General features: G+C 38.6%; 7 protein-coding genes and 1 long non-coding RNA gene across 10 annotated transcripts in view; 6 read left to right on the top strand and 2 right to left on the bottom strand.

Moving 5' to 3' along the window:
* The window catches only part of LOC125219644, a 1,672-nt gene extending 1,222 nt beyond the window's left edge, over positions 1–450 (top strand). The window contains exon 2 of the long non-coding RNA XR_007176174.1: positions 321–450. This is a non-coding gene — a long non-coding RNA (uncharacterized LOC125219644). The remainder of the gene's footprint in view (positions 1–320) is intronic.
* A 4,802-nt stretch (positions 451–5,252) lies between these two features.
* On the top strand, positions 5,253–7,501 carry LOC125222565. 2 transcript variants are annotated; one of them, XM_048125251.1, is made up of 3 exons: positions 5,253–5,493; positions 6,405–6,679; positions 7,190–7,501. In XM_048125251.1, the coding sequence occupies exons 1-3, from the start codon at positions 5,372–5,374 to the stop codon at positions 7,213–7,215; spliced, it is 423 nt and encodes a 140-aa protein (XP_047981208.1). In that variant the 5' UTR covers positions 5,253–5,371; the 3' UTR covers positions 7,216–7,501. The 2 variants fall into 2 exon arrangements, with proteins under 2 accessions (XP_047981208.1, XP_047981207.1); XM_048125250.1 differs by having other exon boundaries at positions 5,258–5,493; positions 6,405–6,713.
* Positions 7,502–7,691: 190 nt separating this feature from the next.
* Positions 7,692–10,411, bottom strand: LOC125222564 (pheophytinase, chloroplastic). The gene is made up of 6 exons (XM_048125249.1): positions 10,146–10,411; positions 9,086–9,775; positions 8,719–8,945; positions 8,413–8,604; positions 8,172–8,328; positions 7,692–8,068 (listed from the first exon to the last, which is right to left on the bottom strand). Exons 2-6 carry the CDS (start codon positions 9,758–9,760, stop codon positions 7,823–7,825), a joined length of 1,497 nt encoding a protein of 498 aa, XP_047981206.1. The 5' UTR covers positions 9,761–9,775; positions 10,146–10,411; the 3' UTR covers positions 7,692–7,822.
* A 3,402-nt stretch (positions 10,412–13,813) lies between these two features.
* LOC125220450 (protein transport protein SEC31 homolog B-like) lies at positions 13,814–22,859 on the top strand. Its single transcript, XM_048122618.1, has 19 exons — positions 13,814–14,376; positions 15,176–15,239; positions 15,341–15,463; positions 16,789–16,885; positions 16,969–17,005; positions 17,117–17,222; positions 17,326–17,398; positions 17,502–17,650; positions 17,720–17,847; positions 17,932–18,478; positions 18,549–18,641; positions 19,765–19,950; positions 20,036–20,249; positions 20,505–20,611; positions 20,681–20,866; positions 20,977–21,102; positions 21,184–21,466; positions 22,126–22,364; positions 22,464–22,859. The coding sequence occupies exons 1-19, from the start codon at positions 14,057–14,059 to the stop codon at positions 22,551–22,553; spliced, it is 3,168 nt and encodes a 1,055-aa protein (XP_047978575.1). The 5' UTR covers positions 13,814–14,056; the 3' UTR covers positions 22,554–22,859.
* An 8,434-nt stretch (positions 22,860–31,293) lies between these two features.
* LOC125220451 lies at positions 31,294–32,271 on the top strand. The gene has a single exon (XM_048122620.1). The coding sequence runs from the start codon at positions 31,294–31,296 to the stop codon at positions 32,269–32,271; it is 978 nt and encodes a 325-aa protein (XP_047978577.1).
* Positions 32,272–32,984: 713 nt separating this feature from the next.
* Positions 32,985–34,519, top strand: LOC125217747 (serine/threonine-protein kinase-like protein At3g51990). Its single transcript, XM_048119271.1, has one exon. It carries the CDS (start codon positions 33,360–33,362, stop codon positions 34,437–34,439), a length of 1,080 nt encoding a protein of 359 aa, XP_047975228.1. The 5' UTR covers positions 32,985–33,359; the 3' UTR covers positions 34,440–34,519.
* Positions 34,520–39,673: 5,154 nt separating this feature from the next.
* On the top strand, positions 39,674–41,511 carry LOC125220452 (MADS-box protein AGL42-like). The gene is made up of 6 exons (XM_048122621.1): positions 39,674–39,819; positions 40,264–40,324; positions 40,704–40,771; positions 40,862–40,961; positions 41,051–41,134; positions 41,236–41,511. Exons 1-6 carry the CDS (start codon positions 39,674–39,676, stop codon positions 41,509–41,511), a joined length of 735 nt encoding a protein of 244 aa, XP_047978578.1.
* A 9,404-nt stretch (positions 41,512–50,915) lies between these two features.
* On the bottom strand, positions 50,916–53,556 carry LOC125223162 (protein PNS1). Of its 2 annotated transcripts, none has more exons than XM_048126173.1 (4): positions 53,289–53,556; positions 52,904–53,218; positions 51,667–52,818; positions 50,916–51,566 (listed from the first exon to the last, which is right to left on the bottom strand). In XM_048126173.1, the coding sequence occupies exons 1-4, from the start codon at positions 53,304–53,306 to the stop codon at positions 51,387–51,389; spliced, it is 1,665 nt and encodes a 554-aa protein (XP_047982130.1). In that variant the 5' UTR covers positions 53,307–53,556; the 3' UTR covers positions 50,916–51,386. The 2 variants fall into 2 exon arrangements, with proteins under 2 accessions (XP_047982130.1, XP_047982129.1); XM_048126172.1 differs by having other exon boundaries at positions 51,667–52,821; positions 53,289–53,555.
* Between the last annotated feature and the right edge of the window lie 10,986 nt (positions 53,557–64,542).

The raw sequence follows: 64,542 nt of genomic DNA on the forward strand, positions 1-64,542 counted from the left end.
GGTGTTCCTCGTTGACTAGCACTCTAATGCTTATCGTACAAGTCACTAGCACGTAGTGCTTACCGTTTCCATTAGCACATTAGTGCTTACCGTTAGTAGCACATTAGTGCTTACCGTTTACCCAGCACGTTGGTGCTTACCATTCACCAGCACATTGGTGCTTACCGTTTATCAGCATATTAGTGCTACTGTATAGATCAGATATCCATGTTTTAATATCGAGCTTATAGTTGGGGCTTACATATATGTTATGTGCTAATTAAGTGAATTATATGAAAATTATGATGTTGAACTGATACATGATATTGTATGAAATGTAGGATGATATGTGAAATAACGGATATGCAACGGCGGATCTAGGTGGGGTGAAAGAGTTTTGCATAAGTTTTCTGTGAAATGGGCTCCTAAACTGTGCCTTCCTCCTTTTTTTTATTTATTTTTATTTTTTAATTGTTGATTAACTTAGAACCGGTCTCATTTTCGGCTTATATTCTATTAATACAAGTTCCAATGGTAATTTAAGTTTTCTTTTGAAATTTAGCGGTAGCTTTATTTTAAGTTTCAACATTAATATAAGTTCCAACATTAATTGAAGTTTTTTAAATTTCAATTCTAGCAGTTCAATTTGAAGCGTCCTTCGGGAACTCGGAGCAACACGAGGATAACTCCACGATGTGGGCGTCGCAGTAACATGGATTAGGAACATATGTGTACACATGATGCCACGATGTGTATTTTTGGATTGGCTGCATAACTACGACCAAACTTGTTATTTTGAAGGTTGTATATTTTGAGGTCTTGAACTGATGTGTCCTTAATTTAGTACTTATGTGTACATTTTGGGAACGGATGATTTTGTTGACTTGATAGCACCAATACAACACTTATGTGTATATTTTGGGAACAAATTATTTTGTATGACTTGACAGGAACTTAAATACCAAATTCAAATCCAAATCTACAAGAACAACATAAACATCCTATAGAAAAATAAAATTTACAACACAAACAACACTATGACAATCTTCATCTTTCGGAACATTTTGCCCATTTTATCCATTTTGAACTTAAGTTCTTCACATTTCTACTTTTCATGCGCAGTTTTCCTTCAAGCACACTTTCCAACATTCTTTTGCATCTCAATTCTTCTTCAAACTTGTCTCTTTCGAGTTTCACTCTTTTGAAGTACGTGTCTTGGTTTGGGAAAAGACCAGAATCAATCTAACGGAAAAATTATGTTTCAAGTGGTTTTCTTCCTGTACTTCTCAAAATCTCTTGTCTCTCTCTGCAGCAATTTGTTTTATTGCTTAATTCTTGATATTCTAACCCTCTTAGTCATATAGAATTCTCGTCTCACGGTGGCAACTTGCTTTGTCACTTAATTCTTATTATTCCAATCATCTTTAATGTACAGAATTGCGTATTGTTGTTTATCATTAAATGTACTTTGTATTTTAATTCATCTTGATGTTTACCGATAATTTTCATCATTTTATACAACTTGTATTTTAAATTATCAAATTATTTCATGTAAATTAAAATTACAGTTTTAGAATCTTAACATATATTCAAACACAGTAATTATATTCTCCATCAATTATATTTCTTGTAATCATTTTCTTAGGAAACATAAATCTTAAAAATCATAATTTTAGAAATCAAAATTCAAGAAATCATAATCCTAGAAATCATTTTCCTTAAATACTTTACTTTCTTGCCAAATAAACGAGGTCTTAAAGTCATGAAGGGCAATTTAGTCTATTACTCTTCTTCATTAAAATATTTAATTTCTCTCTGTCTCTCTCTTCTTCCCCTTCTTCCTTCTCTCTCTTCTTCCTCGTCTCAATCATCCATGTGAAAGTCTATTCACCAATTTGAAGAATTTAAAGCATCAAGCACAAGAACCCAAATTCACTTTTTCTCTCTAATTCCTCGTCACCCCCAATTCACTTTATCTCTCTCAATTCACTCTCCCTCGTAAATTCCTCATCACAAGATTAATGAAATTGTACAAATTATCAGTTAATTGCTTATAATCTTCGATGAGATCGTTGAAATCTTCGCTAGATTCTGAGACGGTTAAAGGAACAGAGTCGCCAGAGTAGTATCGAAAAAATGGCATCCCCTCTAGCGAGGAAGGGTAGACAACGAAAAAAACGAAATGTCCGCAATTCATTCATTGGCAACGCCATCCCCTTTTAGGCATGTCGGCCACTCACGACGACTCAGACTCTTCAAACAAAAAGGCCTTGATTTCTCCATTTTGAACGAGGTTTGGGACAGCATTGAGATGGACCATTTGCTCTACCTCTCTCATCTCCTCTTTCTGCATATGTACCAAGCCACTACGCCGCCGCCGATGATGGATGAAGCTAGTAGCGATGCCGCAAGAATGAATTTTTCCGAGTTTTTGATTTGGGTATCCGTTTCTTGATTGGCTCGAGCTTTATTTCTTGATTGTGCGGTGGCGGTTTGTGGCGAAGAGTGGATTTTATATGCAAGTCTGGGGCAGGGGCGGTTGGTGGGGAGATTGCTGGCATGGTTGAAAAGAAATTGTTGAAGCAGTGAACGGATATTGAGTTCAGAAAACCCGAGACTTTATTGAACGAGATGTTCAAGAATCTCAGATTAATTAACGACGAGATATCAACTGGGAAATTACAGGAAAATGATTGATCGAAATATCCAAGTGGTTCAAGGATTTAAGACCAAAAATCAACCTTAAACTCCCTCATATATTACAGTCGGATATGTAGAGATTTTGTAGATTAGTTAGGTTGGTGAAGAGGGAAGAAGAAAGAAAGAAAGAAAGAGAAATTAACTATATTTATGAAGAAGAGAGAGTAAAAAGACGAAATTGTTCATCAAGGTCTTGAGAGTATTTTCGCCCAAAATAAATTTAAGATAGTGAAAAAGTAGCTCAAATGATATTAAGTCAAAGTTGATGGACTTCAAAGATATTTTTAAATGTTACATACTAAATATAAAAATGATAGTTTGGCAAAGTTAGCGAACTAAAAAAAAATGTTCTCTCCAACTATAAAAAGATTGATTTAGTATTACTCTTATTGCAAAAAATAATTTTATGAATACATCACTAAAATTGAGTCAATTGATTACCGTAAACCAAACTCTAATTTAACATAGTTCTAGTATAAAAATGTATTTTGTTTTACTCCATATGCACGCAAGGTCCAGACTTCTAGCAACATGATTTACATCGACAATAAGAACATCCACAATGGTCGGCGAACGACCGGCTAGCTGATTTCCAGCGCTGGTCGGTCCACTTGCCGAACCATCGTAAGCGGCTAGCTTGGAATCGGCTAGAGAATCGGCTAGCGCTCGCCGAAGCGCTCACCGCCATTGTAGGCTGGCGATCGGCAAGTGATCGACCAGCGCAATTTTTTTTAATTTAATATCCGAAACACTATATATACGCGATTTGAACGTCATTTTCATTTGCACCGCTTGTTTTAACGAACTTTCTCTCTCTCTTAATTTCTGTACAAGAGCAATAACGTGAAATGAGTAACGCGGGTGGTAGTGGTGGTAGTGGTAGTAGTGGTAGGGACGCCGAGGAGGAGTTCGAACGGCAAGTATTGGAAGTGTTAGAGGCCTATACGACCCGCGAGGCAGAGCGGCTGTTACAAAGGGCCTTGTAGCCGCCGATACCTCGACCTCGACCCGTTGTCCACCGCCGAGTAGTGATTGATCGGGATCACCAAGCTGCACATCAGCGGCTATATGACGACTTCTTTGCTCCAGAGCCGCGGTTTGGGGCCAAGCTTTTCAGGCGGCATTTTAAGATGCGCACGGAGCTGTTTATGTGTATCGTTGACGCTTTAGAGCGTCGATACCTGTGTTTCCAGTTTAAGTACGACGTGGCGGGCAGACCCGGCCACACAGCTATACAAAAGTGCACTGCAGCTATCAGGCAGTTGGTCTACGGAGGCGCGACAAACATGTAGGACGAGTACCTCCACATCGGTGAGACGACCGCCCTGCGGTGTGCGAGAATATATCTGTGAGGGCGTCGTTGAAATATTCAAGGACCAGTATCTTCGAATCCCTACCCCGGTAGACTGTCGGGATCTGATGCAGATGCATGGGGAGAAGCATGGGTTCCGGGAGATGTTAGGCAGCATAGATTGTATGCATTGGGAGTGGAAGAACTGACCCGCTGCCTGGAAGGAGTTCTACACCACCGGCTACAAGGAAAGAATCCCACGATGATCCTCGAGGCCGTAGCTGAAAATCGGCTGTGGATTTGGCATGCGTATTTTGGGGTAGCCGGGTCGAACAACGCAGTTGGTGTGCTCCAGGGCGTCGGTCCAACCATCGGTTTTGTCGCCAACGGCAACCGACATGATATGGGCTACTACTTGGCGGATGGGATATACCCTAGGTGGCCTGTCTTTGTGAAGACGACCAGATGTGCAAATGAGGACAGGAAGACCTACTTTGCGTAACGGCAGGAGACGGCGCGCAAGGACGCGGAGCGCGCAATTGGTGTGCTCCAGGCTCGATGGGCAGGGTCCAACGCGTTTGTGGCATGTCGATAGCATTGCTTCTATAATGTACGTCTGTATTATCATGCACATCATGATAATCGAAGATGAAGATGTACAGTTGACTAGTTGGGCCAATGACGATGAAACCGGTCCAAGCCACGGCGTGACCACCCTCAACGTACGAAGGGGGTACCTCACGATGAAATCGGCCGCCTCTAGACACATGCCGACATGCACCAAGTGGATGCTCATATTCAACTCCAAAAGGGTTTAATTGAAGAGTTGTGGGCGTGGAGGACTGCACAGCGATAGTTTTTTTTGTTTTATGTATTTTTTTATTATGTAATTTGTTTTAATTAATGTACTTTTTTTATTTTAATGAAATTAATAAATTTTTCCGTATATGTGTCATAAATTTAATTCCGTATTTTGTGTTTAATTTCGTAAATTTAGTTGTTTTTAATTTTGATTGTTGTGGCTAGCCTATTGCTTGTCCAGTTGCTTATCCTGATGATGTAGCAGGAGGAATTTTAGTGTTAATGATGTGGCGGGAGGAGTTTGTGGCTAGCCTAATGCCATTGTGGATGCTCTAAATGACAAATTTAAATCCAAATGACTCTATGTGCACCCCTTCTTCTAATTTTTTTTAAACATAAAATGACGACAATTTCCAATTTAAATAATTTTAGGTAATTTAATTAACAGTACTGTTATTAGGGAAGTAGAAAAAGGTAGACAGAAAAAAAATATAAAATAAAATAAACGAGAGCATGTTGAAAAGGGGAGGAATTTCGTGCGAAGAAGAAAGAAACTGAGAATCAGAAGACAAAATCATAAACCGTAGAAATATTTAGGGTATGTCTCTGGTGGATTACGCAGATTCTTCCGACGAAGACGAACCTCAAAACCCCGATGCTGCCCAAGAAAAGATTGAACAAATTCAAGAAAAACCACCAGCCCCTGACCACCTCCAAAGCAGGTAATTGCCAAAGTACTTCATTTCGTTTTTTGCTCTTTTTGTGGTACTTTTAATTTTAAATTGAGTTTCCTGTCAATTTGTATTCGATGGGTCAAGGGTTTTGCTCTTAAGGAAAGTATTGTTGGGAACGGTTTTAGAGTCTAAAACTGCAATCTTGATGTTCTCTTTTTGTTTATTTCTGAAGCATAATGTTTTAACAATCATCTCTATTTATCTTCTTTTTTTGGGGATAGAAGGAATGCTTTGAAAGCTTAATCTATTTAGGCAATAGATATTCTTAATAGTGGATTGAGGCATTCATGATTGCAATTGTGACTCGTGGTTTGGCTGCATTGTGTTTCGGTTGGGTGAGTTCTTGTTATAAAGCATCCCAAGTGTAGTTCTGTCAAATTAACAACTTGTACTTGTTTCTTCAACTTCTTAATCAATCTAGGGCAGTCTCTTTCATTTGTGCCCAAATAAATCCATCGAAAAGAAATGAGCAAGGAGTGGTGTTTCTGTTTTATCCTACCTTTGGTTTAGATGTTTATCTGTTTCTTTGTGGCTGATATGGAACACTAGGGAGGTTGGGGTGATGGATGGTCCTTGATTGGATGCGAGAATTGCTCCTTGATGATTTAGTCTGATTGCAGGCTTGTTCATGGTCTATTGGTTTTGATACTGGTGTATCAGTTTGCTAATAACACAAGTGGTAGCCTTGGGGAACTCTGAAAGAACTAGATGATATTTTTGAGCTAACGTGCCATCATTTAGTTGTTCGTTCTTGGGCTCTTAGCTGGCCTTCCAGCTTCTTGTTCCCAATCCTATCATCTTGGCATGAAAATCATGGCAATAGATTCAACTTGCATCCAGATCTACTCATTTGTGGTTTCCTAATGAACTCCTCGTATTTGTTTTATTTGTCATGCCAGGGTCTCGACTACTTTGAGCCCGCCTCCAAGTAAACAATCAGGAAAGGTTCCTGATCAATCTCCGGTGCTTAAACTTCCTGATGTCGCATTCCTCTTGGATTCACCTGTGGTGCCATCTCAATTGAATGCACCGGACCACTCATCCCGAGTTGCAGCTGCTATGGCAGAAAGTGCTGCAAGAAAGAGAGACTTAAATGTATCAGCTGGAAGCTATCCTCGTAATAAAGTTCCAAAACGGATGCTGCCTAACACAAAGAGTGTTCCCGAAACTGTAGGTAGTCATTTGCTCCCGCCTCAGCTGTCTGGAAGGTGTGTTTTTCGCACTATTTTTACTGCCCAAGTCATAATGGCAGTTAATTATCTATTGAGAACACTGTCCTTTCATATGTTGAATTCAGCTAAAGTGTACTGCTCTGAACTACTAACTTGTAGTCCTAATTGCTACAGACATCAATCTAGTTAATCTAAATCTCTGTGTCACTATTTTTTCTGTATATGAGATAACTTGATTCTTGTTAGTACCAATTGCTTCCCTATGTCCCAGTTGATTTGGAGTGCTAATGGAAAACTGCAACTGTGAAAATAATTTCAGGCAGTCAATAGTTTGTATTACTTTGGCATTTTAGAAATAAATTTAGCTTACGTTATAGCTTTAATTATCAATAGTTTTCAGCCTTATCTAGTTGTTTTTCTTATTCATGAGTCATAACTTAGTTTATGTGGTCTTGGTAGTCTTGGTTCAAGATGTCCTTAAATTAAGGTATTGCTGGTGTACCATTTTGCAGGAGCAATGTCGTCACAGAAGACATAAGCAAGCTCTTCGTGAGAAAGCATGCTGATTCACCAACGGAGTAGACCAAAGAAGCTGCTGATGAATTTGCACGTAGAAGTTGGTTTGGCATATCTTTACATGTGTCTTGAGGTTCAGGTTGTAGTTTAAAATCTTCAGTTTTCGATTGTACGTGGGATGTTCGAAACTTGCAGCATCTGCTACCTTTTACTGTCCCTATCATAGGCAGAAATCAGTTGGGATTATCATCATGTTTATCCTACTGCTGAATTGAGAAATTTTTTATTTGTGTATAATTTAACATTAATTAGCTAGCCTGAACTAAAATCCAATCTGAATGGAGCTATTTGAAACCAAGAATATGTGAATCTAGAAAATTAGGGCTAACACTTTTTGTTGCGACAAAGAAAGTACATGGACATGCATGCCATGAGATTAGTTTGTATCAGACAATAATTGTGTCATCTTTGTGTTTGTTTTGCCTCTGTACAAATCAATTCGAATCTGCAAATTCTTTAACTATTAACACCATAATGTATGTGTAAACTTACATCTACGTGCATTTTCATCCAAGTTGGACTAAAGAAACAATTTTCTGTACACATAAATTGATGATTGAATGCAGACTTCACAACGAGGGCTGAGCAAGCAATCGTCGAAAAAGAGGTTTGAATTGAGAGTTTAGCCAACTCCACAAAGAGTAATTGGAGCCATGGAATTGCACCCTCACTAACTTGTTAGGCCCTCCCCTTGAAAACTCCAAATCCTTAGTGACTTCAAAACCGAGGCTTTGAGAGTCATCGAGCAGAGGCAGCACGACTGAGCCGCCTGACTCCAGGCTTCTAATCCACCCACGCAGAAGAAAGTTGACAACCTTGCAATATCAAACAACAAAATGATTTTAAAACATGAGCTAATCTTGTTGTATTTCTGACTTGAGATTCGGAAGACATTGTTATCGTTGTTGTTGTTAGTACCTCTGGAACTTCATCGTGAGGGCAGTGACCTGCCGGGCTTATCTCGTAGTAGGGAGCATCGGGAACTTGGTTTTTCACCTGCATACCGCAGATGGGCATCACCCAAGGATCATCCTTGCCATATGCAAGACAAATAGGTGTGTTGTTCATTTGGCACCTGCAATCAATCAAAATCTCCATTGATATGGCTGCACTATGTGAAAAAGACAGAAGCTGCCATGGGTTCTTCTTCGTTAGGTACCTAGATAAAGCTTCCTTGAAGGATAATTCAGCCTGAGGTGCAAACATGATGGAAGCAAAGGATGCAGCTGCTGCTGGATGTTGTGTTGTTTCAACAATGCGCGTGAACACATCATCCACGTCTGTTGAATGGTCTTTGTATACTTGCTCTAATATTTTCGCTATGCTTGTTGGATCGCTGATCTTCTGCCACCTACAACACCAAACAGGAATTGAGACTCAAGCAATTATCTCAGAAGCAAGCTTGTTCTTATTGGACAGTTTTCTTTAAAATATCAAGATAAGAAAGAATTCTGGTATAGCTTACAAAATTTGGACTAGCTTCCTGACACCGGAAGGGAGAGGAAACGTTCCAGCCCACGGGAAGAGTTTCGACAATCTTGGAGCTCTTAGAGGGTTAGGGAGAAATCCCCAGACGGGCGTTGCATTCAGCAAGGTCACGCCTTTCACTAGTTGTGGGTTGCACGCTGCAAAATAGAGTGCCATATATCCACCAAGCGAGTTTCCAACAAGATAAACGGGTTCTTTAATCACCTGCAATATCGTAACCAAGAAACACCTTTTCAGCAATAATACTTTAATCATCTATAACTTCAACTCAAGTCACAGTTCTTATCATATGATCTAAGAAAATAATAGTTGAAACAATACGTGAGTCATGTTACAGTGTGTACCTCTTCTACAAATTTGTGTACTTGGTCCCTCCACAGATCAGCTGAATAAACCAATTCGTCCGCCCACGTCTCACTCTCATCTCCAAAGCCCCAAACATCATTTTGGCCCGGTAACACATACTGGCTCCCATCTTTGGACTGCAAAGTTGGATCTTCATTTGGAAGTGACATCCCTTGACCCAAGAAATCCAGCGCCCACACCCTATAATCCCGACCAAGATCATTCAGCTGCTTCTTGTAATGAAATGAGCCTACACCAAATCCGGGCAGGAAAAGAACAGGTGGGGACTTGACATTCTCTGAACCTGATGTTTCATAATGTACATTGAAATTGGGCTTCCATTCCCAGAAACAGCTGTTTATGGTAGCAACATTGTCTCCATCCGGCAAACCAGGAATCGAGACTTTAGGTATAGCCTCACGAGTGCCACTTAAACCATTTAGGCCATCAAGCACAAAAGGATCATAGGTTTCACTCAAAACACCCGCGGTGACATCTTCGTATCTTTTAGCGGAGCAGACTGCTGCAGAAGCTCTTTGCTTCCTTAACCTTGAGGTGTGTAGGTGAGAATATCTTGAAGATGTAAAACCTGATCCAACTAAAACCGGAGGAAGACTCCCTTTTGAATCCACAACGCAACACGAAAGTGCAGTATGGCAGGATATGATTTCCATTCCAATGGTGTCGCACTGAATAAACGAAAAAGCAGCAAAATAAGGAAATATTCACATGAACATAGATGCAGAGACAAAGGCCCAAATTCTAGTGTTCAAAAGTTAAGTAATGCCAAATTGATTTTCAGTTTAGATGTAAAGAGATTGTAAATTACTCTATGCTGTAATGAATTCCTTGCTCCACACTAGTTTAAAAATCACACACATACAATATTGCAGGTGATTCTTGGTCACCTCTACAACACTTTGTGGCAGCCAATTTCATATGTATAATACCAAGATTCAATTGCATAGGATCAAAACATAAAAGAATTGATCGAGAAACAAAATAAGATTCCCAAAATTGGAACTTGAACAAACGGAATAAATCTTTATCAGTAAATACCTTTAAGGAGCTGGGACAGATCTTGCAGGAGAGAAATAACAGAAAATGGATCAGTTATAAATAACTGAGAAACTTGTCTGATCTTTATTCAGCTTTTTGAAACTGAAGAAAAGAGGAAATTATTGGAGTCTGGGGTTTCTGGCATTCTTTAAACACCAAGAAATAAATTTATTTTGGCAATTGGAGTCAACAGCGATGAATTTGTCGGTATGTTTGTGTTTTCTTAAATCATAGAGATTGAAGGAGGACGGTGGGGTAATTTGGCAAGAGACCAAGAGTGCACGTAATGAATCAAATATGTGAACATCATTAAGCCAAACAGCACTTTATTAACGAAGAAGAAACTCGAAGAATTTTAAGTAAAATTTATTCATTTTCTATATAACTTCAAAATAATTAATAAAATAGTAACTTTAATTTAATTTAATTTAATTTAGATATGCAAACTCAAATTATTTCATTGCTGGATATGTGAACCCTAGAAAACAATGATATTTTGACTGAACTTTATAAATACCAATTTTTATATATAATTTTTAAACCAAAGGTGAGAATGGAAAATAGAGACATATAGATACAAAATTGATTTAAAAAACGTGGAAGTAAAAGATGCAATGAAAATATCCATGTTTGCAATTTGTAAGAGAGATAATAGCAAAACACAGAAATTGGATGTATTGAGAACTATTGGAATTATTGGTTGTGTTTCCAATGTCAAACCAACTCACCTAAGATCAACTTTTAGCGAATCTTTTGAAAAATCGGACAATTAAGCGCTCTCCTAGTGCTAAACATTTTTTTAATAATTTGATTGAAATATTTAGTTCTTACTATCATCAAAGATCAATTATTGTAAACAGATTGATTTAGTGAATTACGTAATTATATATAATTAAATGTATATTATACAAAATAAGCTAGTATTGTTTTTATACAGTGAACTAGTCCTAAAAAACAAGGATTTGTACAATGCACTTCAAACTATAGTATGAGACGTTTTAATAATGTTTGAATACCTAAAATGAGGGATGTGATCAAAGAAGATTTTGTGGTTGATATAATGACAAATGTAATATATTTTAAATTTAAATAATTATTAATTAAATTAAAAAGGTATTAATCCCAAATCCTATATGTAGTAATTATAACTAACTACTTTCTCTCTCCTTAAAATCATCTCAAATTTTAAATTTACGTAATTCTCTCAATTTAAATTATTTTTTCGCAAAAAATATATCAAATTAAAGATAATTTAGTAAGGATTCCAACGAGATCTCAATTGCATATGTTCCGACGATGTTCGGGTGATGAAATTTGATAAATTATATTTCAATTTTCGTACATGTTGATAAGCAGCTTATATCAACAAACGCAACAAAAAATCTCAATATATTGTAGGCAAAATCTCAAGAGTATTATTAATTTTAAATGATATGTGAGTGAAGTAAGTTAGTGGAATGTGAGACTTCTTTACCATTTATAGTAATTATGAACCGGAGCTCTTATTCGCGGACGGACTAAAATAGAAAAACGGGACTTCTACTCGCGGACAGAGGGAGTACTTTATTAAACATTATACAAAAAAAAATTACTTTATTGAATGTAAAACTAGGAATGTCAATGAGACCAACTTGCTCGGATTATCGGACCATTTGGGTGCGAACTATTCTGGTTGTGAATTTTTTGGATTACTGATTTTCAACCCTAACCCTAATCCTTCGAGTTTTAGGCTAACTCATCAAGTTAATCCTCCGTCCCATAAAAGATGTTACACTTGTTGGATTGCACGAGAATTTTAAGAGGGTTTGTTTTGTGTGTTAAGTGGAAAGAGAATATATAATTTTTATATTAATGTGTGAGAAAAAAATTTATGAAAATAAAAATGTGACATCTTTTATGGGACGGATGAAGTATTATTATTTTTTTATAAATTAATAATTAATTTATTTTTTAAATATAACTTAAAAGTGCAAATCATTTTTAATTACAATTATAGTAATAGTCATATTTTATTATTATTATTATTATTATTATTATTATTATTATTATTATTATTATTATACCAATAACTGCTAATTTACTAACTTGTGTAATATAATTATCTAAAGCATGTAATAGAAAATAATACTAGTATTTATTATTATTGTTATTATTTTATTATATATTAATAATTAATTAAAATAATCTTAATGAAAATTTAAAATTATTATATTCAGTTATAAAATCAATAAATAACTATAATTGATAAATATGTTATTAAATCATTTATTGTTATGATAATATAATATTGGATTGTAATCAATTGCTAACTAATTAGCAATTTTAAATTAAGACCAATTTCTAATAATTAGATTAAGAGATTTAGTGGTTGAAATAATGTCAAGTGGATTATATTTTAAATTTAAATATAAACTATAATAATACCAGTTCATATATAATAGTTAAAACTAACATTTTTTTCTCTATTCAAAATCATCTCAAAACTTTAAATTTACTTAACTCTCTTGATTTAACTTATCTTTTCGCAAAACATATATCAAAATAAAGGTAATTTTATAAGAATTCTAACGAGGTCTTAATTGCATATGTTACGACAATGTTCGGATGATGAAATTTGATAATTTTTATTTCAGCTTTCATATATGTTGATTATCATATTTTATATCAACAAATGCATCAAAAAATTTCAACATAATGCATGTAAAATAGCAATAAAACTGTGTTGATATATTTGTGTACTTGTGTTGAAATACTTGTGTCATTGTGTTGATATTTGTAATACACTATGTTGATATAAAAAAACCACGAAAATTATGATATGATAACGGAATAACGATCTTACCCCTTTGTTGATATTTTATCTACTATCAATTGAAATTTGTGAGATTTAATCTCTTATCTCATTCACTATCTTAGAATCTAAGGGTGTAGATTCGGTCTTAGTTTTGAATTAAGATGCTATTAAACAATATAAGAGGACTCATAAATCATATTAATAACTTATTAAGCAGTAACTCTTAATCTAGTTCCAAAAAGAACAAAAAGAGTTCAAGTACTACTAGCATTTTTGGAACCAACCATATCTAACTATTTTTATAAAATGAATGGAATACAATAATACTATCAAGTAACCATTCACCATATTACAAACAAGTCTTAAATTATTCATCCCTCATAATTTTGGAACCAACCATATCTAACTACTTCTATAAAACGAATTGGAATATAGTAATATCAAGCAACCATTCACCTTATTACAAACAAGTCTAAAATTATTCATCCCTCTTTTATTTATTTTGCATAGTTAAATATATATTCATGCAATCCATCCATCTAGATCCCCTAAAAGGAGAACAATTGTGTCATTAAACGGACAGCTGACTTATATTAGTATTATTATCAATCGCTGGTCAATAGGTTTTTAATTCTCCTCATTCTAATTCAATTAAGGCATGTACTGCACTATATATTTATAACTAATGTAACTCCAATTTTTTTGGGAAATAAAATTGAAAGAAAATGTAGTCGCATAGAGAGGGGTAGTTTCGTCTTTCCGTTGCGCCAAAATTCGAGCTGAGCTGGACACGCTTTTAGAGTATGGCTGCTAAATCACTCAAATTCCATTTATACCCTTTTTCATGGCAAGAAAACCCTGACACCCCCATTTCTGATCTCATCTCTCCAAACTAGAAGTGTAACAGAAACACAGCGCGAGAGGAAAATCAAAACCTAAAAATCTACAAAATCAAAATAAACAGAGAGAAAATTCTCTCTCACTCTTCCTCGATCTACGCCCAATCATCCCATAAACCTAGATCTGTTTCACGCGATTAGCCGATTGATTTATGTGAATTTCCCCTCCTCCGATACGTAGCTGCATCTTGTTTCACAGATCATCATAGATTTTTGCAATGGCGGGCTATATAAAGGGGATCAACAGATCGGCCTCGACGGCGTTCTCGCCCGACGGTGCGTACATCGCCGCCGGGACGATGGCGGGGGCGGTGGATCTGCAATTCAGCTCCACTGCCAATCTCGATATATTCGAGCTTGATTTCGTTTCCGACGATCGTCAGTTGGTCCTGGCGGGCACTATTCCGAGCTCTGAGCGATTCAATCGGATTTCTTGGGGGAAAGCCTCCGCCCAATCGGAGGAGTATCCACTCGGTCTAATTGCTGGTGGCCTGGTCGACGGCAACATTGGGCTTTGGAATCCTAAGCCCCTGATCTGGTGAATTTTATTTACTTAGATATGTTTCTCATCTAGAATTGCTCCCATTTATCGGACGATTGGATTATTTTCGTCTTGGCTATTGGTTATGGCTGCATTTTTTTTATGCTCGTGTGATCGGTGCTATATTTGATGCATTGTAACTTGCATGTGATTACTGTGACGAGTCTTTTGATTGCTTGATTTCATGAATTAGGAAATTTAAATATGAACGTTTTTGAACAATGGGTGCTGGAAATTATTAATATAAAGCAGTAAGTTGCGGTTTGATTTCAAAATGGAGTGGTTATGTTTTCAAATTCACTATGACCTCAGGTTGCTTGACAAAAAAAGTATAATCAAATTGACCAATTTCAGACTGTTCGCATCACAATGCTGTTGTGATGTGGACATGTGGTTCCTCTTGGGTAAGATTGGTTTGCAGTTCACCTGATTTGTATGGTTTAGGATATTGAACTTTTTTATTTTTTTGGTTGTAAATTAGTAGCCAATTGACTGAATCCAAAAGACACTAAGAAGAATCAACATAGTAGCCAATTGACTGAATCCATGTGATACTAGAACTGCAATCAACATGAGTTGTATGTGCCTATGTGGTGTAAACACACTAAGAAGAATCAACAAATATTGATGTTTATATGAAGACTTGATCGCTTTGTATAGTTTCCGAATTTCGTCTCGGTTGTGCTATTCTTTAGTTTTGCTTATCCTCATGTTTCCTCAATTAAGTTATTGGATTTTTACTTCCAATTGTATTTTTTTCTACATATCATTTATGTTATTACTTTTCTGACACCAGTAAAGAAGGTTCCGATCCAAGTGAGAATACGTTAGTTACAAATCTCACAAGACACAAAGGGCCTGTGAGATTCTACTCCTTGTTCTATATCACTAATGCATTTTATGGATCCCATGTTAATTATACGACTCACAAATATCTTGGTGGTTTTGATTTTTGGTTCAGGTTCGTGGGTTGGAGTTTAATTCTTTTACTCCAAACATTATTGCTTCTGGTGCCGATGAAGGCGATATTTGTATTTGGGATATAAACAAACCAGCAGAGCATAATCTTTCTCCACCACTGAAGGTATGCAGTGATTAATAAGTCTAGCACCAACTCAAGGCCTTTAAACTAATTATGTAAAAACAGGAAACTCTTGAAACATATTGCAATGTTTTACATGTATGATGTATCATGTGTTGCTTGGTTTTCCATTTTCTTTGTTGGGGAGTTCTGTAGTTCATATGTTAGACGTTAAATGTTTGATGGATCTGTGTTCAAAAAATCATGAGATATCCTTGTCTATGTACTGCAGAATTCATTCAAGGGAGAGATGACTAATTGTTTACAAACTGTATGCAGTTCAAAATAGTCTTTCTTCAAAGCTCAAAGGATCAAATTTATATTCTTACTGAAAATGGCTAAAACTGTAATGAAATTTACTTATTCTGTTATTGCCTGGTTCGGTCAAAATATATCACTTTTTATAAATTAATAGTAGATTATCATGTTATAAAACCCTACAGTTTTATCGTGGAGTCACCTGACACCACAATCCTTGGGGCAGGTAACAAAGATTTTTATGGATTTAGTAATACGTGTTGAGCAACATTTTATTGATCTGTGAAAATTCACTATGAGCTGATTCACTGATATTGTGGCTTTTGGACTAGCATTTACCTTGTGGCCACAAACTGAAACTATTTCTTTTGAGGAAAAAAACCACCTCTATAAAACAGAAAGCTAGGCTTCATATGCTTCTGTAGAGCAAAAACATCTGCTTCTCAGCTTCATTGGTAGCTGTCTCATTGATGAGTAAAAATGAATTTCTGACTGACATTAATTAGAATTCGTCGAAGAAAGTTCGATGTCTAAGACAAATGACAAAGGAAAAGAAAAGGAAAGAAGTAGATTAATGACATACTATAAAAGATGCAGTTGGAATTTGTTTGGTAGAATATCTTCTGTTATTGAGATAGCCTACTCTGCATGTTGAGTCTTGTATAAGAATCTGGCATCTGCTAAACATGTAAAACTGTGGGTAAACCCTTAACCTTACTTCTTGCTAAGACCAAAGTATGGTCTTGTAAACTAGTGCCCTCAGGGTTCAAGACAAAGGATATCTTCTTCAAGATAAATAGAAAGCGAATGATGTATTTCTCATGTGTAGATTACTTTGTGGAATGCTTCTTATGGGCATTTTAAACATGTGTAGACCAAAAATTGTTTTCACTGACCCCACATAGATTATCGAGTTTTCCATTTCTATTTTCCCTTTCAGATCGGTTTTGCTTCTGATCTCTAGTAATTAATAGGTTTTGGCCTATCGGTTTTAAACTATGCTGCCTCTCTTGTCAGTTATTTCCACATCCAGATTGGGATGAGAACTCAACCTTTTGAAATGTTAACAGGGTAACGGATCTGCATCACAAGGTGAAATTTCATTTTTGTCCTGGAACAGCAAGGTTCATCATATCCTGGCATCCACTTCATATAACGGGACAACTGGTGAGAATGCTGCCATTATAATGGATTTTTTCCCTCTTGAATATACATTGCGTTAGAATGACAAGGATTAATTGTAATTTCAGTGGTGTGGGATCTGAAGAAGCAAAAGCCAGTTATAAGGTATGTCATCTGTATTTGAGTTAATGTGAAATTACATTGTTGTGTTGAGCCACTGAATAATGTCCCTTATGTTCCTTTTTCTGATGATCTTTTATATGCATGCCCTTGCAGTTTCTCGGATCCAGTTAGAAGGAGGTGCTCTGTTTTGCAGTGGAATCCCGATGTTGCAACTCAGCTTATTGTTGCTTCTGATGATGATGTGTCACCTTCTCTCAGCGTAAGCAATACATATGTCCTTAGCGTTAGTGCATTGGCACAATATTATTTCTCAAAGGCTACTTAAATTTGTGTCTGTTGGTGATTGCGGCTTTCATTTTCAGATGTGGGATATGCGGAATATAATGACTCCAGTGAAAGAGTTTGTAGGACACACCAAAGGTGAATTATCTGTGTTTTACTTCTGACATTTGCATAACCTTTTTTCCTAACTTGTTTGGTATAAGCTTGAAAGTGTTTAGGCTTTTACCTTGCACTCTGTTGTCATGCATTGGGTTAGTCTTATGTGCCATGTCTTGTGTTCTTGTATTATATATAGCACCTCTGAGGGCCCCAAAGTGGTACAAGAGAAAAGCTGGAGTTTCATTTGGCTTTGGTGGGAAGCTCATTTCATTTAATTCTGCTGAACAACCTGCTGGATCTTCAGAGGTATGCTTACAGCATTTTAGAGTTCTGCTGGCACATATTACACTCTCTGACAGTCTTTTCTACATCCAGGTCTTTGTGCACAATTTAGTCACTGAACATGGTTTGATTAGTCGATCTTCTGAGTTTGAAAAGGAAATACAAAATGGGGATAAATCAGCTCTAAAACTCTTATGTGAAAGGAAATCTCAAGAATCTGAGTACGTCTTCTTCATTCTAGACTTGGTAGAATCAGCATGCATAGGAACTCTTAGGCCTATATTTACTTATTATTTCCTGCTCAGATCTGAAGACGAACGAGAAACATGGGGCTTCATGAAGGTTATGTTCAATGAGGATGGAACTGCACGGTCAAAGCTGCTTTCCCATCTTGGTTTCAGTCAGCCTATTGAAGAAAGCAAGTCTGAGCAGAATGATCTTGCAGAGCAGGTTGAAGATCTTAGTCTTGATGAGAGTAAAACTATTAAAACAGGTGTTTCTGGGTACAGAGAATCTGCCTTGTTTGCAACTGACAATGGGGAAGATTTCTTTAACAATTTACCTAGCCCCAAGGCAGATACACCTGTGGCTAATTCCAAGGGCGAAGTTGTAGGAGACGCTGTAAAAGAATCCCATCAAGAAATTGACGGACTGGAGGAGAGTTCTGACCCTTCATTTGATGATGCTGTCCAACGTGCTTTAATTGTTGGTGATTACAAGGGGGCAGTTGCACAGTGCATTTCTGCCAACCGTTTGGCAGATGCCTTGGTCATATCTCATGTTGGTGGTACTTCATTGTGGGAGAGCACACGTGACCAGTACCTCAAGACAAGTCGCTCTCCCTACCTGAAGGTGGGGAGTCATTGTTTACATTGCTGGCTTTCTATTATCTCTTAGAATGACTAAACTTTAGTTACTTCAGGTTGTTTCTGCAATGGTAAACAATGACTTAATGAGCATAGCAAACACCAGACCTCTGAAATCGTGGAAGGAAACCCTTGCTCTCTTTTGTACTGTAAGTCTATCATTTCCTCTTTAGACAAAGTTGAGTTTGTAAAATTTCAAATTGTTGTTACGTCCGACCTATTTATGTAAACATATTTTAGATTGTAAACTTTTGAAATTTAAACCCAGATAGCTTGTCTGCCTTCATACTCTGATTCTCTCAGGGATCAGTGCTTAATGTATATCTTGATAAAGAATTAACATTTGTCTAGAGGAGCTATTTGCAGATTTCATGTTATAAAACATAATGAGTATGTTCTTTTACAGAGGTGTAGATGACGACATCTGTGTATTGAAAAGTAGACAATGTTTCTTTTGCTCTATAGTACTCCCTCCCGTTTTTCCATTTTAGTCCGTCCGCGAATAAGAGTCTCGGTTCACTTTTTCCATAAATGGTAATAGGGTCCCACCTTCCACTAACTCATTCCACTCACATTTCATTTAAAACTAATATATATAAGTGGAACCCTTATTCCACTAACTTTTTTCCACCTACTTTTCTTAACATTTCTTAAAACCCGTGCCGCCCATGAATGGGACTCCTAATGGCGGACAGAGGGAGTATTATATTTGCATCTATTTTATGTTATAAGGTAACATAGCAATGTTCATGACCTGTAACTAAAATCCTAACTCTTAGTATAGGCCTTTGCTTGTCTATGGAAGATCAGTTGCCATTAAGGTGTTTATCAAAGCTATGTGTTATAATGAGGGGTGGTTTTTGTAGGTTACATCCTTAGATGCATTCCTAATGATTTATATTTGCATCTTAAACTACTACATATATATAAAACAAGACTTTAACAAATACTATGAGTTATGATTAAGGGGCCACATGTTATATAGTAAGTACTAGTATACTATAGTATGAGATTTCATTCATTTAATGCTCTGTATTAACATTCAACATATCAACTCCTTATATGTTTTATTACCAGTGATGGTAATTCTAATGGTTTGGAGTTTGCACGAATTAATCTTCTATGGATATTAAGTGTCGTGCGCACATGTATTCTGTGTGGAACATATTTATGGGTTAACTCCACAAGTAAATCTTTTTTTGTTTGCGTGCTAGACTGCTAGTCTAAAAAAATTCTGACATGTCTCGTTTCTGGTCTCTTGCTGTTATCCAGTTTGCACCAACAGATGAGTGGACGCTATTATGTGACACTCTTGCTGCTAAACTCATGTCTGCTGGTGATACAACTGCCGCAACTCTATGTTATATCTGTGCTGGAAACATAGACAAAACTGTCGAAATTTGGTCGAAGAATCTGTCAGCAGAACATGATGGAAAGTCCTATGTAGACCGTCTCCAGGTAAGCACACATCCACTTAGTGTTATTTAAAACAGTCTAAGCTCAGTGGGAGATGAATTCACATGGTTTAGTTTTACCCTTGAAGGATTTAATGGAGAAGACTATCGTCTTTGCTTTGGCTTCTGGGCAAAAGCGATTTAGTGACTCACTGTGTAAGCTAGTTGAGAAATATTCTGAAATATTAGCAAGTCAAGGGCTTTTAACTACGGCGATGGAGTACTTAAATCTTCTGGGGACTGAAGAATTGTCTACTGAAATCACTATCTTGCGTGAGCGTATTGCTCGTTCAACTGAGCCAGGTCTGTGGTTATGCTATTTCATCTCTATATGCTCTCCTTATAGTCTGTCTCCAGAAAGGGCTACAATTGTCTGCCACTAAACTGAATGCATATCTTTCTCAATTTGCTGAACTTATTGTCAGATTTCGAGTTGCTTCTGCAAATAGTAACTGTTTACCAATGGCTCATTTAATATAATTCATTCCCCATCATTCTTCTTTTTGTGCAATAAATTTTATATTAAAAACATTACAACCTTCTATGGGTATATTTCAGAGAAAGAGATTGTGAATACAGCAACTTATGATAATAGTCACTCTCAAGTGGGAGCTGTATATGATAATAGTTACAGTGGTGTTGGCACTTCTCAACATTATTATCAGGTATATATTTCACCCTTCTTTGATTAAAATGTTAGTATTGTAGTCTTAGATATATTTTCTCTTCCTCAGGATACTCGAGCATCCCATATCCCACCAACCAATGCGAGCAGTCAGTATGATAATTATCAGCAGGCAACACCTGCTGTTTCATATAGAAGTGCTTATAATGCTCCTCCTACTTATCAGCCAGTTGCACAGTCTAATACTCCTACGCCTCCTATGTTTGTCCCTTCTCCTGTAACTACAGCTCCAGTGGTGAGTCCAGTATGGTTTGGTTTCTATATTAATGCTACATCTATATGTTTGGGTGGTTGTGGTGAAGTTAAATTCTGATTAGAGAACATCTGTTATCTATATCATTGCAGGGAAACTTTCTTCCTCCACCTGTTAATGCTCCGCCTCCTGCGAAATTTATTCCCTCAACCCCTCCATTATTGAGAAACGCAGAGCAATATCAGCAGCCATCAACTTTGGGTTCTCAGTTATATCCAGTATGCTAGCCTCCTTAATTCTCACCCCCTTCTTTTAAATTCAACTGCCATTTCTGAGTGCATGAATTGCATATTATGTAGGGGGCTGCTAACACTGGTTATCAAGCTGGCCCTCAGGGTATGCCTGCATATGGTGGTAACACATCTCAAGTGGGACCAACTACTAGGCAAGTTATGTCCCAGGTTGTGGCTCCTACCCCACCTTCTACAGGATTCATGCCAATTGGCAATTCAGGGGCTCAAAGACCTGGCATGAATCCAGTGCAACCTTCTAGTCCTTCTCCACCAGTTGCTATGCAACCACCAGTTACTCCTGCTGCTCCCCCTCCTACAGTGCAGACTGTTGATACGTCAAATGTTCCTGGTGAGCTTCTTTTCCCACTCCCACTTTAATTAAATCTATTGAAGAGTTATAGAAGCAACTTATCAAATGCCTGCAGATCCTTTCATCAACTCTCAACTCTATTTTCTCAAAAAAAAATTCCCTTCAATTTTTTTTAATCACACTTTTCTTTATTCACTCTTTTACAAACATTGTTCACCAATTACTTGAATAGTGTGTTAAAAAGACGGAAACCAAACTACAATAGATTAAGGGCTTACTATAGTAAGGTTATAAGTAAAGCTAAAAGGCTATATTAAACCAATCATTGCCTTCAACTGTGGAATATCCCTCTTCTGTGGATTAGGAAAATCTTTCCATATGTTCTTTGTAAAAAAACGTAGTTGGGTCAAGGTAAAAGAAGTGAAAATGCAGATTGAGAATCAATATGAGCCACGAGAGAGTGATTGAGCGTTGAGCAGAGAATCAATATCCCACTTGAGCAGTGAGCTATTGTTTTGGAATTTATTTTCCCTGTTTACAATTATTGAGTTTTATGATTGAGGTTGAAACTCTTTAAGTAAACACTTGAAGTGTGCCATAACTTTTATTGCAAAACCTGTACTAATTGTTAATGTTGTATGAAGAACCTTATTCCATTTGGTTTTACTCCCTGACACAACATTTGATATCTCCTACAGCACAACAGAAGCCTGTCATTGCAACGCTAACTAGACTCTTTAACGAGACAAGTGAAGCATTGGGCGGATCGCGGGCGAATCCAGCTAAGAAGAGAGAAATAGAGGACAACTCAAAGAAGTTAGGCGCCTTGTTTGCAAAACTTAATAGTGGAGACATATCTAGAAATGCTGCAGAAAAGCTCGTACAGCTTTGTCATGCACTGGACAATGGTGATTTTTCCACTGCCCTTCAGATCCAGGTACAGGAGAAATCTCCAACAGCTATATCTTTTTTTGGTTTTTGATTTATTCTTCTCCCTTTTCAATTGATGGCTTTGCATGTGAATGATGTGATATAGGTTATCCTCACAACAAGTGATTGGGATGAATGCAACTTCTGGTTAGCAACACTGAAAAGAATGATCAAGACCAGACAGAACTTAAGATAAATTATTCGAGCGTGAGTACTTGTGATGTAGCATCAAATTGTAGTCGTTGGTTCACGTTCAAGTGAGAGGTCTGTACACAAGAATTTATATACAGGTTCTTGTTTTTACTCTTTCGGGACATGTCAACTTTTTGGTTCAATTTGATTGGATTCTTTGATAACAACTCCAACGTTAGATGGTTTTACAGAGCCAAGAGTATTTCTTTTCTGTTTTGGGAAATTATATCCAGATAATATATTTAGCGTTGAGATGTAGATTACTCTTTTAATTAATTCAAGCACAGCGCACTGTTGTAATTTTGTTCAAGGTTTGGCTATGGAAACTACTTATACTCGTATCTTTTTATGACAATCTTTGCGTTCTACTTTACTTGGTTTTTGGATTATTAAAAAAACAGTATCAATTTTTTACATTGCATATCCACCACTTCAACTCTGGTAAGATTCCCTGGGCTTTGGCTCTTATATGAACATGTCCAAATAGTATCGCTTCACGAGCATAAAACAGAAAATATACTAGAGTACTTACTATATACTGCAAATGTTTCAAATATTTTTTAAAGGATAGATAATGTAATGAAAATTGATTCTTAATCATTAAATTCCTAGTTTAATTATAAATAATATGACGTGTGCTTTATACTAGTATATAGTTTAATTATTTGAAATTTAAAAGTAACTAAAATACTATACTAAACTATAAAATTATTTAAACATCAAAGTCTTTGACCCCCGACGAAAATTTATACCCTTTTACATCTGTGTATTATCCTTACTGTTTGGCCGTGATAAAACACACTAACTTTGTATGTACAAATAAGTATGAGGGAAAGTTGTAGGATATGGGTGGTGTGCTTTGGTTTCCTAGATAAAATAGTAAAATCTAGGATTAATTTGTGAGATTATTTAATAAGAGGGGGCTAGCTATGACTAATTATCACATGATCACTATCGATATCCATTCAGGATTAAGTAATGAGATTCAATCGCATGAACCAAACACTAGTACAATTTAATCATGAGATATAATCTTGCAAACCGAAAACCCACTGGGATGATGAAATTTAGGGACTTATTGGATTGTCGAAGAGCTGAAATTCAATCTACCAGTGATTTGGTGAGAGAATTGTGGTTGTGCGGGATGTGTAGGTGATTTGGGGTCTGAAATTCAATTGGTAGAACTATCATTAGTCATGCAACAAATTTCTCAAGTAACTACTCTGGACTATCAATGTTATTGATGGTTTGGTATTGTACTTACTGAAAAGGAACTCAAGATATGCTAAACTTGACGAAAATTTTCTACACTTTACAAAAATCACACGTGCTAGAAAGGGAGAACAACACAACGTTATGTTATAAGTAACGCGAAGAACATAGAGCAATGGCGGATCTAGGGGGGCAGGAGGGGGGCGACCCGCCGACATGGACCGGGACATAAATTTTTCAACATCGCCCCCTCCGAAAGCTTCCGACGTCGCCCCCTCCCCCTCCGAATTCTGATAAGTTTCCGTCACCTGAGCTGAGGCATGAGAAAGAAGAATGAGAAAAAGAATGAGAAAGAAGAGTGAGATCGGCTGACACCATTTGGGTCAAGTTGTTGAAGCCCAAATAATATGAATTTCAAGCCCAAAATTATTGAATAATTAACCCAACCAATCACAATTATAAATAAGAGTCACAAGATTCAAACCAAATAATTGATAAAGATGAAATTGAAGCTGATCCTGGTAAACGAAGTTCAATTGCAAGTTATGATGTGAATATTCGTGATCGAAATCGTAGATAGTATGTAGCTAAAGGTACTTGTCAACCAAAAGGATTCAATTTTCAAAATACACGTCAAGGAAAAGACAATAGATGTTTTAGAGATGTTTGGTACAAGGATCGTGATTGGCTTGAGTATAGTGTCTCGAATAATGCCGCATATTGTTTTTATTGTTTTCTTTTCAACGTGATTCTGTGGCACCGGGGGATGAAGCATTGAAAAGAGCGAAACTTTGGTCGGTAAACACACTGTGCGCGCAGAAAGAATTTAACAGGTTCCCTAGGTCCAGCAAATCCTCTAGATCACGCGGTCTAGGAACTCGTTGGTCGTCGGAAAATCCTGGTCGTCGGACACACAGAGCACTCTTCCAAAAACCCTCAACCACTTTACTAAACCTAGCATAGAGAAGTAGGGACCGATCCCACATAAATGGATGCGTAATAATCATGTTCAAGGATTTGGACTTGTTTTTGGAGTTGGCTGCTGCCACGCATTTTTCTTGGGTTGAGGAAAATAAACTTAACTTGGGAATTTAAAACTGCTACGCTAACAGCTAGACCTAGGCGAAACAACAAAAGCATGCACGAAAGTTACCCGAACAAACACTAGATCTAAGAAACTACTCTAATTACCTAGACCTGGGAAACAAACTGACCGTGGGGACCATGACTGAAAAAAAAAGACAGTACGGACGAAAAGCTGGCAAAACAACTAACTCTGGTACTAACGAACAACGACATCACTTCTTCAACCAAATTGCGTAAAAACTCAGAATAAAAACAACATGAACCAAATCGGAACATAGCAGACCGAATCTAAACCATTTTAAAGAGTAACAATGAAGAACTAAACAGATCTACAGATGCTAGACGAAGTAAAACCGAAAGCAAGCGGAAAACTCAAATCCATGCACGACTCAACCTCCTCACTTCGGATCCGACCTCAGACGCTAAATCCACTCCGGATCCAAGCGTCCGACACAAACTCCAACCAAAAGAAACATTTCATAACTTCAGATTTAGACAACAACCTCCAATCAATCAACAAACCACAGATCTATCACCAAATTCCCAGATCGAGTACCACCGCAGCAAAAACAGAGATCGACATATAACTTGTCAAAATAAACTCTCAACAGCAGGATCTATGTAAATCAACTTGAAAAATCACAGATAAACGCAAACAAACAGAAGTGAATAGATAATCAGTAGCATCAACAACCGAATCGACTCCCAAAAGTGAAGTTCGACCGTGAAAGTGCAAAACAAACTGAAATTTAAAGAGATTGTATCTTCGCCCTCAAGCGGACGGTGTTGCGACTGAAACTTTCTGAAGAAATGAACCCTTTCGGAACCGAAACTACCCCAGATCTCTCATTCCCAAGTGTGTGTTATGTGTGTGAGCTAAGAGTGAGCGAAAAAGAGTGATGATTTGTGTGTTGCGTGCTCTTCTATTTATAGGCGTTGGAGTGGGGCCCAGCGAGGTATAGATAGACTTTGTTGCCCTCAGCTACTGACTCCCTCCTTCACGCCTTCTTTTCCCTTAGATTCTGCTCATTTTTACTCCATTCCTTCGCTAGATTGTTTCCTTCAACACCTCCTTGATCTAGCGATTCTGTCACACACCTGGCTTATAAACCGTGTTAGACCCAACAAAATGTAACGCTTTTCACCATATAACCGATGCATGAAATTAGCCTTATCAAGCATTTACTGCTGGTGGGTTTTCTAATTGGAAAAAAACACTTGAAAAGTTCAAGACTGATCGACGGAATAGGATGAGAGATGAATGGTTGAATGATAGTTTGGTGATATACAGTGAAAGGTCCATCTTCGCCACTGTTTCTAATGAAAGAATCTTGATACGTTTTTGATAAGGCTAATTTCATGCATCGGTTATATGGTGAAAAGTGTTACAATTTGCTAGGTCTAACATGTTTCCTAAGCCAGGTGTGTAATAAAATCGCTAGATCGAGGGAATGCTGAAGGAAACGGTCTAGGAAAGGAATGAAGTGAAGTGAGCAGAATTCAAAAGAAAAGAAGGCGTGGCGGAGGGAGTTAGTAGTTGAGGGCAACAAAGTCTATCTATACCTCGCTGGGCCCCACTCCAACGCCTATATATAGAAGAGCATGCAACGCACAAATCATCACTTTTTACTCTCTTTTAGCTCACACACATAACACACACTTGGGAATGGGAGATCTGGGGTAGTTCGGGTTACGAAAGGGTTCATTTCTTTAGAAAGTTTCAGTTGCAACACCGTCCGTGTGTGGACGAAGATACAATCTCTTTTAATTTCAGTTGTTTTGCACTTTTGCGGTCGAACTTCACTTTCGGGAGTCGACTTGGCTGTTGATGTTACTTGTTATCTTTTCGCTTCTGTTGGTTTGCGTTTAGTTGTGATATTTCAAGATGATTTACGTAGATCTTGCTGCTGAGAGTTTATTTTAACAAGTTTTATGTCGATCTCTGTTTATTTTGATGTTGTAGTACTCGATCTGGGAATTTGGTGATAGATCTGTGGTTTGTTGACTGATTGGAGGTTGTTGTTTAAATCTGAAGTGATGAAGTGTTTCTGTTGGGTGGAGTTTGTGTCGGACGCTTGATCCGGAGTGGATTTAGCGTCTGAGGTTGGATCCGAAGTGAGAAAAGGAAGTTGTTGGATGGATTTGAGTTTTCTGTTTGTTTCTTGTTTTACTTCGTCTAGCATCTCGTAGATCCGTTTAGTTCTTCGTTGTTATGCATCAATTTGATTTAGATTTAGTTTGCTCTACTCTGATTTCGTTCATGTTGTTTTTCTTATGAGTTTTTACGCAATTTGGTCAAGAAGATGATGTCGCTGTTAGTTAGTACCCGAGTTAGTTATTCTGCGGCAGCTTTTTGTCCGTACCCTGCTTTTTCAGTCATGGTCCCCACAGTCAGTTTGTTTCCTAGGTCTAGGTAATTAGAGTAGTTTTCTTAGATCTGGTAATTGAGCAGTTAATTTTCTTTGCAACGTTCTCTTGTATTTCGTCTAAGCCTAGCTATTAGCGTAGTAGTTTTAAAGCTCCCAAGTCAAGTTTAATTTGTTTTCCTCAACCCAAGAAAAATGCGTGGCAGCAGCCAACACCAAAAACAAGTCCAAATCCTTGAACATGATTATTACGCATCCTTCTCTGTGGGATCGATCCCTACTTCCCTATTCTAGGTTTAGTAAAGTGGTTGGGGGTTTTTGAAAGAGTGCTCTGTGCGTCCGACGACCAGGATTTCCTACGACCAACGAGTTCCTAGACCGCGTGATCTAGTGGATTTGCTGGACCAAGGGAACCTGTTTATTTCCTTCTGTGCGCACCGTGAACACAAATGCGTACTTTCAGTTTTCAAGATATGAATACCCGTAGAAGTCAGTTGTCGCGATTAACGGATGCAAATGCTACTTGAATTGTAACATATAATAACTTTTATTATTATAAAAAAATATATTGAAGTTAATGATATTTAATATTTTATTAATTTATTTTTTATTTCGCTTCACCCCCTCTGTTTTAAGTCTCTAGATCCATACACATGACGCACATTCAGACCCACAACAGCTCTAGACTCTTCCAATCTCGTGGCCTTTATCCATTATCGATCCTGCATACTCCCTACACTACACGTTCTTACTAAATAAAAAAGGTTCCATGGTGAAATCTTTGTTGTAGAATTAATCAACCTAAAGTAGAAAATTTCTTCATAACAAAGTTATTCCTATTCCACAAATTAAAAAACGATTTAGGAAAGAAATTGGGGAATTCGCACATTAACTATATCAACAGTTTTGGACAACGTTTTGTTTGCTTGATGGTGGAATTAAAATTTTATTGGGACAATATCATACTCCTTCCGTCCCGCTTTATGAGTTCCGGTTGAGTCGGGCACATGTTTTAAAAAAAAAAGTGTTTGAGTGTGTAATAAATAAATATTGTAGTGGATGTTGGGACCCACTTTTAATTGAGTGTCCAATAAATAAATGTTATAGTGGAGGTTGGGAACCATTTTTAACACTTTGTAAATATTTTTTATTAATTTATCTCAACCAGAACTCCTAAAGCAGAACACCCTAAATTGATTAACCGAAACTCCTAAAATGAGACGGAGTGAGTACTATATATTCCCCCTTTTCATCATTACATGTCTAAATCCACATCATGCGTTGTCATGACACGTTAATATTCTTTATTCCCAAAAATGAAACTCAAACTATCTAAACAAATTTATATATCTTGACCCAAAACATCTTATGCTGCACTCTCTAAACGTTGAGACATTTAGTGTCCCAAACATTAGCAAAGTACTACTCCATAGTAGGATTACTACTATATCTTTCACAACATAGAGAGCATACTTATATTTTTTAGTCCCTTCAAGATATATTCGTCTAGTATTATACTCCATCCGTCCCATAAGAATATGCACTCTTTCGTTTTTAGTCTGTCCCACAAAAATATGCATTTTCTAATCTTGGAAAATCTTTTTATCTCTAATGAGATGAGACTCATTTTCTACTAACAATAATTTAATTACTTTTTATATTCTACATCTCTCTTACTTTATCAATTTTATATTAAAATCCGTACCAAACTTAAAGTGCCGTATTCTCCGGCGGAAGAAATATTAAATCATTAACTGTCAATCAAATACTCGATAATACTCCTATGCACCTCGGTTATCACATCCAATATGTGGAATAATAGTGCATAAAACAATATTAAAGACATATTTTCTTCTTTTTATGTGTTTTAAAGCCATGCATTATTGTGATGATTGTTGACTTTAAAGTTTAAAGTAAATTGACCTCCAATTTGCAATTGCATCATGACATGAGGGTAAAGTCCTTTTTCGTCCATAAATTATTGCACCCACGAGGCTATCATTTCAAGTCGCATATTCCCTTTAATCACCCAACTTCTTAGTAGCAGTGAGATGATCAATTAATATATAAAATTAGTTTCCTCCATTTTTCATAGGTTATTATTCATTGATTGTACTGGCGACATAATAAAGAAATTTATTTTTTGGAAAACATAAAATAAAATTGGAGACACGAAGTATGATTAAATTTTTATTTTTATTTTTATTTTTTGACAAGGTTCTTGGGAGAATGCATTTCTTGGCAGAAAAGAATAAACAAATTAGTACAGCACTACTATATAACCTAATTTAATAGAGGAACAAGGATTTGCATTTTACCCACTATCTCGCGCCCATTAAACTGCGAGAAATATGGCAAAAAGTGATTGAAAAGTAGCCTAAATTTGAAAATTTGGCATTGGGTTTACTTTCACCAATGAGTGCATCTAATAATTTAATTTTAGGTTTTTGGTTAACAATGAATTTGATGGTCTAAATTATTTGATTTGCACCATAAATATTTATGAAAATGATATTTGTACTTGAACGTATTTTATTAAGCTTTGTCTCTGATATTTTTGAATACGACAATTTTATTTATAAGCCAACATACCTAGCTGACAAACTTCTATTACACACATATATATAGGAATGTTTTAAATTTAGATATGGAGTATATATCCATTAATCATTAATTTGTTTGTACGTTAAATTATAGGACCCACGTTTGTAAGGTGACGTGTAGAAAATAAAGACGAGTCTTATTCATGTTGGCGCCATCTCATAGAGGGCACTCCAAAAGTCTTCCATACGCCAAACTACTAAAAAGGCCAAAACCCAAAAAAGAAAAGAAAGGAAAAGAAATCACTTATTTAATATATATAAAACCATTAATTTACCCTATGGTGTCAATAATAATCCGATTGTGTAAAATGTTTTTAATACATTATTTGCTTTTAATTTAAGCACTAATACGACATGGTTTTAATCCTCTCTGAAGCTGAAAGGAAGAGGTCCACTTAGTTCGAAACCACATACTACCATTGAGAATCTCCATCAAGAAATCTCATCGAATTGCATCGTAAACCTTTTGAAAATCGATGTAGAATAGTATGAAAATTACTTTCCTTTTTTCCTAATGAAATACAAGATGAGATGCAATAAATAATTACTCCATCCGTCTCGGATAATTCGTCTTATTTTGACCGGGCACGGATTTTAAGAAATGTAATGAAAAATGAGTTAAAAAAGTTAGTGGAATATGGGTCCTACGGTCCACTACCAAAAATGGTAAAAGTGAAATGAGACAAATTATGTGGGACGGATCGAAATGGAAAAATGGGACGAATTATCCGAAACGGAGGGAGTAGAAGATGTAGTTTGCTTGGTACCTCTTTCAATGAAAAAGTGAATCAATAGATACAAGTGAACTTCCTTACGAAGGCGGCAATCGTTCCCAACTTTCAAGTCATTCCATTTCTAGCTCTATATCCCACCTATTAATGTTACTCAACATACTCACTTTTTTTAGCACATGTATAAAGAGGGCCAGACAATAGTTTTTATGCCGACAATGAAAAATGAATCTAACATAATAGGTCCATAGAATTCTTGTGTGAAAAAATTCGACGAAAATCTATAATAAATACTCCTATAAAGAGTCAATTATATAAATGATATCTCTAAACATAGTACATTACTTTAGCATTTAACAAATTAAACTAAAAATGCCCTCTAAATTATGAATGACATTTTAGAGCATCCTTAACGCTACAGGGCCGGGCCGCAACTCGCGAGTCCCGGCCCGAAATCAGCGTTGGAGCGAGGTGTATCACGGCTCGGGACAACCCCGAGAGGCAGTTGCGTCCTGGGCCGCTCCCGAGTCCCGTCCCGGCCCGGCGTTACCGGTGCCCGTGCCGCATCTCTTGCGTTCCGTCCCAACGTTAATTGTGTTCGGGCCGGGCCGCAAGTACCCGCGATTTTTTTTTTTTTTTTTTTTATAATTTTGTTTGCCTATTTATACACTTGATTTTCTCCATTCTAATACTCTTCCCCACAAACTCACTTTCAATCCCCTAGCATTTCAACACTTCCGGGTTCTATGGATTGGTTTAACAACGACCAAAGACGGATGGACGATTTCGTCAACTCCAACAATTGGCAATTGCCGCCGACACCCGAGCCAAATGCAACGCCTAGTCCTGGGTTGCCTACCAACATGGACATGGAATCGCCAGTTAGCACTGTTGAGTACGAGATCAGCGATATGGAGCCCGCTCAAGGGAGGGGCAATGGCAAGGTTGCCGATGAGGATGGGCCGAAGAAGTATAGTCCGCAGGAGACAATGTGGCTGACCAAGAACTTTTTCGATATCTCCGAGGACGCTGTGATCGGCAACCAGCAAAGCGGCAAAGTGTTATGGCAGCGGATTGCAGAGAAGTACAACACTGGTCGACCTGACGGCTCGTTCGAGCGTACCTACGTGAAGCTACGCAAGCATTGGGGTCGGGTCCAGGCGGAGATGAACAAGTGGAATGGCAAGTGGACTAACGTAGTCCGGATGTGGCCGAACGGGCACAGCGAGATGGACCTTGTGGACAAGGCCAAGGCAGATTTTTTCGCTGATGGGAAAAAGCACTTCAAGTACTTTGACGTTTGGAAGCTTGTCGAGAAGAGCCCGAAGTACACCGGTGGGGCAGAAGCGGCGGCGAAGAGAACCAAAGTTTCCGTCGTCGGACACTACTCTTCGAGCGAAGGAGGTCCGCCAATCGACCTCAATGTGACAGACGACGACATCTTCCTCTCATCCCCTGGTACTCAAAGCCGTTCGATGGGCACAAAGGCGGCAAAGAGGAAAGCCAAGGGGAAGGCAACTGCGAGCTACTCCGCTATGCCGCCACCGCCGCCCAATCCTTTCCTAGATAAGATATCTGATTCTTTGTCGGATATGAGTATTACGTTGCGGATGGGCCAGCTGACGGAGTTGACATCGAGGGATACCTCGACAATGTCGGAGTATGAGCTCGAATTGCACCATGAGATGATCGAATACCTTCGCGCACAGATGAAGAAAAAGTAATTCTTTTTTCTAGGATTTGTAATTTTCTTTTTCTAGGATTTGTAATTTTCTATTTTCCGACGGAACAATGAATTTTCCCGATTTTAATTGTTCAACGTATTCAATTTTACGAGTAAAATAGGTTGAAGTTGTGAATAGTTAATAGTATACATACAATTTTGATTATATTTAAAATAAAAAATATATCAAAATACCCTCCATGAGTGCATTTTAATCCCAAAAATTCGGAAAAAATGCAAATGTATTTGGACTTTCCATAAAATAAATTTTCAAAGACCAAGTCAACGGAACAAATAATGCCTATCTCTGTTCAGCTAAACTTTTGAATAAATACTAACAGTGCGCCTCTCTCTCATCCTTCTGGCTACAAAGCATAATAAATTATACTCCGGTATTGAACAATAGGGATGTATATTGTGATCTTACCTTATGGTATATAATTAAAGGGTTTCTATTTTTAGTAATGAGTCATTTTGGCTGGAACATATCGAAAAGGAAAGTGGATCATCTTCAGTAAGACGGAGATAGTATATATTACTCCGTCCACCGAAAATAGAAACTTTTGATATGAAACGGTTTTTAATGCAAGATTGGTAAATCAAGAGATAGTAAGTAGTAATACTAGATAGAAAGAAAAGTGAGTTAGTGGAAAATAGGTCCACCTCGTTAAAGAATGAGAGATTTTCTAAAATAGAAAGTTTTTCATATTTAAGGACGAATCGAAATAAAAAAAGTTTCTATTTTTAAAACCCAGAGGAAGTAATATTTGTTCTGTTTCATATTTTAATGGAGTATTCAAAATATGCACTTGTATATCACATTTTGAAAAGAAAGAATGGATAAATAGGTTGGGGTGAAGGACAAAGAAGTGCATTAATTGGAAGATGTCATGAGCAATAATAACCAAAATCTTGAGCTTGGATGCCATTCCAAACCAAATACTCCTTGGATTCCATTTCATCTCTCTCCCCCTCTCAAAAAAAGAAGCTACTTCTATAACCATATTCCATACCCATTCATCACATGCAACACAAAGAAGATGAGAGAGGTAATTAAGCTTACCTCCATTCCATTAATGTGAATGCCCAATGGGTTACCTCTCCTGCAAAACCGACTCCTCCGTCTCCACATCCGACCCCTTCCAAATCCAAGAATTCACCTACAAAGACCTCCAATTAGCCACCGCCAACTTCTCCGACTCCAAGCTCCTCGGCCGCGGCAGCCACGGCCGAGTCTACAAGGCCGTCCTCCGCTCCGGCCGCCTCGTCGCCGTCAAGAAGCCCTCCTCCAACGACCTCGACAACGAGATCGACATCCTCTCCTCCCTCCACAGCCCCTCCCTCGTCAACCTCCTCGGCTTCTCCACCAACTCCCTCGGCCGCCGCCTCCTCGTCGTCGAATTCATGAGCAACGGCACTCTCTTCGACGTCCTCCACACCAATCCCCGCCCCCCTTCCTGGCCCCGCCGCCTCCGATTGGCTCTCCAGACCGCCACAGCCGTCCAAACCCTCCACTCCTCCTCCCCTCCCGTCATCCACCGCGACATCAAATCCGCCAACGTCTTAATCGATCGGAATCTCAACGCTAGGCTAGGCGATTTCGGCCTCGCGTTGCGCTGCGATTTCGACGATTTCCGCCTCCGATCGACTCCCCCGGCAGGGACGATGGGGTATCTAGACCCCTGCTACGTCACGCCGGAGAACCTAAGCACGAAGACCGACGTGTTCAGCTTCGGAATCCTGCTGCTGGAGATAATCAGCGGGAGGAAGGCGCTGGATATGGCGAATTCGCCGCCCTCGGTGGTGGATTGGGCGATTCCGCTGATTAGGAAGGGGAAATTCGCGAGCGTGTACGATCCTAGGGTTCCGGCGCCCAGGGATGCGAGGGTGAGGAAGATGGTGGCGGTGGTGGCCGCCAAGTGCGTGAGGCCGTGCAGAGAGAGGAGGCCGTCGATGAAGGAGGTGGCGAGGTGTTTGGGTGAGCTGAGCAAGCTCAATTCATGGAATGGATTGTCGAATCCCTGCATCACGGGGGAGGATGTGGGAATCGTTGAAACGCCATTGATGAAGAATCATCGGCTAGAGTTGGGGGTTCGAAGCAATTTGATGGAATTGATGGCTAGTCCTAAATCTCAAATTAGGGCTAAAACTACAAATCTCAGATTTTGATTTGGGAAATTTGTTATAAACAATGCATGATGTGTGTGATTAAGCAGCTATAAAGTGTCTTGTTCATTGTTTAACGTAAACCACAAATTACATTTGTTCCAATTCAATAATTACAAGTAGAATTTATCATGGTGATTCCAGCTTTAAGAAGAAAAATATCTTACTACTACCAATTAACTTGGGTTCAATCTAAGCATAATAATGCAAATATGATTGTTAGAGTTCCAACCATGTCATAGTACTACATATAACTACAACTTCTAGTAGTACTTTTTTAGTAAGTGCTAGTATGGAGTCTTTTAGAAAGTGTCCTCACAATAAAACAATAAGGACTTAATTCAAAGTGAAAAATATTATACTACTAATATTATTGACTTTGTCATATCTCACAAAATACCACTCCCCATATAGTGATTTTTATGAATTTTGAATAGCGGACAAATTGTGGGACACAGAGATAGACTAATAAATTACTGACCTCACAATAGAAATCAGAGGGCAAATTCTGTATTTGCATTATTTTGGGATTTTGTGTAATGAATTCACCTCACTCTATATTTAAAAATGGCTATGGAATAGCACAGTTCAAATTTCAAACATGTGAAATTGTGAATTGTGACACAACAGAGTAGGTCAACTTATTGTCTTATTTGGCATCTCCTAGTTGTGTACCATTTCCTAAATCAGAATAACATTGATATTCTTTAAATTTTTTAGTCCTTTTTTTAAAAGGTGGCAGTAACTTGGATCCTGTTGAATTTAACAAATCAAACACAAACGAAAAGAAAAGTCATTGCACAAAACACAATGGAGGATTATCCAGATAATTAGGTCATTGAATGGAAGCATGAAAATTCGAAATATATTCCTAAATACAGAATAAGATAAAGCCAAAATTTGAAAACAAGGATTTGGCTGTAGTAGATAGCTGTATGCAAGAAAATTAGATTCGTTTTCATGTCTAGACTCTTGAGGTCAAACAAATGTGATATCCCTTTTAAGCTTTCACTTTACTTTACCACAATTATAGCAAAGCTAAACAGAACTTTTGACCTTGAAAGCTGTAACTTTTCAAATAATCATATACTTAGTCTAGAACGAATATTAGTAATTACTGAAACTTAAATTATCGTTCATTTATACCATACTTATAAATACTTATAATATTGAGAAAGAGCTGGGCAAGAAATATGTATGTGTATTGACTTGATCAATCATACTTGTATATACTCCCTCCATCCTACATTAAATGTCCACATTTCACTCGACACAAGTTTTAAAAAATTATAAACACAGGTTTTAAGAAATTATAAAATGGTATGTTGAAAAATTGATGGAACAATGAATCTCATTTTTATATAGTACTATTAATTTTATAATATAATACAAGAAGTGGACTTTTAATAAAGACGGACGAAAATGATAAAAATAGACGTTTAATGGAGATGAATGGAGTAATCCGATGTTTATATTAATTAAAAAGTTAACCAATCTAAGAATGTTTAGGACATGAACATCCACGGTCATATCCTCTAAAAGTCTAAACGATTCATTATCTTAAATATTTACTTCTTACATAGTCACAACACTTTTTTTTATCATATTTATTAAGTACTTAAAGACAATACTCCTTTTTCATGAATTCCACTTTTATTTTTATTCATTTCTTATTGTACTTTATGCATTTTCTAATCTAATTAAATTATTTTTTATGTTTTAAATAGAGCATGAAAGTCATTGAAATTTAAAGTTGCGCAGTTAAAATCTTATTCATTTGGTCCATCTCGGTTGGGCTTCAACTTCGAAATGGAGCGAGTCTATGTCACCCATTGACTCGAATTATTTTAACACGATATACTCATAAGTGTACGGAATTAGTGTAGTATAATGTGTTTGATACTCAGAAATGGCTACCAAGAAAATAATCCAGAATTTTGACCAGAAATATGCAGAATGTATTTTCTTTTCTAGATGTTTGTTACAATAGAAAAAGGAAGGTAGAAACATGACGTGTCGTTTGATATAAGAGCTACTGACCTAGTTAGTCACTTTAAATTACATTTTCACCCTGAATTTGTTTTCAAATTTTCATCATTTACCAAGCAACTCTGTATCCTTTCCTTCAAAATTTGTACAACGGCCAATATCAAAATTTTTAAAATCCAAACTCAACTAATCAAAATCTAACGGACAGAAGATTTTGGCTGCTTCTCCTTCCTTTAAATCTTAACAAGCCAAAATTGCTTTCTTTGGGAATCCGACGAGTTTTCCGCCGAATTTTAGAGGATGTCTTTTCCTTGTTCAAATCGCCATAGATTTATAACACCAGCAGCTTCGTCTTCGAGAATCTGCCTTCCGTAATAAGTTATTTCAGTTCTGGTTTCATAGCGATTTTCGTTGATTTTTTCCTTTTCAAGTCGGTGGAGCTTCATCAGCGGCGAGACTCGAATCGGAAGACCTCCACGGCCTCTTCTCCAGAAAAATCGGCGACGGATTTGCTCTGGCCAATGGTTTCTCGCTCACCTTCTTCTCCATAATCTGGGAGTAGAAATGGGTAAATTAACGGCAAATGAGTGTAGTGGAGGGGAGGGTATTAATGGGAAAAAGATCTATTCTGGACAAACATGAATATTTTCGGGTGAAAATTGGCCGAAAAGCTAAAGGGCGTACGCCAGAATACATTCATGGGCTTTTGCGGGCCGCGATTATTTTCCCAGGCTGGCTTGAAAATATTCATGTGTATCAAACATCAGACTTTGACCAGAATTAAAGAGTTTTTCTGGGCTATTCTATAGCATCAAACAAACCCTAAAACAAGTAAGAGTATTGTATCCCACAGAGATAAATTTGTACCAACTTAACTACCACGAACAAACGTTGACTACTATCTAGACAATCGAGAAAGGTTTGGTTTTTTTTCTAACACTATTAAAAGCATATAATAAGCAAATAAACAAGTAAAAGCAAGTAAACATGGAGTGAGAAGATAATATGGAGAAAATCGTAGAATTCAAGGATCCGATGCACAATTCCAAGCTCTTATCCAATCAAATTGTCTTACCTTTTGGTGTCTCTAGAGTTACTAAGTCGACCACAATTATAGATTAAACCCCCTCCCGAGGTGAGAAACCTGTAGATTAAGTGCTAGGATTGAAGTCCCCTTCTAATCTTAAACCCCTAACTCCCAAAAGCTCGATTAGGTCAAAGACCTCACTCAAAATTTCAACTCTCCCGAGTTCTATTGTATTAAGGTGTGAATTATTCTTATTTCCAGATTAATTATTTCATCTCCCGATTAATCTAATTAATCTACACAATCAAATGGTGATCAAGCAATTGAAAGGAATAATTCCAAGAATAAACAAATAACTACAAGAGCAAGGTAAGAACAAAATTATTTGGATAAAAACTATGAAATTAGTGCATCATCACCAAAAATTTTACAAGAAATGTTTAGCTACACATGTTCTTCACGAAAACCATGTTTGAAACAAAAGATTCTATGAAATACATGGAGAAAAGATCTCCTATGAGAATGAATCTATGGAATGACAACTTCAATCTTCCGATTGGAACTCTTCAATCTTTAATTCTCTCTCTCAAAGTGTTCTTGGGGGTGTGTGTGAGTGTTGAGGCGGTAGGTGTAGAATACCGTGAACCCTAGGCGTTTTTCCTTTTAATCCCCCATAAAAAATCGCGTTTGGCATAACAATATGTCAAAACAACGTACCCGGCCGGGTGGTATTATAAAAGGTAAAAATCACCTGGCCAGGTGATGATTTTCGACCAGTTTCTGACCTTTTTACAGGGTAATATTTCACCCGGCCGCGTGAAAGTTTCTAGAACAGCGCAGTGTTCTTATAACGGTCATAACTTCTTCTACCGAACTCCGATTGAGGCGTGCGAGATACCCACGCGAAACTCTTTCAAAGAAGAAGAGATTGATATGAATTAAGGGCTGATTGGACTTCAAAATCTTCAGTAAATATTGTCTCAAACAAAGGCTGCTGCACATCCACATATTTTGTACTCCCTCCGTCCTATAAAAGTTGAGACAAAACTTTTGGGCACGGAGGTTAAGAATTTATATTAAATAAATAGGAGAGGTGAAAAAAAGTAGGAAAGATAAGAGAGAGTAAAGTAAATGATGAAATAAAAAAAGAATGATTAGATGATTTGTCTTTTGTTAAAAAGGGAAATGACTCAACTTTGTTGGGACAGTCTAAAAAGGAATACGACTCAACTTTTTTGGGACGGAGGGAGTACTTTTTTCAACACATTCTTAACAAAATGGTTAACATACCAACATAATAAAGAAGTAGATATAAACATGCTCAATAATAGACAAAATATGATCAAATTCATACAAAATCATCCTCTAAAACCATGTAAAAGCCAAGTATGTCACCCATCCAATTGCTGATGTGGCGAGGTTTATCCAGGTTAAGATAGTACTTTGAAAGAATTCTTGTTGTTGACGTGATAGAATTTGAAGGTGAATTTCATAATTTTTTGGGTCACACAACACAAGCCCATTTATTTTTGTTTTTGTTGTAGACGACACAAAATTTCTAGATTTTGAGTATCACTCGGTCGAAATGAGCCTAAAACTTTTGTAAGTGAGTGTACGAGCCCTTCGAGCCGGCACCAACTGCTCGCTTCATCAACTCTCTCCCAAAATGTCTCCGACGACCGAACCATTCCAAGTGTCAACGTAAACTTCCAAGACCCACTTTGTTTCCTCCGAGTTGTGCATGGTGAGTGTGAGCGTTAGATCTGTCGTTGGAAAACTATTCTGATGTCAATATATTTATACTAGTAATATCGTATATTATATCATTAATGTGAAGTATATTGGTAAACTAGTACTTACAATATTAATTATCTGCTCCATAATTTCCGTACCTGGTTTGATCAACTTATAATAATTACAGTTTATTAAAAGAAACCTAAGAGATATCTCCAAATTAATATTCGCAAAGTCTACTTAATTATGGTAAAAACGAATCCAATTCAATATCATGCAAATCTAGTTAACTAATTTATGGAAACAAAACCAAAAACAAATTATTAAAGGAAAAAAGATTAAATTAAAGAGTGAGTTAGTTGGAATGCATGCAAACCCAACATCTATAAAGTCTTTCATCTCTCTCTTGTAATCAATTTCTTCCGTCTCTCTAAAATCTGAGGTGAGAAAAGTTGGTTAATTGCGTTTCCGATTTGTGTTTGGATTAATGGATCGCCAGCAAGAAGCTTCCTTCTCTAGGAGGCGTGCGTGCTTGTTCAACAAGGCGCGTCAACTTGCCGTTCTCTGCGATGCTCAAGTCGCCATTATCATTATTTCCTCTCATGGCAAAATCTACGAATTTGCTACTTCCAGGTACAATTCTATACTTACTTCGCTTTACTTGCTACTCAATTTTAAATTCGAATTTCCCGCTTAAATTTACCCCTTCTTCACTCATTCCTTCGCATGCTATTTCTGTTTTCCTCTTATTGCGCTCTAATTGAGTTTTCTAGGGTATGATTAGTTATGTTTTGATTGCTTTCATTGTTGCTGGTATTGATTACTGATTTCTCATCTCTGTATCATTAGATTGAGGCTCTTGCACCAGAAAATCGTCTAATCTCATATTCAGTTAGAGTAGCAATTAAATATATCCCCAATTTTTTTGTGCTTTTTACTAATTTCATAATTGATGGTATTGGTAGGTTTCTTTAAATGCCAATATGCTTATCGATATGGTTCGTTTAATTGATTGTTTTATGCAAACACCATGTTTCATCCTTGGGAAGTTGAGTTAAACTGTGTTTGTTGTTGCAGTATGCAGGAAATTTTAACAAGATACAAAACGTGCTTGGAACTTGGCAATCCTAATCCAGAGGTATGTTTCTTGTAGACAATCTAATTTGCGTTTCTTCTTTGCCTTTCCATATACAAGGCTTGGCTGAAAGACAAAACATGGTTGCCTTGGATGACTTTTGATACTAACAAAATCTTCTAGAGAAGTTGTATATGTATAGAAGCTCTGTAGGACATTAAGTCTGATATGTTGTCTATTCCTTCTAGTGATGGAGTTCGGACTACTAGTAATTTTAGAACATAGACGAGCTCTGTTAATCGCCTATCACCAGATATTTCACTATTTTGACAAACTATTGTTAGGGTGTCTCTTATTTTTTAAAAACTGTCTTGACCGGTTATCATTGTTAAACATAAGAGTTCAGTTTTCTGGTTTAACTCTTTTCTTGAACCAAAAGCAGACAACTGAGGAAGATGCACTGAAGGAGGCCGGTGTTTCCGAACAGAATGCTGATAAACTCAAACCAAGGTAGAAATACAACTCACTTTAGAAATCTCAGCATTGGCATATATTTTGAGAGAATCTCTGTTTTATTTATATATTGGTTGTGATGTCCAGGAAATTTCTTGGTAAGGACTTGGCACAGATGAGCTCACATGAATTATCTGAGCTTAGAGAGAAAATAAACAAAGGGATGATGTTTATAAAGGATACAAAGGTTTGACATTTATGTCACATTCTTATACTGATAGTTAAATCAAAAGGTTTTAGAAGTACTTGTCCCTAAAAGAATGTTCTATTTTGCAGCTGCAACTGTTGAGGGATGAATTAGAAAAATCAAGAATGCAGAAAGAGCAGGAGCTGGAGAAAAGCCAGATGTTGCAGAGACAGGCAAATCCATCTCCTACACTATGATGAATAAGTAGCCACATTGTATGCTTGGCTTTTGCTCATGAATATCTTTAAATAAACCGTTTATTTCACTTGCACAGGTTGAAGAGCTTAAGAAGAAGTTTGTTCCAACAGTAATTTATAATCCAGTACCAATTTCTGTTCACTGCCCTGCAACGGAGGAGGATGTTGTGCAGCCGGAACAGCTTAAGAAGAACTTTGTTCCAACAAAAATTTATAATCCAGTACCGATTTCTGTTTACGACCCTGCTACTGGGGAGCCGCCTGAACGAGTCCAGTACCAATTTCTTCCACGTAACAGTTTTGCCGCAAAGCTTGGTATCAGCAGTGGTACATATAATGCTAGTGAGCATTAGGCTTTAAATATGGTATACAATGTGTGCATATTTTTCTTGTAAATGGCTCTGACTACTATAATAGTCGCATCTCAGCAATGTGTTTGAATCCGTTCTAGTTAAATTTTAATTATAATTAGTTGGTTCAACCTCAAATTTTAATTGTCTTTTTTTTTCTTCTTCATTTTTCTTTTTCGTTCTCATAATTAAAACTAACTAAGACATCAAAAATAATTTAGAGACATCAAATTCAATTTTAGTGACACTCTACCTTATTTGAATAACACATTTTTATAATTAGATGATTTGAAGGAAGAATTATAATACTATTAATTAAAAATATGTTTTTAGTTTTTATACAAATATTAGTAAAAGAAGTTTATGTTAAGGAGAATTATTTTATTTTAATATGAGTTCTAGTCTTCTCCCATTGTTCTTATTCTTGAAGTTACTTGAATAAATATAAGTGTAGTTTTGTACTCCTCATCTCTTATCTTAACATAGACCACTACTTACTTAAATATCTTGAGATTATAGAATAAAAACAAAAATATCTTAAAAATTGTAAAAGTAGTCCCATACCAATTAATCTAAAGACTGATTGTGCATTGTATGGACATACAAAAGTTTTTGTGTTTTTATAATTACTAATACAAGTTACATATACAATAATACAAGCAATGAGCATTAATTTTTTGGAAAAAAAAAAAGTTTAACATATCTTACATCATTTACAAGTTACAAAGTGAGATACTATTATTTTGTGTAGCACAAATATACGAAGTTAAATTTGGGATGATTCTACTCTGGAAACCTAATGTTTGCGATCACCTTATTCCTTGCACTCAAAAGTTGGGAGAAGAGATGATCAGTTTGAGTGTTAATCCGCTGCAGTGAATCCTCCATCACCTTCAATCTCCTCTTCACCTCCTCCACTCCCTCACCCATCTCCACCTCTCTCACCTCCTCCATCACCACCACCCCCACCACCTCTTTGCAGAATCTCGAATCCACTTCCTTCAACAACGGATCCTCAATTTCAATTCCTCTCATCTCCATGTATGTTTCCGCATCCCCGCACAATCCGGAAACAATCAAACCCAGCGCCAATAATCCTAATTTCCTGCACAAAATTAGGGCTTCGAGGAGCACCTGCTCCTGCCGCGAAGTCGCCCTCTCGTCCAGCGCGATCGCCTTCTCGAACTTGATCTTCTGCGGCGGCGGCGCGGCGAGGCGAGCTTCTGCGGCCGGCGAAGTGGTGAGGGCGTGGAGGAGGCGCATCTTGGCGTGGGAGAGATGGGAGACGGAGGAGGTGACGGCGTTGGAGAGGCTGAGCAGGTCGGAAGTGCAGCTGAGATACTCTGCGGTGAGGCAGGGGCCCCACTGCCGCATCGGGTAGTCGATCTGGATTGCCAGCTCCGCAAAAGCGGTGTTGCTTGAGTGGATCAGATCGAAGCATTTGTCGAATCCTTTGAGTGAGAGCAGCTCGGATCCAATTCCGGCGATGAATTCCGCGATTCTAGATCGGAAATCGGCTAGGGCAGCCGATTTGAGGGGGCGATCCAGCGGCTTCGGGTTGGATGGTGGGAAATTGAGGGAACGCCCTAGCTTTTCTACCAATACAACCATTTGAGTTTGTGTGTGATGCTGTGTATACACATTCCTACATATTTATATATGTAGATGTAAAAGGGGAAGAAACCATCAAAAACAATTCCAGCAACTGAAGGGATGTGAGGCACAAGGAATTGGAAAATGGTCAAGTCCCAAACCCAAACCGTGTGGTTTCTGCAAATTGGAGATTGCTTCATCGCCGACGCATTGCATTTCACACGCCTTTTTTGTCAAGTACTACTATTTTATTTTATTTATGCGTTTGGATAACAATCACCTTTCGCCATTAATTTAAACGTGACTATTTAATTTGGAAATTTGACCTATTTAATTATTGGTTAGTTTTTGTATTGTATTGGGTGTACGCCAACGGTACGATTATTTTTGGCTTTGCAATTTAATACTAGTAGTAATACCATATTTAGGTAGGGATGCTAGATTTATCGGGAGTATATTCGATTCGGCTTAGAGGTTTTGGGATCATAACAAACACTTCACCATTTAATTGGAATCAATATAAAGGTCCTATCGATTCGGTTTTAGTTCAAGAAAATGAAATATTCAAATCATTGATTGTTATTTTTGAGTCATTCGGGTTTTATAGGATATTTTTGAGTCATTCGGGTTTTATAGGATAAGCAACTTTCTAGAGGAAAACAACTTTTTTTTTTAGAAAATTTATAGTTTGACTAAATAAATTGTAGAAATCTATGGATTCCATCCTAAAACCAATTGGTGATAGGAGGAGGACCCATAAGACTTATATATATTGATTTTAGTTCTCTTTGTACACCGACGTGAGGATAATTCTAATATTATCTTTTTTAGTTTCAATTGCCAACACCCTCCCTCAAACCCTTCAAGGTGACTTTTTTTTTCTAATCTGTTGGACGATTGGCCCAAATTTTAAGCCCAGATATACTGCTGGGTCAGTTAAATTTGACCCACAACCGGCGATCCGCTTTGATACCATGATAGAAATCTATGAGTTCCATCCTAAAACCAATTGGTGATAGAAGGAGGGCCCATGAGACTTATATACTGATTTCAGTTCTCTTTGTACACCGAGGTGGGATAGTTCTAATATTATCTTTTTTAGTTTCAATTGACAACCAACTGTGTTTGATTTTGCCAAAATTTATTCATAAATATATCATCCTCATTCTCATATCGCATACGCCAATCCGTCATTGTGCCTAGGATTTGACCACTATGGTAATTGCTTTAAGCTATGTAGCACTGAAAATTTTTGAGATTTGAGTTTTAAATTTCAGTGAACCAGTAAAAATAAACATTTCGGATTTATATTCCCACCTATGGTCACTTTCTTACTTTTTCCAAAGCTTGATTTGTAAATATTAAACTACTAATTATTAACGTCACCATTGCGTGCATGAATATTGTTTGAAACATTGTTGATCTGTAGTAAGTATATTTCATTTTGGGAAGTTATATAGGGATTTAAAAAATTTCTGTAATAAGAGCATCTCCAATGCTATTAGGTCAGCCATAGGCCAGCCACTCTCTCTCCCTGTCATGTTAGCAGCACTAAAATTCCACCTGCCACATCAGATTTAGGCCAGCCATAGACCAGCCGCAAAAAAAAAAATTCAAAATATACTACATTTACGGAATTAAAATTACGATTAAATTACGGAATTAAATTTACGAGACATATACGGAAAAATTCATTAATTGCATTTAAAAAGGTACATAGATAAAAAAAAAAATTACATTTAAAAAGGTACATAATAAAGAAAAAAAAACTATCGTCGTGCAGTCCTCCGTGCCCACAACTCTTCAATTATATCCTTTTGGAGTTGAATATGAGCATCCACTTGGCGCATGTCGGCAAATTCCTTGAGGCGGCCGGCTTCATCGAGAGGTACCCCGCGTCGTACGCTAGGGGTGGCCGTTCCGTGGCTTGGACCGGCTTCATCGTCATTGGCCCAACTAGTCAGTTGTACGCCTTCGTCTTCGACGATCATGTTGTGCAGGATAATGCAGGCATACATTATTTGGGATACGCATGTGACATCCCACAAACGCGTTGGACCCTTAATTGCCGCCCATCGAGACCGGAGCACACCAAATGCGCGCTCCACGTCCTTGCGCGCCGACTCCTGCCGTTCCGCAAAGTAGGCCTTCCTTTCATCACTTGCGTGCCTGATCGTCTTCACAAAGACGGGCCACCTAGGGTATATCCCATCCGCCAAGTAGTAGCCCATATCATGCCGGTTGCCGTTGGCCACAAACAAGACGGCTGGACCGACGCCCTGGCACTTCTCGTTGAAGAGGGGAGACGAGTTCGGGACGTTGAGGTCGTTGTTCGACCCGGCTACCCCAAAATACGCGTGCCAATCCACAAGCCGGTAATCGCCTACGGCCTCGAGGATCATCGTGAGATTCTTTGACTTGTAGCCGGTCGTGTAGGCCCCCTTCCAGGCAGTCGGGGCAGTTCTTCCACTCCCAATGCATACGGTCTATGCTTGCCTAACATCCTAGGGAACCCATGCTTCTCCCCGTGTATCGCATCAAAGTTCCGACAATCTTCGGGAGTAGGGCTTCGAAGGTACCGCTCACCGAAAACGTTCATCACGCCCTCACGAAAATACTTCGAGACATTCCAGCCGCTGTCGACTCACCGATGTGGAGGTACTCATCCCACATGTCTGCCGCGCCTCCGTAGGCCAACTGCCTAATTGCCGCCGTGCACTTTTGAATAGGGGTGTGGCCGGGTACGGCCAACCGCATCGTGCCTGAAGCGGAAACACAGATATCGACGCTCTAATGCGCCAACGATACGCATAAATAACTCCCCGCGCATTCTAAAACGCCGCTTGGAACATGTGTGAGGAAAACCGCGGGTTCTCCAAAAAGTAGTCGCCGTACAGCCGCTGATGTGCAGCGGCGTGATCCCGATCAATCACCGCTCGGTGGTGGATAACCCGTGGAGGGCGAGGTATCGCCGCTGTTCCACCCTACACATGTATCGCTCCATCTCGCGGTTCATGTAGGCATTCATAGCCTCGTTCATCCTCCGTTCGTACTCCTCAAGCATCCCCACTACTACCACCACCGCTACCACCCGTGTTACTCATCGCTCGATGATGCTCTTGTACGAGAAAGTTAGAGAGAGAGAAAACTCGTTAAAACAAGCGGTGCAAATGAAAATGAAACTAAAATCGCGTTTATATAGGTTTTTTTAAAAAAAAAAAATTAAAAATCGTCGCTGGCCGATCGGGCCGCCACAATGGCGGCCAGCGCATCGGCCAGCCACACGCAATCGGCTAGCCTTGGCCGGTTTTTTCGCCGAAATTCGGCTAGCCTACTCCAATGGTTCGACTAGCCGATCGGCTAGCCACGTCAATCGGCTAGCCGGTCGCTAGCCTACCATTGGAGATTCTAAGTAAAAGATATTTTGCCTCATAAGTCATTAAGTAATGACGGAGTAATATTTTTAAAGAAACGAAAATCATTATATATTGACTTATTATTAACAAAAGTTGAAGCTTAAAAGCAATATGTACTAATTTAGGAAAAAATCAACTCCTTCAGACCATGTTGGAACAAAGTCTAATTAATTAGATTTAGCTGGCACAAAGACAAACGTAATACCGTGGTACAACGGAAACAAGATGAATTCAAATCCTTATTCAACACTCAACTAACAATAAGTACGTAAATGTTAGTTAAATTTGATTTATAAAAATGATGTTTGTCTCTAAAGTAGGAAATTTTTTCTTTTCTTTTTTTATTCTCTAAATTTTAAAATGACACGGTAGTACTTGAAGGCCTTCTTCCCGTCCGCAAAGTAGGCGTCGTCTTCCTGACGAGGTTCATCTTGCTACATCCATTCGGCCATATCCTAACCGCGCTAGTCCACTTGCCGTTCCACTTTGTCACGTCCTTCGGAACACGGCCCCAATGCTTCCGATGCTTCTTGAACTCATGCTCCACTGTGCCTCTTGGTCGTTGAGTATTGTACTTCTCGGTGGCCACTCCCAGAACACTCTGCACTTCTGGGAGTTGCCGATGATGGGATCCTTGGGGACATCGATGCCGATGGTGGGATCCTCGGAGACATCAATCTAGACCTTCACCAAAAAAAACGTCTCCTCGGGGAATATATTTCTTGGGCCTGCTGCCATCAGTAGTCTTCTTCTTGCCCTTGCCCTTCCGCCCGATGGCCTCAATCTCTGATGTCATAATCGTCAATGTTAACCGGCGACTCGTTGTTCTCCTCGCCCGGAGAGGCGACCGTCCTAATTGCGGCGCAGCGGAGCAGGTCGGGCGTCGGTGCCGCAAAACATTTTTGATTAATTTTATTTTTTATTAATTCCAAACTTTAATTATTTCCTATCACTCCATTTTTATTCTACATACTCCTATCACTCTCAAACTTTCTTCCCTCTAAAATGAATCTCTTCAATATGGATCCCGAGAGGAGATGGATGAGTTCATGTGGACCCAACATTGGGTCGTACCGGCGCCCAAGAAGCTCCTAGTCCCGCGGGTTTACCATTTTTAATTTCAGCCAAAAACTTAGTAAGTACTTACTTTTCAGCCAAAATTTATTTCAACATTTCAGTTTTCTATTTAGAATACAAAACCTTGATTAAAATACCAATGCAATTTAAAAATTATACTAGTACTACAATGATAAATATTTACTTGCTTAAAATTCATATATTAACTGTGAGGCCAAACGATTCTCACATTGAAGAATGAACAAGAGTTGCAAGTGAATAAATGGGCTACCCCAACTCCATTAGTATGAGGTCTTTTGGGGAGTACCCCGATACCCAAACCATGAGGGCTTTGCCCAAAGCGGACAATATCATACTAATGTGGAGTTCGAGTGTGCACCACCGATACCCAACATTAACTTTAATTGTTTCACACCCTATAAACTGAAGAAGAATAAAAGTATTTAGAGATAGAATAATATATTAAAAATAAAAGGTGTGATCAATTGCTAACTTTAAAAAGTTAATAATATAACGCACCCCTTAAAAATAAAAATAAAAATAAAAATTTCGATTATACAGCTAAAAAACACTATAAGAGCATCTTCAATAGCAATAGGCTAGCCCAATAACCATAGGCTAGCCACAAACTCCTCCTGCTACATCATCAGCACTAATATTCCTCCTGCCACATCATCTAACAAGCAACTAGACAAGCAATAGACTAGTCACAACTAAATATACAGAATTAAAGACAAAATACGAAATTAAATTTACGACACATATACGGAAAAATTCATTAAAATAAAAAAAAAGTACAATAATTAAAAAAATTTACATAATAAAAAAAACCGGGCTTCCAAACACGAGCCCCCGCCTCACTCTACTCCTCGCCGCTACCCGGGACCCCCAAATCTGCCGTATCTGAGGCCGCAGCTGAGCCCCCCACCTCTACCGCGACCGTCGCCAAATCGATCCGCATACTCTCGAGGAGGTCATGAAGAAACCTCTTCTCCACGGGGTCAGTTGCCGCCCTCCATTCACCTATGATCTTATGCATTCTCAGCTGCGTTGCTTGACGCCCGATGCGGGCGAGCTCTGCTGGCGACTTGCCACTGGGGGGGGATGCCGACTGGACCTCCTCGGACCCCCGGCCGCCTCCCCTGGCTGCCCGTTGCGCCCTCCTCTGATCAACCGGGCGAGTGCGGCGAGTGAACGATGGAGGAGTCGGGAACTCCTGAACATCGTCGGGGAGCTCGTGGGAGCCACCGCTGCTGCTGTGGTCACCGGCGAGGTTCAGCCGCTGCTTCTTCGGCCAGCCAGCATCGACACCCGCCCGGAACTTCTCGGAATCCATCAGCACCACATAGCAGTTCCGGTAGGTGAACTCCTTATAAATCCCCGACACGGGGAATGCTCTCTCCGCTATCCTCTTGCAGTCCTTGTCGGTCTGGCCACTGGTCTTCATGCGGAGGGCGTTGGTGTACAAGCCCGCAAATCGGAAGACCACAGCCCTTATTCGGTCCCAACCCTTTCGGCACTCCTCCCCACTGTATGGCTTCCCGTGCGGGCAATTCCTCTTGTAGGCTGCTGCAATTTTAGCCCACATGTTGACGATCCTCTGATTGTTCGAAACGAGGGGATCATCACAAACAAACACCCAAGCCTTGGACAGCGCGACGTTCTCATCATCCGTCCCCTTCCTCCGTACACTGTCGTCATCAGCCGGCTGCGACAACTCGCCTACCACCTTTTTGCCCTTGCCCTTCTTCTTCTTCGGTGCGCCCCGACCTACCCCTGACCTACTCCCCTGTATCCCTGGGAGTGTCTTCATAGCGATCGACTTGTTCCAACAACTCCTCTAGGGAGAAAGTGTCATCTCCAGTGAATTGAGTCTCCACTGGGGTCGATGTGTGGGAAGACGCAGTCAAAAAGTCAAGACTGGGGCGATAGACATTGTCCCTCCCCCGGCTGCACCACCGGCATCCCCTGAATCCCACCCTGCATCCACTGCATCCCCCGGCATCCCCTGCCATCTCGGCCCCCACCCCGGCATCATCTGCCCGCCCGACATCCCACTTCCCTGGCTGCCATCCCGGGCATCATCTGCCATGGGTACATATTGTAGTACCCATCCATCGGTCCCCATCCACCTCCCACGGGTACCGTGGGAGTTTGAGACCCACTCGTCACTGGAGTAGACTCGTTGTTATCCATTTCGCGTTATTGCTCTTGTACAGAAATTCAGAAAGAGAGAAAACTCGTTAAAACAAGCGATGCAAATGAAAATGACGTTCAAATCGCGTATATATAGTGTTTCGGAAATTAAATTAAAAAATAAAAAACGTTGGCCGATCGCTCACCTACAATGGTGGCAAAGCCAATCAGCGAGCGCATCGGCCAGCGCTCGCCTATTTTTTTGCCGAATTGGCGTTCGCCGCCCACAATGGTTCGGCGAGCGGACCAGCCAGCGCCGGGTATCGGCTAGCCGGCCCGCTCGCCGCCATTGGAGATGCTCTAATAAAGACAGAAAATCAGCAGCAAAACCAAAAGGACTGCTGCGCCTATAGTTGATTTTCCGGCTGCCTCTGCTTGCGGCCGGTTGCAATAAGGCTGCGAATTGTGACACATTTGGCTGCCGTAAAATCCAGCCTCATTGCGCATGGGGGCAAAACAAAGGAAAAAAAGAAGATGATATTTTTCTTTTTCTTAAATAGGTGGATATTTTTTCTAATTTAAAGATCGTAAAAATGTGAATTTCATTTTTAGACGAAACTTGTGGTCATTGTGGTTTTCCAGCTAATTTAAAGTCATTTACTTTATCCAATAAAATAGTAGTATTATTTAAAACCAATACAACATATCGTGTTAATATGATCAAACAAAATATTGGATTATTAATTGTGCGTCCACTCTAATATACTTATATGCATGATCCATCGCCATGATTAAATCTAGCTACAACTAATACTAGCATAAAATCCCGCTTATGAACTGTCAAACCCAAATTAAATATAATTAGAGTAACATGGATCATATGCTTGAATGTACACAAAGTTTTGGCTTATAGAATATGTGCAGAGTAGTCCCATGGTGTCTCAAACTATACTTACTTTATTCTCTTTCTTATTGTACTCTATTTTCTTACTCTCTTTTTTTATCTCTACTTATCCATCAAAAACAACTTTTTAAATCTCATACAAAAAGAAGTACTACTAGCTAGTAATAAGAGACAGAGGATGTATTATTTAGTCTATTAACATTTTGGTCGAAACTTTATGAGCCAGAAAGTAATTAAAGTGGGCATAGTGTAATTTCCTACTCAACCCTCGCAATAAAAAATAAACAAATAAACATGTTGTAGCATTTGTCAGTTTATAGTATATATGTACATATTACAAATTTACAATAACCCACCATGCCTGTGAGCCTGTCATCAACTATTAAGATAATAGGCTAACCAAACTAAGACAAAGACACAATATTGATGGTGGGACAACTCACAATATCGCATCGTATATTTCCCAAAAAGTAGATCCCATCTTTCTGATCCCATAAAGTTAAACTAATACGAATAAATCTCAATGTGGATGTGGCCACCATTTCTAAAGCACTCACTTCATCTTCACCATTATTATTCATTCTCTTTTGCATACCTATCTCCACACAACAACATTGAATATGCTACAAATTCCAACATCTAAGTCTAACACATCCTTATTCATGCCTCACAAAATCAACCTTAAGTTAAAAATCAATGTTACATTAGGCCAGCAGAATATGTACATAAAATGGATCAATGTTTACATTAGGCTACCTTTGGAATCTCCGCGGAACCCTCGGCGTCGGGACGACAGCTTCGAGGCGGCCTGATTTGATCAAATCGATCCGGTCGGGTATGGTCCGATCGAACAGCCGATTCTCGGGATTCTCGGCGTAGCAGACGTAGTAACAGCTCACGCAGGCATGAGGCAACGCCATTGCAATCCTAGTCTGTTCCAATCACAACATTATACCATTAAATTAATACTTTAGCAAATCACATGGATAAAAGATTAAAATTTTTGCAAGTGGTGGTTGTTGGTGCATCAACCATTAGGTAACCGATCAACGTAGCTAGCACCGCGAGCGTCCCGATGTAGCTAGCACCGCGATCGTCCAGGGCGTATGTCCACGACGACACCATGATGGCGCAGATTGCCCCGCTGCACACTCCTGTGAGGAAGCAGATGGCTGTGGTTATATCCGAGTCCACAACCTCGCCCATCTCCCTCTTCACGAAGAGTTCCCACGTGTCCTGAGACGCCTTCACGAACCCTTTCCCGTACGCTGCAATGTGCACATATGCCCAGCCATTGCCTCTCCGGAAGATGGACTCCATCACTCTGAGGCAGCAATGCGCGCACGAGAACATGAACTCGTCTTCCCCTTCTATCAAATTGAGCCCTCTGGCCACGATCCTCAGAGCCTCGATGGTTGGGACGAAGAGTGATCCGAGACAGGCGCTTCCGAGATTATTCGACAGGGCTCTCTGGAAGCAGAATTGGGTGCTGGATTGCATTCCTCTAAGATAGTACAGAGCAATCACTCTGCTAACTGTCAAATTAGCTACATTCCTCATCACCTCAGCAGTCCAAGCCAAGCTCAGAACAAGAACTATTATCATCAATGCCGGGAAATGGAAGTTCAACGCCCCAACGACCGCGAAAATCCACAACGACATCCAGCAGAATCCGGCTCCGAGCATCCAATAAGTCGGCTGGTTTAGATCAGAAAATTTGGAGACTGGCTCGAGCGATTTGACGAAGATTTTGGAGCAGAAGCTGGTTCTCTGCGTTACCCAGCAGGCGTAGAGGCCGTTGCCGACAGCGAAGGCGATGTAGAGGACGCCGACGCCGTCGGTGGCGGGGGTTTGGAAGCAGATTAGGAGGATTCCGGTGGTTAGGGTTAGGGCGAAAGAGCCCCAAATTATGAAGTGCACCATGATGTGAGGCCACACTCTGACGGCCTTCTGCCAGACGAATGCGAGGGTGATGCTGAGGAGAGCGGCGGCCTCCACCTGAGGGAGGAAATACTTCAGCACGCGCTGCTCTCGCCGCCGCGCTTGGCCTTCTTCTAATAGCCCCTTCACCCCCCTGTATATTAGAAACCCCACCAGCAACACCGCCGCCACTGTGTGCAGAGTGAACACAAACAGAGATATTTTGTTTGTGTATTTCCTCGAATTCAATGTCACCGGCGATTGCTGCTGCTCAGTTGAAACAACACCATTACCGATTTAATTGATTGATTGATTCTCCTTTAATTAATGAGATTAATTCGAATTTTACCTGTGGAGTGTGTATTGAGCGCGATTGCGATTGCGTTTGCGGCGGTGGCGGCGTCGTCTCGACTGGAGGAGGGGGACGAGGAGGGGAAGCTGAGGCGCGCGGCGGCGGCGGGGGGCGAGCTGGAGAGGGAGATGCGACTCGCGTGCCATTATCCATGACGAGGCGGAGGGGGTTTGTGGCGCTTAATCGCTGCATTCTCGACATGTGAATCGCATTTGGGGGAAGTGTTTGCACCGATTCCTTCTGGATATTCAGCTCACCCTTTTCCAAATCCGCTTCTCTCTCCACATTCTCTCTCTCCGATTTCTCATCCACCTGAAAACAAAAACATCACAGAAAATTGAGAGAGGGATTATCGGAATTAGGTTGCAGGCGGTGGACTCACCGGTTCTTCGGCGCCCATTGGACACGGCGGCGCGTGGTGAGGAGCGTTAGATTTTCTAGTTATGAGTTGGTGATGCAATTGGCTGCTGCTATCTCCATTGATTCCACTATCTACAGTTGTACCTTTTCACTATAGGCTTTTCTGACGTAGTTGTACCTTTACCGCCCACGCGCGGGAGGCGCGTGGCTGGACGAAGAAGAAGATGGGAATTAATGCTGATTTTTTAGGAACCAGTTTCTGGTGCTGAGGTGTGATCCTGTGTGCGTAGGTCCATGGCGGCTTTCGTGGAAATATGGAATATCTATGTGAATATTTATTATGCATTGGGAGAAATAAAACTTTAATGTGGTATATGCTTCGTATCTTTCACTGGTCCGTGTCGTATAACTATGTCGCAGAGTTTAATGACAATTATTTACATGAGAATTAAATAATGCATTGTCCGAACCCATTTTAAATGTGCGTTTTCTTTCTCAGTTATTGAATATCCTAATCGAGAAATTTGGCACGTAAAGTTCAAAGTTGAAACTGAAAGAGACTGTAATCTTTACATTCAAATGTGATGCTTTTCTCCTTTATAGAATCTTGTTATCTTTATCTTTAATGTAAGTAAAATAATAGTTGTAGGGAAAGAAAATGTTGAATTTTATGGTTAAAACATGGATAAGGACAAAGAGGTCAAAATATTCTATAGATAATAAAAAGTGGGTGGTGAAATATTCCTATTTTATCTATTTATTTGAAAACATGTTCCTCCATATAATTATCAACATATCAAAATTATAGGCTTTCTGACCCCATTGCAAATACAGTAAATTTTTAATTTTATGGGCTAATAAAGGAGTATTTAAATTATCGGATCTCTGGAATATGTATATGTTATTTTCGACGTCAATAATTAATGCATTGTACTAGAGTAGGAAGTAGAAATCAGAAATGGGTCAATTGAAATAAATATGATGTTGAGCCAATTCATGATGGACTTTATCTTATTATAACCCTGATTGCGACAATCAATATAACATTAATTAAGCTTCCAGTTTATACTCAAAACTAGAAGGAAACAAAACATGGCTTAGTCAACACCTTCGGACAGTTGATATCATTTGGATTTTATTTATAAGTTTGTTTATTATTGTATTATTTTTTAAAATTTTAATATTACGAAGATTTTTTTATGTTTTTTTTACTTCAGTTGATTTTGTTTTTGTTTGCTAATAATATTTGATAAAACACCAATAAGTAAATAAATTAAATGGGAGGGGAGGTTGGGAGGGCTAAGCACTGGTGGAGGTAGGGATGTCAATCGGGCTAACCCGTTCGGGTTCGGGCCAGCCCACTCGGGTCGTCGAGCTATTGGGTGCGGGTCATTCGGGTTATGGATTTTTCAGGTCATAAATTTTCAACTCTAACCCTAACCCGTCGGATTTTGGGCTAATCCATCGGGCTATTCGAGCCTAAAAGCTTTCGAAAATAATTTCTGATATCAAAATTTTCTTCTATAAAATGATTTTAAATTTTAGATACTTTTTTCTTTTTAGTTTAGAATAAAATCTTCAAATTTTCATAGTTTTCTTCAATAATACTTGAAAAGAAGTCTTTCATCTCGATCAACTACAATATAAATTAAAGTTTGTGTTCGTGTCATTATTATGGCATTGTTCGTAACTAATTCTTTATGAAAATTAAAAATCATATCTTACATGAATCATTATTAAAATGATAAATATATTAAGATTTTGATGGGTTAGTTCTTAATTTTGTCTTGATTGACTTTGGTGGTGGTAAGACACTAGTGGCAGATGATGGGACGGTGCAATAATGAGTTGAGATGGAACTTGAAAGCTAATATTGTGGGATCGAGTGGAAAAGTGTAGAATGAAGATTGAATAAGACTAATGATTGTGTAGAATGAAGATTGAGGATTCAAAAATATAAAAAAACCCCTAAAACTTAATATTTTATAATTAAAACTCACAACCCATCGGGCCGACCCGCAACCCGTTCGGGCCAACCCGTTTAACCCGCCAACCCATTCGTGTCAACCCATTTAGCCCGTTTTGTATTCGGGTAACAAAATTACAGCCCTAATCCGCTTATATTACTGGGTTGTTCGGGCCGGCCCATGGATTTTGGGTTGAATTGACATCCCTGGTTGGAGGAATACGAGAGAACTATGAGGTATTTTTTGGAGGACTGATAATGTGGTGGGATGTATTTTTGGAAGGGCTAAGCCTATTGTAAATGCTCTTAGTGAGCACACGTCAATTTATGTTAAACTAGTTCTAAATATTATTATGATATTTATTTATTGGTGGCACAAAACTAGAAGGAAAATCAAAAATTAATTCGAATCCAAAAAAGTACCATTAAATATATTTATACTTTAATTAGTCCCCGATGGTTATTCTTTTGTCTCATTTAAGATGTTCATTTTTTCTTTTAGAGCATCAGCAATGGCGGATGTCTCGTCGGATGTCGGACCGGCATACCCGGTGTCCGCGCGGAACGTCCTCCATTAGGCGTGAAGGAGGCGGACGTGGACGTCCACGGCTTTCTGACGACGTCCGTCGGGACATCCGCCATTGCGGTGCCACGACGGACGTTACAACGGACGTCCCGATTTTTTATTTTTTTTAAACTCTATATATACGGCTCGTTACAAACTCTATATATACGGCTCGTTGTAAACTGTATATATGCGATTTTTAAAAAACTCTAACGTATGTATTATCTTCGAAAATGAAGGCCTAAAACAAGGCAAACTATATAGATTCAAGGCATAACATGTAACTTTGTTTGAATCGTTTTATGGTTTGGGATGGTTTTTTTTTGTGAACTATGTATTTTTCTAAAATTTAAATATATATGTATGTTTTTTAAAAAAAATTAAAATTGTTGCATTTTCCTCATATTCGTGTCGAAATTTTAATTCCGTAAATTACATTTTTGTGAATTTTTATTATTGTGGATGTCCGTCGGGATGTCCTTGGGGATGTCCGCCATTGTGCAGTGGGATGTCCTTATGACGTGGCAGTACAGTGGGAGGTCCTTATGACATGGCAGAAGGTGTTTTTGGGAAGTCTGTCGGGACATCCGCACCATTGCGGATGCTCTTAGTTTGTCTCATTTAAGATGTCCACTTTTTCTTTTAGTTTGTCTCATTTAAAATGTTCAATTTATATATTTAGAAACAAATTCATCTCTCCTCTCTCTTCATTAAAATATTTAATCGCATTTTCCAGTATACTTTATCATACTTAACTACTCCATCTAAAATCTCTATTATTTAAGAATGTGGAAATCTTGAATGAGATAAAGGGGGTAAAAAATAATATACTCTATCCATCCTAAGGAAGACGACTCATTCCTTGAGTGACATGAGATTTTATGCAAATTTATTTTGTGTGTTAAGTGAAGAGAGTAAGGTAAGAGAGAGTGAATGTTAATAAACTTTAAAATGGCTAAAATTCTACTCAAGTTGCGCGCCTTGTGCGTGTTGTGAACTCGATGTCGCATTGGGCAAGATGGACAAGTGGGCCGCACGAATGTGCAACGGCCGACAATGTTTGATGGGAAGCGAGCAGGCTTCAAGTTGTAGGCTCGACATTATCGTCATGTCTCTATATGAAACCCTTAAATTAGCCAAATATCTTCATATTTCCTATGTTGCTAGGTCCTAAGAGCATCCGCAGCGGTAGGGAAAACCGCGTCCGTCCGTCCGTGCCAGCGGCAAGGACGAGCTCGTCCACCGCTGCTCTTAGCTAAGAGCACGTCCGTGCCGCTGAGCAGCACACGTGGCTCTCTCTGATTCGCCAACGACATTTTTGGCATATTCAATTTTTTTTTAATTCAAAATTAATTTTTAAATAAAAAAATATTTTCCACTTCCCAAAAAATTATATCCATTTTTTACCCACTTTTAATTTATTTTTCAATTTTTTTCCCGAAAATTCACATTTTCATCTATAAATACCCCCACTTCAACACAAAAAAATCACATTCTCATCTATTCTATCATCTACATTCTCTCATCTTTTTTCTCATATTCTCTCATCTAAATTCCCACCACACTACACTACACAATGTCCGGCTCCGGCGAGGACTAGTCTTCCACGTGTGTATTTTTTAATTTGTAGGATTTTAATTATATTTTTTATTTTCTAGGATTTTAATTATGTAATTTTTATTTTTTAGGATTTTAATTATGTAATTTTTATTTTTTATTGTATTTTTATTATGTAGAAATGTTTTTAGTAATTGAAGTATTTAAATTGAATAATAGAATGATGAGACCCTTGAGCTTGTCCTTAGCTAAGAGCACGGATGTGGGTATTGTGCTCTTAGCTAGGGACAAGGAGTAAAAGTGGGTCCGGGCCCACCTCGTGCTCTTAAATAAGAGCACGGATGGGGATGCTCTAATTCTTTTTAGGATGTCCTACTATAGCTGAGTTATTTTTATTTCTAAAAAAAACAACACATTTTCTCACTCTCACTCTCACCCTCACTCTCACTCTCTTATTTTATCATCTCTTCATGATTTACTTTATTACTCTCTTTCTTTTAACTATACATTTTTTTCTTAAATTGCATGGTCAAAACAAATGTGGCTCCAGATGGACGAAGGGAGTCAATTTTAAAAAAATATACTTCTGAGTTTTGAACTAAGCTTTGCAATATCTCCATGGAGTGGCAAAGCCTAGCCCGGCCCAGCTCGGCCCAGGCCCGACCCATCAGTAAAACAAAGCGGGCCTGGGCTAGGCTCATTAGTTGAGATAAGCTCCAATTGGGCCGTTTTGTAAATCCAGGCCCGGTCCAGGCCCAGGACTATCTGAAGCCCAGCCCAGGACCAGCCTAGGCCCGGGCCCATCAGAGGTCCACCTTCTATAATTAGTATTTTTTAATTTAATTAGGTGATTAATTACTAATAATAGTATAATCCCCTATTTATGCATGTCACCTTGTGCACGAGACATGTTAATTTTGTCTATTATTCCAATTTTTTTGGTGTCTCCGAATGGATTCAAATAGTTTAATATCAACAAAAGTTTCCTACTAAATCATGATTGCGACATTCAATTTTGACTATATCTAATTTTTTTCTTATATATATTTTTTTATCTAAGAGGTAAAAAAAAATGGTTTTGAAGTTTAACTTTAAGAATATTACGTATTCAAACCTTGATATTTGATGAATAATTATAAATTTTTTTAAATTTGTTAGGTTCATATACTTGTAGTTATAAAATGCAATATCAACTCATGTGTCATTATCTACTAACAAAACTAACAATATTGATTATTCCTTTAGTTATACACTTTCTTTTAAATTGAATAAAGAATACGAAAAATATTGTTAACACAAAGTCAATAAAATGAACTTAAACACATTATTTAAATTTAGATTTAGTTAATGAGATATAAATACAAGTTACATGTTTTATTTTTGCATATAATAAATGTACGATAATTTAAAAATACATAAACACAAAATTGAAATAAAGCCCAGCCCAGCCGGTCCGAGCTCACATGGCAAGCGGGCCTGGCCGAGCCGGGCTAAGCAAAATTTTAAAAAGCCCGGCTCAGTCCAGCCCACATCAGTCATGGGCCTAGACCGGGCTGGGCCTCAATATAGACGGGCCTCAGCGGGCCCTGTCCGGCCTAGGTCGGCCCGGCCCACTTGTCATCTCTAGGCAAAGCCATCCTTGGCAAGGGGGATGGATTGTTCCCCAATCAATTTGAAAATTGCCTGTGCACTATTATATATATATATATATATATATATATATATTCTTTAGCTATTTCATGTTGAAATGTAGTTGTGCAAATGGGTGTTCCATGCGTCTTCGAGGCTGGAGGTCTCAGTTTTCCATTTGATTCATTATTCTTCAATTGTTTGGTTTTGCTATTTTTCATGTATATATTTATATTCGTTTTCCAGATTTATTAGTGTAGCAGTTAATTGCTTAGCTGCAATAACTAATACATAGTTAGTAAAGGAATTGGATCATCCCAGCTGTGAAGACTCAGAGACCGTCCGATTGGGAGAATAGTGAAGATTAAATCCTAGCCGTAGGATTTAAAGTTGTTAGTTAGATTAGTTTTTCAATCAGCACTTTATAAGGATTTTGTAAGCTGAGTAATCCAGAAGGTTTTTCCCCAATTCGAGCTGTAATTTCTCTTCAAGATTCAAATACAATTTCTCTCAATTTCCTTAATCATCTTCTACATTCAACTGTCAACAACAACTCCGATTCATATTCAACAAGTGGCGCCGTCTGTGGGAACGCTGGAGGTGCTGTTCTGTTCTTAATCGATTGAGCCCTAGATCGATTGTAATGGCTTCCAGATTTGAAGCGGAGAAGTTTACCGGCAAGAATGACTTCGGTCTATGGAGGATGAAGATTAAGGCGATGCTAATTCAACAGGGATTGGCAGAAGCATTGAATAAGGATGATCCGGCGGTGGTTCTCGACGACAAAGCCAAGAGTAAGCGGGCGGAGGTTCTCGCTAAGGCGCATAGCGTGGTGGTTTTGAGTCTTGGCGACACGGTCTTGCGAGAAGTGTCTAAAGAAACCACGGCAATGGGAATTCTCGCGAGGTGTGAGGAGTTGTACATGACTAAGTCGTTGGCTAACCGGCTCTTTATGAAACAACGGCTTTATTCATATCGGTTCACGGAGGAGAGGAGTATCTTGGAGCAGTTGGAGGATTTCAACAAGGCTATCGATGACATTGAGAACATCGACGTAAAGATCGGTGAGGAGGATAAAGCTATTCTGCTCCTGAACGCTCTACCGAAGTCGTATGAGTAAATGAGGGATGCGATCTTGCTCGGGAGAGCGGGAACAGTTACATTGTTAGAGGTGCAGACTGCCCTTAGAGCCAAGGAGCTTCAAAGAAGTGGTGATAAGGTGAGTGAGGCGATTCCAGAAAGTTTGAATATCAAGAAGTTTAAAGGCAAGAAGCCATTCAAAAAGGATAAAGAAGCCTCGAAGCAAGGGGGGAGTGATCAAAAGGAGACCCGTTCTTGCCATTGGTGCAAGAAACCGGGCCATTTGAAGAAGGACTGTTTCGCATGGAAAAGGAAGCAGGCGCAAAAGAGTGGCCTCGCAAAACCAAGCTCTGATTGTGTGCAAGAAGAGGAAATGCCACACGCATTGAATGTCATGGAGAAGGCGTGTGGAGAGCCTTGGATATTAGACTCCGGCTGCAGCTTGCATATGTGCCCAACGCTTGCGTTATTTGAGGAGATTTCAGAAACTCATGGCTCGGTGGTGTTGGGAAACAATCAAGTGTGCCAGATTGAAGGGATTGGCAAGATCCGCTTCAGGTTTGATGATAATTCTTCTGCTATCTTAAGTGATGTTAGATACATTCCTGAGGTAAAGAGGAATTTAATATCTCTGGGAGTGTTGGAGAGGAAGGGTTGTTCCTTTCACTCATCCGATGGAGTTATGGAAGTGAGGAGAAACGGGGTTGTGGTTATGAAGGGCAGGAGGAACGGAAGTCTGTATTATCTTTGTGGATCAGCAGTTAAGATCAGTGATCAGGTGAATATGGCCAAGGGAGAATCAACTGAGACTTGGCACATGAGGTTGGGACATCCAGCTATTGGGAGCATCAAAGAGCTGATGAAGAGAGAGGTCATCCCAGGAACTATTGAGTTGCCTGCCCAGCCTTGTGAGGAATGCATCATGGGAAAAGCTATGAAGTTGCCATTTCAGAAAGGTAAACACACATCTAAAGCCCCTCTTGATTATGTGCATAGTGATCTGTGGGGACCCTCCCCTGTGTTGTCTGTTGGTGGGGGGAAGTATTATATGACCATAATTGATGATTATTCTAGGAAGTATTGGGTGTACATACTTAAAGAAAAATCTGAGGCTCTCTCTAGGTTTAAAGAATGGTGTTCTGTTGTTGAGAAAGAGAAGGGTTGTGTGGTGAAGTGCCTTAGGACTGATAATGGTCTAGAGTTTGTGTCAAAGGAGTTTGGGTTGTTTTGCCAAAATAAAGGCATAAAGAGGCACGGACGGTCCCTCTGAACCCTCAGCAAAATGGGGTTGCAGAGAGGGCTAATAGGACAATTATGGAGAGGGTCAGATGCATGTTGTTGGCTTCAGGCATGGAGAAAAAATTTTGGGCAGAGGTTGTGGCTACTGTAGTGAAGTTGATTAATAAATGCCCATCTTCCAGTATTGATGGAGACACTCCAGATCTCAGGTGGTATGGTAGCTATGGAGACTATTCTCACCTCAAGACTTTTGGCTGCAAGGCTTTTGCATACATGAAGCAAAGCAAGTTGGATGCGAGGGCCTTGAGGTGTGTTATGCTGGGGTACCAACAAGGTGTGAAGGGTTATAGGCTCTGGTGTATAGAGCCTGGAAATCACAAGGTCTTGGTGAGCAGGGATGTGACCTTTGTAGAGTCAGAGATGCCATTCAAGAAGTCAGAAAAGCAAGCTCTGGATTCTCAGCAAATAGCTCAGTTTGAGGTGGAGAACCAGGAGCAAACTGATGAGGAAGGTGTTGTGCAGCAGCCTGATCATGAAGAGTCAGAAAATGATGGTGCACAGCCAGAAATCACAAGCTACCAGCTGGCCCGAGATAGGCCCAGAAGAAAGAATGCAAAGCCTCCAGTTAGATATGCAGATTCTGAGATGCTATACTTTGCATTATGTGTGGCAGAGGTAGGTATCTGAAAGGAGCAGGAGATATGGGGATCTTGTTCAAAGCTGGCAACTACAATAAAGAGGATGCTCTGATTGGCTTTTGTGACAGTGATTTTGCAGGGAGTGTGGATACAAGAAGATCACAATCCGGGTACATCTTTACTATGTATGGTGCGGCTGTGAGCTGGAAGTCAAGTTTGCAAAGTGTAGTAGCTCTTTCCACGACTGAAGCTGAGTACATTGCGTTGACATCAGCAGTGAAGGAGAGCTCATGGCTGAAAGGTATCGCTGCTGACTTTGGGGTGGAGCAAGAGGCAGTGCCTATAGGCTGTGACAACAATGGTGCTTTGAGCTTAGCAAAGCATCAGGTGTTTCACGAGCGCAGCAAACACATTGATGTGAGGCTGCATTTTGTGAGGGAGAAAGTAGAGAATGGAGGGGTGAAGCTATTCAAGGTAGACACAGCTGTGAACCCAGCAGACATACTGACCAAACCACTGCCGAAGGAGAAGTTCGAGCTATGTTTGAAGTTGGTGGGTTTGTGCAAGCAATGATGTCTGGTATTTCATCTAAGCAATGAAGGTGGAGATTTGTAGCAGTTAATTGCTTAGCTGCAATAACTAATACATAGTTAGTAAAGGAATTGGATCATCCCAGCTGTGAAGACTCAGAGACCGTCCGATTGGGAGAATAGTGAAGATTAAATCCTAGCCGTAGGATTTAAAGTTGTTAGTTAGATTAGTTTTTCAATCAGCACTTTATAAGGATTTTGTAAGCTGAGTAATCCAGAAGGTTTTTCCCCAATTCGAGCTGTAATTTCTCTTCAAGATTCAAATACAATTTCTCTCAATTTCCTTAATCATCTTCTACATTCAACTGTCAACAACAACTCCGATTCATATTCAACAATTAGTACTCTGTACTTTTGTTATTTCCTACTCATATTTATATTTTCTCAGTTTATATTTATTGTATTATTTAAATAGCTATATATACTATAAATTTATAAAGAAAATAATTTATGATAATTAATTAGCTAATTATCATTGAATTTAAAAATGAAGATATCACATGTACAAGGTATAATTTTGTTGTTTTTGTATTTATTCTACCCTTGTTTAATTTGTTGTTTCCATAACTTTACTATAAATTTGTAAAATTATTATCTCCCATTTAATTTAATTTGTTACTAATTTATATTGATCATTCTCTATTATCCATATCTCTAACAACCTTTTTGTCTATGTCACATGAGTTATTTGTAACCATAACAGTACCAAAAATACTCCATAATTATTACTTAATTGTCATTTGTCTCCCTCAATATTAAAACTTTTGCTTTGCCACTGTCTCCGTATACTAGATACGATAATTATACTAAGTGCATCCACATCTTAAATCTCATGTGCTTATCTTCGCTACCTACAACTTTATACATGAAAAAACCCTTAATCTTGACACTTAACCATATTCACATTTATTACTTTTTAATTATTTTTAATTATATATTACAATTAAAATATATGAATAAAATGAAAATTATAAATTTCATTAGATAGCTAAAAATTTTAGTCAGCAGGCCCATTTTCTAAAGAAATTTTAAAAATATTCTACACGTTATCAATTAAAATTCTGCATGTCATCAGAATTTGACTTTAGTTGGAGGCAGCAACTGCTGCATTTTTTTTATTTTTTATTTTAATGTGTAACAGTGTAAACAACTTCTGCAATTTGGTAACCAGCTGGTATTAGTTTCTGAAATTTCTGGCATGTAAAAGGTGGCCTCTTGTTAGGGTTTGGATGTCCCTAATTAACTTGTAAAAATTATAGATTGACGTGAAGAGCTTGAGATTAATAGAAGTATCCGATAGAGGAGAATAAACCCTAGTTGAGGTTCTAGGATTTGTAATCGTGATGAGATAATAAATTTAATAATTATCTAACTTCATGCGAAAATTGTCTATTAAATCTTTTATGTTTCACTTGGCTTAAACTAATTCAACTAAATTTAAATTTTCCTAAACAGATAGAATAACAGAAAAACCCTCCAATTGGTCACGAATTAGGGAAGCAAACACCATTATATTATTACCAAGTAGCAAGACAAACTAATTATGTCATAACCGTCACTCAAAACATACACAAGAAAAACAAGTTACAGTCTAAAAGCTAAGCTCAAACTATGTAGAGAAGAATGAAGAAATTGCATGTCTTCGATCAGTTGCCAGATTGTCGCAGCTTCGGACGGAATCTGCATCTGTGGGCCTGAGCTGGGCACAGACTTCGCTGGCGCCGTGCACCATGGGGCGTGCATGAAAGGATTCAACCGAGTCCACGGACTCAAATTTTGAATCTAGGTCAACCAAATAAAAAGTAATATATATTGTTTTTTTTAAATATGTAAGTATTTATGATAATAAATTTGAGTTTACTAAACCAATTAATGATTACTACTACTATGTTATTTTTTCAAGTTTTTTGAATTACTAGTTATCTTTTAGTTATAATTCACACACACCACACTACTCCACACACATTGGGTGACTGATCAAACTCTAAATTATTGGTTGGACTTGTAGGAGA

Source organism: Salvia hispanica, chromosome 4 (assembly GCF_023119035.1).
Source record: "Salvia hispanica cultivar TCC Black 2014 chromosome 4, UniMelb_Shisp_WGS_1.0, whole genome shotgun sequence".
Taxonomy (NCBI): Eukaryota; Viridiplantae; Streptophyta; class Magnoliopsida; order Lamiales; family Lamiaceae; genus Salvia; species Salvia hispanica.

Excerpts from the sequence above, each read along its gene's own strand:
- LOC125222564 (XM_048125249.1), bottom strand. The coding sequence starts at position 9,760 with ATGGAAATCATATCCTGCCATACTGCACTTTCGTGTTGCGTTGTGGAT. Across the intron at positions 8,946-9,085 it reads TACACAAATTTGTAGAAGAG|GTGATTAAAGAACCCGTTTA; the intron begins GTACACACTGTA and ends ACGATATTGCAG. Across the intron at positions 8,329-8,412 it reads TTCAAGGAAGCTTTATCTAG|GTGCCAAATGAACAACACAC; the intron begins GTACCTAACGAA and ends GATTGATTGCAG.
- LOC125217747 (XM_048119271.1), top strand. The coding sequence starts at position 33,360 with ATGGGTTACCTCTCCTGCAAAACCGACTCCTCCGTCTCCACATCCGAC.
- LOC125223162 (XM_048126172.1), bottom strand. Across the intron at positions 52,822-52,903 it reads GCTCAATACACACTCCACAG|CAGCAATCGCCGGTGACATT; the intron begins GTAAAATTCGAA and ends TCAACTGAGCAG. Across the intron at positions 51,567-51,666 it reads CGTTGATCGGTTACCTAATG|ACTAGGATTGCAATGGCGTT; the intron begins GTTGATGCACCA and ends TGATTGGAACAG.
- LOC125220451 (XM_048122620.1), top strand. The coding sequence starts at position 31,294 with ATGGATTGGTTTAACAACGACCAAAGACGGATGGACGATTTCGTCAAC.
- LOC125220450 (XM_048122618.1), top strand. The coding sequence starts at position 14,057 with ATGGCGGGCTATATAAAGGGGATCAACAGATCGGCCTCGACGGCGTTC. Across the intron at positions 16,886-16,968 it reads TTCATATAACGGGACAACTG|TGGTGTGGGATCTGAAGAAG; the intron begins GTGAGAATGCTG and ends TTGTAATTTCAG. Across the intron at positions 17,848-17,931 it reads AGGAAATCTCAAGAATCTGA|ATCTGAAGACGAACGAGAAA; the intron begins GTACGTCTTCTT and ends TTTCCTGCTCAG.
- LOC125222565 (XM_048125250.1), top strand. The coding sequence starts at position 5,372 with ATGTCTCTGGTGGATTACGCAGATTCTTCCGACGAAGACGAACCTCAA. Across the intron at positions 5,494-6,404 it reads CCTGACCACCTCCAAAGCAG|GGTCTCGACTACTTTGAGCC; the intron begins GTAATTGCCAAA and ends TTGTCATGCCAG. Across the intron at positions 6,714-7,189 it reads CCGCCTCAGCTGTCTGGAAG|GAGCAATGTCGTCACAGAAG; the intron begins GTGTGTTTTTCG and ends ACCATTTTGCAG.
- LOC125220452 (XM_048122621.1), top strand. The coding sequence starts at position 39,674 with ATGGATCGCCAGCAAGAAGCTTCCTTCTCTAGGAGGCGTGCGTGCTTG. Across the intron at positions 39,820-40,263 it reads TACGAATTTGCTACTTCCAG|TATGCAGGAAATTTTAACAA; the intron begins GTACAATTCTAT and ends TTGTTGTTGCAG. Across the intron at positions 40,962-41,050 it reads TGTTTATAAAGGATACAAAG|CTGCAACTGTTGAGGGATGA; the intron begins GTTTGACATTTA and ends TCTATTTTGCAG.